Here is a 65,099-nt window from a genome sequence, read left to right as displayed (position 1 = left end):
AGGACTCCACAGTCTAAAAAAGGCAATCTATTGTTCTCGACGCGTCCGGTGTAAATTTGATGTTTTCATCCACTCAGCTGTTGTTTTCTGTGAAGGTTTTTGCATCATGGATTTTGGGGTTAACCCTATAACAGTTACAGCATGGAAACGGGCCATCTCGGTGCTTCTAGTCCGTGCCGAACGCTTAATCTCACCTAGTCCCAACTACCTGCACTCAGCCCATAACCCTCCATTCCATTCCTGTCCATATACCTATTGATTTTTTAATGACAATATAGAACTTTCATCTACCACTACTTCTGGAAGATCGTTCCAAACAGCTACCACTCTCTGAGTAAAGAAATCCCCCCTCGTGTTACCCCTAAACTTTTACCCCCTAACTCTCAAATCATGTCCTCATGTCTTCTTGTTTGAATCTCCGCTACTCTCAATGGAAAAAAGCCTATCAACGTCAACTCTACCGCCCTAATAATTTTAAATACCTCTATCAGGTCCCCCCACCCTCAACCTTCTACGCTCCAAAGAGTGAAGAGCTGACTTGTTCAACCTTTCCCTGTAACTTAGGTGCTGAAACCCAGGTAATATTCTAATAAAACTCCTCTGTACTCTCTCTATTTTGTTGACATCTTTCCTATAATTCGGTGACCAGAACCTTAACAATAGTCGAAATGGATTCTCTGCATTAGTGACGCAAATCCCTCCGAGGTTCCCTCCAATTCCATCTCCTTGCGCCTGTCCTCTCTCTCTACTCCCTTCCCTCCACACTAACCTCGCTTAAATTATTTCCTCTCTCCCGCTCATTCGAGAACTCTCCCCTCCATCGTCATTCTCTCCCCTTCACTCCTCACTTCCATGAGCCCCTCTTCACCCTTTCCACTCTCCCTCTCGTACCCCTTCTCTTCTCCGTTCCTCACATTCCATCTCTTACTCTCTGTTTTCCCCGTTTGCTCGCCCTCTCTTTACTCCCTCTGAGTCCCTCTCCAAGTCTCCCTATCCTCACGTTTGCCGTCTCCATCTCTTACATTCCCAGGTCACGCCTCACACTCCCACTTCTCTCACTCTCTCTATCCAAACTGCCCCCTGTTAGCCACTTCTCTCTCTCCGGCAACACCAATCTCTCTCCCTCCCCCCTACTTCTCCACTCTCACTATTCCTTGCCCCGCCACCCTCGACTCACTCGATCTCCCTCCCCAACATCTACAATCTCTCTCCTCCCCCTGGTCTATTTATCAGCTGCTCATCCGGTATTTGTTTGTGTCGTTCTGATCCCCTTATCAACACAGGCTTCCTCTGACAACGGTTACTTCCCCTCACTGAGCTCAGAGACGCAGAGAATCCTCGACAGGAGGACTGAGCGATATTTACATGAATGCCAAGTTCGCCAAGATGGAATCACGGACTCCTTCCAGAGGTGAGTGGGGCAGAACGATGAACGGAGTGAGCTCCATTACGTGTCTGATCACGGGTGCGTTTGATCGGACAGGTGGAGGGAGTTTCGTTCTCTGTCTGAATCCTGGAGTGTTTGCTGGAACGGTGTGGAGGAAACATTATTCTGTGTCGGACCCCGAAAGTGTGTGATAAGATGGTGTGGAGTGAGATTCACTCTGTGTCTGACCCCGGGAGTGTGTGATGGGACGGTGTGGAGGGAGATTCACTCTGTGTCTGACCCCGGGAGTGTGTGATGTGACGGTGTGGAGGGAGATTCCCTCTGTGTCTGACCCCGGGAAAGTGTGATGGGACGGTGTGGAGGGAGATGTACTCTGTGTCTGACCCCGGGCGTGTGTGATCTGACGGTGTGGAGGGTGATTCTCTCTGTGTATGACCTCGGGTGTGTATGATGGGACCGTGTGGAGGTAGATTCACTCTGTGAATGAACCCGGGAGTGTGTGATGGGATGGTGTGCAGGGAGATTCACTCTGCGTCTGACCCCGGGAGTGAGTGATGGGACGGTGTGCAGGGAGATTCACTCTGTGTCTGATCCCGGACGTGTGATGGGACGGTGCGGAGGGAGATTCAGCCCATGTCTGACCCCGGTAGTGTGTGGTGGGACGGTGCGGAGAGAGATTCACTGTGTGTGTGACCCCGGGGGTGTGTAATTGGACGGTGCAGAGGAAGCTTCATTCTGTGTCTGACGCCGGGAATGTGCGTATGGGCATTGCTGAGGTTCTCCGTGTCACTATTTCTGTCTCACTCTCTCTCTGCACCTGTCCGGACAATCCCCACCTGCTCCCACTCTACACGTCCATCATTTCCAAAGATACGTTCTGCTTTCCCCGCGCACCTGACTTACAGCGGAATGTGTGACCGATCCCGATTGCGATGATAAAAATGGTGACGAGGACGTACCTGTCCAGCTGGGGCGCCTTTCCCGGAAACGGAACAGTTGACCGATTTGTTATCGGATATCAGTCTGGTGCGAATTCAGTGCGGGCGGGAGAGATTTGGAAGAGAGAAAGGATGAGAGTGAGGGTCGTGGAGAAAGATAGAAGGGAGAGTGAAAGAGAGGACAGTGTGTAAAGCACAGTGAGAATGATAGGGATAGGGAAAGAGTGGGTACAGTGCGTGAGCGAGCTGGACAGTGGAGCGAAATTTATGCAGGTTGGGGATATTCATGGAGGATAGCGAGGGTGGTTGGTGACGGGGAGGCAGAGAAAAAATCGTAAAATAAGTTTAGACCGTTAGAAACTTTCTCATATTGGGAGTGAAGGCAGCGAACCAGAGAAAGGGGGAGTGGGAGAGAGAGGAGAGGTGAACGGAAGGGGAGAGGATGGGATGGAGTTTGGGGAGAGGAAGGGTGTGGGAGAGAGAGGGTGTGGGAAGGCACATGGGCAGTTAGAGAGGGGGTAGCGGCATAACAGACAGTCGGGAGAGAGTGAGGAATATGGGGAGAGAGATGACGAAGGGTGGTCGTAGAGGGAGAAAGGAGGCGATAGGGACGGTGATGACGGCGAGAGGGGTAATATGGAGGGGGGGAGAGAAAGTTAGAGACGGTTGTAGAGGGAGGCTGTGTGACAGAGGCAGATGTAACTGTAGGGGAGAGATAGGAAGTGAAACGTTTAGAGAATCCATGGCTGGCGGACAATGAAGGAGAGTGAGAGACAGGGAGAAAGGATCGTGAGGATGGAGAGGTGAGGAACCGTGAGATTCAAGGGATAGGAGCGGGATAGGGAGAGGGAGGCAGAGTGGGAAAAAATAACTTCTGTGGATTTAAATCTAGAAGAGAGAGAGACAGCGAGTTTGGAGAAACAAGTAGGGCAGACGGCGTTGTTGTAGTGAATAGGAGAGGGAGATGGAGTGGATTCCACTCTGTCCCTCGCCTTGTCGTGCGCCGCCATCCGCCGTGATGTTTCCGTTCGGATGTTCCGAGCCTTCACAGAGAGGCAGAGATCCACGGTCAGAGACGGCCGGAGTGGAGAACAGGGTCATGAAGCAGATCTCTAACATTTGCTATCCAACCCGCCACCCCTCCTCACATCCTCCGTTCCCCTCTCACCTCTCTACCCATTCGGTCTCTAACTTCTCTTTGAGAATCTCCTCCTTCTGAGCGAGGGACCCACGAGTTAGGGGGGAAAGATTTTCCTGCCTATAATGTTCAACCCCACCTGCACTCTCTACTCCACTCCTAATGTTGATCCGAGGCTCCAACCTGTCCACACAATAACTCGTCAACAATCTCTCCCTACCACAACACTCCCCCCGGGTTCTTACCTCATTCCGTCCCGTTGCCGTTTTCCTCCCTCTTTCGAAACATTCATTTATCTCCCACTCATCTGCTCTCTCCACTTCTATCGCTTTAACAAACGGCCCACACATATCGCTTGCTTGTCCCTCCCTCCCCCCTCCCTCCATTTCCTCATCCTCTGCACAAGAATCGGTCCGTCTGTTGCAAAACTCACCAGTCTTTCCCTTGCTCTCCTCGCCTCTGCACCAAGAACAGCAGAAGACTATCGGAAACTCATCCTAACGCCGAGAAAAGAGGTGCGCCGGGCGGAAGGCGTGGGTGGGTGGGGTCCCTCTGACTGAGGGGGAGAGAGAAAGAGATGGATGCAGCGGGCGGGTGATATGGGTAAGGAGAGAAGGGGAGTGAGGCGGGAGGGTGGGAGAAGTGGTGGGGGGTGGGGTAAACGGAGAGGGAGAGAGCAGTGTGGGGGTGGAAGAGGGACAGGAACAGAAAGGCGAAGGGTTGTTATATGGATAGTGGGAGGAAGCGGAAAAGGAGATGAGTGAAAGAGGTGATGTAAGGTTGCAGTGGAGTAGGGAGGGAGTTTGAGGTACAGCAGGAGGGAGAAACAGAAGAGGGAGAGAGGATCCTGGAGAGTGGAAAGGCGGGTAGTTAGAGGGAGGGGTGGAGGGCGAGAGCGATTTTGGGGCGGTGGAGAGAGAGGCGGTAAGTGTTGGGAAGTGAAGAACCATGGGAGTAGAATGTGGGAGAAATGGAGGGGAGTGGTGGAGCGAGAAGGTGAGGATGACAGTCCGAGGGAGGCAGATGAGTGAGGGTACCAAGGGGACTGATGCAAGGGAGGGGCAAGGTGGGGACGAAGGAGATTTTGGAGGTGGAGGACAGAGAATGGCAGGCAAAAACAAGTGTGGGTGAACGAGTGGGAAGGAAGGATATCACGGGATAACTCATCTCCCGCCACCTCCGTGAATGATTCCCACATCTCCCGGATCTGTGCGACGGTGGGGCCTTCTTTTCCCGTTCCTCGGTGCGCCAGAGGGATTACCCTATGGCGGACGGGCATGGAAGAACCCTCTCCTACTCCTTCTCCTCTTCCCCACGCGTCCCCCTCTGATCTCCTTCTTCTCCGCTCTGATCTCTTCGCGACCTCTCTGGCGATCTCTTCCTCGCCTTCACGGTCTTGTGTGAAAGGCGGCGGTTCCTGCAGAGGGACATCGGTAGGTGAAGGGGGTGCGAAAGCTGGGGGTGAAAAGGAGGGGCAGAGCAAAGTTTGGAGGAAACACGTCCTTGGAATCGCGGCTCCTGGGGAAGGCCCGAAAGGCTACTTGGCCTTCACAATTTTATTCATCCCCCTGCCCCGGAGGGAGGTGGCTGCCCACCAGCGTGGAGCGATGCCCGGGTGGACATGACGGCGTGGAGCTCCCTCATCACAGCGCTCCACAGGGGAGGCTCTAACGGAGTGGGTGGGTCCCAGCTCAATATCGGGAACTGTGGATAGCGGAGTAGGGAGGGATGGATGGAGGATATTGGCAGAAGGTAGTAAGTGAATGACGGGAGAGAGCTGGACTATGACGGAGGAGAATGAGGAAAGGGGAGGGAAGAGGTGAAAGGAGTGCTAACAGGAGTGTGGAGGGGAAGGTAGCTGTGGTAGTGGGAGTTGTGATGAGCGAACGATAGGTTGGGAGGTGCTGGGGAGGGACGGAAGGCTAGGAGGGGATAAATTGTAGATACTGGCGATGTTGGGAGAGGAGAGAGAGGGAGGGAGTGTGGCAGACAAAGGTGGCGGAGAGGGCAAAAGGAAATGAGGAACGATGTAGTGCAAGAGAAGGGGGAGTATTGGGTGGAGGAGTAACGAAGGGAGAAAGGGATAGAGGGCCAAGGAGGGGGAGTTCGGGAAATTGGAAGAAGGGAGAGAAATTCTGAGACAGCTGCAAGTCCCGATCTGAACATTACCAAATTCCCAAACTCTTCCTCAACCCCCCTCCTCGGAAAGGCGGAACGGACGGGGAAAATTCAGTGGGTTGTGGTCGGGGTGTAAGGTTGGTGGGCAGAGGGTGTTCTCTCCAGATTGGGGTGACACTGGTGTTGGTGGTGGATAGGAAGCAGAGAGAGGGGCAGACAAATGGGGCCATGGGAATGTTGGAGGCAGAAGGCTGAGAGAGCAGGGGCAGAGAAGGAGAAAGAGAGAGAGAGAGAGAGAGAGAGAGAGAGAGAGAGAGAGAGAGAGAGAGAGAGAGAGAGAGAGAGAGAGAGAGAGGAGAGAGAGAGAGAGAGAGAGAGAGAGAGAGAGAGAGAGAGAGAGAGAGAGAGAGAGGGAGAGAGCGAGAGAGAGAGAGAGAGAGAGAGAGAGAGAGAGAGCGAGAGAGAGAGGGAGAGAGCGAGAGAGAGAGAGAGAGAGAGAGAGAGATGTGATAAAGGGAAGGTATATTGCGCCAATGGCAGGGGAAGTCGAGGAAACACGAGTTATGAGGGGAGCTGTTCACGTTACTCGGAGGGAGGGGGCTCACTGAGATCGGTGGGTTTTGGGAGTTTGTCCTGGGCCCGTGGTTTCTCGCAGACTGAAGTGCCGGCGATGAGCAGGAGCAGTGGGAGTGTCCGTCATACAAACCAGGAACAAACCGGGAGATGTAAATCTACAGAACAACAGAAGCTCTGTATGAGTGAAACAAATCACTCCGACATTCCTTCTACCCGCCCTCCTTCTCCACTTCCTCCTTTCAATTCCATTCGTCTCTCTCCCCATTCGACTACTCCCGCCATCTATCGTCTACATTCCTTCTCCCTCATTCCTCCCTTTGCTGCACTCCGCTTTCTTCTCTGTAACACCCTCTCTCTCCTTCCTATCCTCCGCTCCGCTCCATTCTATCTCTCTCCCTCTCTTCCTCACTTTCAACGCGTCCACATTTCTCCCTCTCTCTCCCAATTTACTCTCCCTATATTTCTCTACTCATCTTCCTCATCCTTTCCCGTTTTGCAATCTCCTTCGCTCTTATTTTCCCTTCCCTCCTTCCTCTCCCATCACTCCCATCTTCTACCCTCCCCTTCACCCACTCAGTCCACTGTCACGCACTTCTCTCACGGCTAATACACTATCTCCCCCACTCTCCTTCCCCCTCTTTCTCCCCCACTCTCACTACTCTTCACAGCGCCACTCTTATCACTGTGGGCTGCCCTCTCACACGCTCTCAATCCCTCTCCACGACACCTCCCCCGCCCCCTGCTCTCGGTTCCTCCGCATCAGCTGTTCAGCTCGAGTTTGTTGGCGTCGGACTGATTCCCTTGACATATCCGGCTTCCTCTGACAACGGTTGCTTCTCCTTCCTGAGCTCAGAGACGCAGAGGATCCTCCACAGGATGGACGACTGCGAGACTTACATGAATAAGAAACCCACAAATACCCGGGCTCCTTCACGAGGTGATCGGGGCAGAAAGTCGGAGGGAGGGAGTTTCAATCTGAGACTGATTCCGAGAGCGTGTGATGGACAGTATGGATGGAAACCACTCTGCGTTTGACCTCGGGGGTTTGTGACGGCAAAGTGGGGAGGGAGCATCACCCTGTGTCTGAGCACAGGTCTGTGAGACGCCGCAGTGGGAGATTCGCTCTGTGTTTGACCCCCGGGAGTATGTGAAGGAACGGTGTGGAGGGAGATTCACTCTGTGTCTGACCCCGGGACTGTATGATGGGACGGGGTGGAGGGAGATTCACTCTGTGTCTGACCCCGGGACTGTATGATGGGACGGGGTGGAGGGAGATTCACTCTGTGTCTGATCCCGGGAGTGTGTGATGGGACGGTGAGGAGAGAGATTCACTCTGTGTCTGACCTCGGGAGAGTGTGATGGGACGGTGTGGACGGAGATTCACTCTGTGTTTGATCCCGGGAGAGTGTGATGGGACGGTGTGGAGCGAGGGTCACACCGTGTCTGATCTCGGGTGTCAGTGCTGGGTCAATGATGAGAGAGCCTCAGCCAATTCCTGAACATGCTGTATCTTGGCCTAAGGTCAAGACCCTCTCTGTGCACCAGGTCCGTAGAGATGGAGGTCAGCTTCATTATTTTGCCTTGTCTGTGTTCATACAATATGTCCTTTCCTGTCGAAAGACCTCAGGGCAAACTGACAGATGACCATTTAGATTCAGTGTTTGAGAATATGTCGGAGGGAGCGCGCAGGAGAGGCGAGTATGAGGAGCAACGTAAGGGGGTGGGGGGGGGGGGGGTCAGTGACAGTGGCGCGCTTAGGGAAGGGTGGATTGGATCGGCCGGCATAGGATGGCGGTATCGAGGCAGCCGTGTGGAGTGAGGTGCAGAGAGAGAGTTGTGGGAGAACGGAACGCCATGGGAGGGGCAGTGCTGTGGAAATGTCGTGGTCGGGGCGCTGGGGTGGAAGGGTGACTGAGGGGTGAGCGTTGAATGCTGCAAAAGGAGGCAGCGCTGTGGAATGGCAGGTATATAATGAGCGCCGTGGGAAGGGTCGTGTTTAGAGAGGGGATTGAGAGATGCCGTGATGTGGGAGACCTCCAGAGTGTATTTTTAATCCCCCCTCGCCTCTTCGCTCTCCTCTCCCCCCTCTCTCTCTTCACAAGCCTTATCTCGTCCCACCTTCCCTCTCCCTTTTTCTCTCACGCTCATTCATGTTACCTTTCTCTTCTCCCGTCGATCCCCCTTTTCCCATCTCATCCACTCTCACTTCTCTTGTCCTCACTCTTTGCACTCTCACTATTCTCCACATGCTGTCTCTCTCTAACGCCCCTCCCCTCGCTCTCAGTCCTTCAACCACTCTGTCCTCCGTACACCCTCTCCCCCTACCCTGTCTCTCATGGTATCGTTCCCTCTATTCACTCTCTCCAAACCTCTTTACCTGCCCCTTCCTTTCCATCCTCTCTTGCCTCCCTTGCACACTCATTCTGTCCGCTGTCTAACTATCTCCCAGTCTCTCTCTACTCCTTCTTCCCCATTAAATCTTCCCTCTCTCATTGCTCACTTTATCATTCCTCTTCGCTCGGTCACCGTCTCCCGGTCTCTCACTCTCGTTCTCCCTTCTGCACTCTTTCCCTCACTATCTCACTCCGTTTAACTCTTCCGACCTCCCTTTTCCACATTTCTTCACCCTTTCGTTTATATTCTCTCACCCCTCTGTTTCACCTCTGAATCCTACTCTCCGCGCTGACTACCTCATTCCTTCACCTCACTTTATTCCCTCTTTCTCCCCATCTCTCCTTGTTCCCTGTTCCCGTTCTGTTCCATTTTCCCGCCCATCGCCTCTCTTCGATCACCCCTCTCCCAACCACTCCATCCATCCATTTCAGCCTCTCTGTCTTTGTACTCCGTCTCGCTTCCCCCGCTTGCCTATTTCCCGTCATCCCTCTCGCTGTCCCCAACCTTCTCTTCCCTCTCTGTCTGTACTCTCTTCCTTTCACTCTGTATCTCACTGTCCCCGATTCTCTACCGCGCTCACTTTTCCTTGTCTATCTCTCTCTCGCAGACCAGCTGACATCCACATACACTGAACTGAATATTCGGGAAGTCGAAACCCTCATCAATATACAAACAGGTCAGTGATGCAACAACGATGTCATTCTGGAGGCCTCACATGTCATACACCCAAATGCCCAAGTGTGTGAGGCATTCGTGTCCATCAATTACCTGGCAGCTTGTTCCACAAACTGACGAACATCTGGGTAACAAACGGTTGGATCTATTTCCCCCTCTCTCCTTATACCTGTACGATCAGGCCGTCGATTGTCCAGGTCTAGGGGAAATAATTGCACCCATTCACTCTGTTGATGCTCCTCGTGGCTTTAAATACCACTCAAAGATATCCCCTGCGCCTCGAGGAATAAAGTTCCAATCACCACAACCTCTTTACCGAACTCAGTCCCTGGAGTCCAGGCAACGTCGTCGTACATTTCCCCGAGCACTCATTTCCAGTTCGATGGTATCTTTCCGGGAAGAGAACGTCCAACACTGAGCACCGTACTACACGTGTATCCACGTCATGTACAACTGCAACATATTCGCCTGATTCCTGTACTCAGTGACATTCTGTTGAAGGTCTGCGTTCAGGCACATTCTTCACCGCCCTGTATACCTGTGGCTTCACTTTCTGGGAACCGTGTTCCTGGACAGCGAGTTCGTCTGTTCTCCAACACTCCTTAGTGTTCCTCCGATACTCCGTGAAAGCCCAACCCTGGGCTGCCAGACAGAAATACCATAGTTCGCACTTAACAGATTTAAAATGCATTTGCTTCTGCTAGCGACGGGTTCCCAGTCCGAGAAAGGAACAGCAACATTAACCCTTTGCTTCTCACACAGAGCCAATTGTATATCTCTTGTATATCTTCATCTCTCGCCCTATTTCCTCTCTCCATCCATTCCTCTCTCTGATGTTCTGTCTCCACGTCTTTCCCTACTCACTTCCTCATTTCCATCATAATTTATCCGTCTCTCACTCCACCCCTTCATTCTCTACCTGTCCCTTGCCCTTCTATTTGTCTCACTCTCACATACTCTTCCATTCTCCCCCAGATGGTCTGGACCCCACCTATTCTCAGCTGAACATTCGCCAAAATGAACTTGTCGTCGCTAAGGATGAAGATCCTCCTGTTGCGTCGGGACTAGGAGAAATGCCAGTGACTGCTCAGGCAGGTCAGAGTTCACATTGATGACGCCATTCTGATGGTGGTTACGTGCTATACGCACAAGTATAGAAGTACTAATACATCTGAATCGACCATTTCTCTGGTAGTTCCTTCCAAAGATATAGCATCGCCTGATTAAAAAAAAATCACTTTAGTCCGCAGTTAAATCTCTTTCTACTATCACCTCAGAACTGTGCGTCCTGATCCTCGATTCGGCAAGTGTATAGAAAATAACTCTGTGCATTCACCTTGCCTTGCCCCACGTTTTTTAAGCCTCTGTCAGTCACCCATGAAAGCCAAGGTATAAAATCCTAACCCCCCCCCCACTTTAAATTCCTCAATCTGCCTGTTTAGTAGACTCTTCAATTTCACTAGTGTATCTGCCTCTACCACTGACTCGGGCAGTGCATTCCACGCACCAACCAATTTCTGGGTGAAAATCCTTCCTCTAATATCCCCCTGGAACTTCCCTCCCCTTACCATAAAACCATGTTCTCTTGTACTAAGCAGTGTTGCCCTGGGGAAGAGGCGCTGGCTGTCCACTGTCAATTCCTCTTAATATCTTGTAAATTTCTATCATGCATCCTGTCATCCTCCTTCTCTCCAAAGAGTAAAGCCTTAGCTCCTTTAATCTCTGATCATAATTCATACTCTCTTAACCAGGCAGCATCCTGGTAAATCTCCTCAGTACCATTTCCAGTGCTTCCACTTCCTTCCTATAGTGAAGTAACCAGAACTGGACACAGTGCTCCAAGTGTGGCCTAACTACAGTTTTATAGTGCTATATTATTACATCGTTTCTCTTAAACTCTATCCCTTGACTTATGAAAGCTAACACCACATAAGCTTTCTTAACTACACTATCTACCTGTGAGACAACTTTCAGGCGTCTGTGGATATGTACCCCCATATCCCTATGCTCCTTCACACTACCAAGTGTCCTCTCATTTACTTTGATCTCTGCCTTGGAGTTTGTCCTCCCAAAGTGTACCGCCTCACACTTCTCCGGTTTGAACTCCATCTGCCACTTCTTAGCCCAATTCTGCATGGCATCAATATCTGTCTGCTATCTTCAAAAATCCCCTACACTATGTACAACACCACCGACCTCTGTATCGTCTGCAAACTTTCCAACCCACACTTCTACCACCACATCCAGGTCACTAATAAAAATCACGAGAAGTAGAGGTCCCAGAACAGATCGTTGTGGGTCACCACTGGTCACAACCCTCCAAGCTGAATGTAATTCCTCCAACGCGGTCCTCTGCCTTTTGCAGGCAAGCCAATTCTGAATCCACCTGACCAGCCGTCCCTGGATCCCATGCAATCCGACTTTCTAAATAAGCCTACTGTGTTGAACCTTGTCAAACACCTTACTAAAATCCATGTAGAACACATCTACTGCACTAACCTCATATATATGCCCGGTCACCTCCTCACAGAACTCTACCACACTTGTTAGAGACGGTCTGCCTTTCACAAAGCCATGCTGCCTGTCCTTTATCAGACCATGATTCTCAAAATGCCTACAGAATCTATCTCTAAGAATCTTTTCCCACAGCTCTCCTACCATAGACGTAAGGCTCACTGGTCTATAATTACCCGGACTATCCCTAATACAGTTTTGAACAAGGGGACAACACTCGCCTACCTCCAATCCTCCAGTAACATTCCCGTGGATAACAAGGACATAACGATCCTAGCCAGAGTCACAGCAATCTCTTCCCTCGTGGAGCAGTCTGGGCAATGTTTCGTTAGGCCCCGGGGACTCATCCGTCCTAATGTATTTTACCAACTCCAACACCTCCTCTCCTTTAATATCAACATGCACCAGAACATCAACCTGACTCATATTGTCCTCACCGTCATCAGGTTCCCTCTCAGTGGTGAATACAGAAGAGAAGTATTCATTAAGGACCTCGCTCACTTCCACAGCCTCCATCCCACTTTTATCTTAAATCGGCACTACTTTCACGCCTGTCATCCTTTTGATAATTAAAGAATGCCTTCACATAATTGAAGAATGCCTTGGAGTTTTCCTTTTCCCTTCTTGCCAAGGCCTTCTCGTGCCTACTTCATGCTCCTCTCAGTCCCTCAATAAGCTCCTTTATTATTACCCTATATTCCTCAATAGACCCATTTTATCCTTCCTTCCTAAACCTCATATCTGCTGCCTTCTTCCACCTGACTAGATTTTCCATCTCACTTGTCACCCATGGTTCCTTCACACTATCATTTTTTTTTAATCTTCCTCACCGGGGCAGATTTATCCCGAACTTCCTGCAAGACATCCTGAATCATCGACCACATGTCCATAGTAGATGTCCCTGCAAAAACATCATTTCAATTCACACCCGCAAGTTCTAGCCTTATAGCCTCATAATTTGCCGTTCCCCAATTAAAAATGTTGCTGTCCTCTCTGATTCTATCCTTTTCCATGACAATGCTCAAGGACAGGGAGCGATGATCACTGTCCTACAGATGCTCACACACTGACAGATTTGTGACCTGACTCTGCTCGTTACCTAATACTAGTTCTAGTATGGCATTTCCCCAGTGACATACTGTGACAGGAATCCGTCCTGGACACACTTTTCAAATTCTGCCCCATCTGCACCCTTGGAACTAGTCAAGTGCCAATCAATATTAGGGAAGTAAGGACACCCATGATAACAACGCTGTCATTATTGCACCTTTTCAAAATCTGTCTCACAATCTGTTCCTCGGTATCTCTGTTGCTACCAGTGAGTCCATACAAATACCCCCAGTAGTGTAACTGCTCCCTTCCTGTTCCTGACCTCCACCCATACAGACTCAAAAGAGGATCCTGCTACATTACCCACCCTTTCTGTAGGTGTAACAGTATCCCTGGCCAGTAATGCCACCCTCCTCCCCTACCCCCTCTCTATCACTTTTAAAGCACTGAAATCCAAGAATAATGAGAATCCATGTCTGCCCTGGTGCCAGCCAAGTCTGCTTAATGGCCACTACATCATAATTCCATGTATGCAACCACGCTCTCAGATCATCACCTTTGTTCCTGATGCTTCTTGCTTTGATGTGTACACACATTAGCCCTTCTACTTTACTACCTTTACAGCCTTTATTCTGCTTCTCTATCCTCAAAGCCTATCGATATGTTATATCTGGTTTTACTACATGCACTTCTTTCACTGCACGATCGCTCCGGGTTCCTTCCCGCTTGAAATTTAGTTAATCCCTCCCGAAGCATGCGAACAAACTGCAAGCTTATCAAACGCGTATTGTGTAATCTGTTACAAATGTTCGATATAGTTGACAAAGATCCTTGGTCCCACTAGCGACATTCTGGTAAACATGGCTGGGGTCCGGCCTCCAGTCTGAGAAACGAACTTCAACCATCAAACTTTGCTCCCACCGCCGAGTCAATTTTATATTGTATGATCAACCATGATATCAGTGAATAGCGGTGCTGGCTAGAGGACCGAATGGCCTACTCCTGCACCTACTATCTATTGCGTATTGTCTAGATCCAGTCAGCCATCCCTCCTTTTGTCGTACACCAACTTTCAGAGCGGTAGACCATCTGGGTGCGTGCTAAATCTGTGTATATTACATCTACCAACCCGACCGGATCAGTCCTCCGCAGTCTAACAAGTCAGACAGATCTCTTTCATATCATCTTCCAGAGCAGTCTACTATCTGAACACTTGTCGATAGGCCTTTTCAACACCACGTACGATACACCCACTACCCGTGCTTGATCTGTCCTCCCTGTCAAATTATCCGACAACTCTCTCTAGGTCTCACGCAATCTAGTATCTCCCTTCCCCCACTATCTTCCACACTTCCTATCTTCTCCTCGCCCTCCTTGTCTAACCACTCCATTCTTCTCCGTCCCTACCGATGTACCTTCCTTCCATCTTCAAGTGGGATAAACAATCTGGGGACCTGTCAGTCAGCGTACCTTATGTCTGCCCATGCGCACAAATCAGTCAGACAAATTTCGCTGTGCCTCCCACCATTTTACAGAGTAGCCCACCGACTGGAACGGTTAAATGTCTTATAGAGTTCCCTATTCTCTCCTTCCCTGTTCTCATGAAACGCCCTGGTTCCTCACTCACAATATAGAAACTGCTTCACCCGTGACCGCAAGTAACTGCTGAGCTTTGTTCCTCACTCACAATGTCGAATCCGCTTCACCCGTGACCGCAAGTAACTGCTGAGCTTTGTTCCTCACTCACAATGTTGAAACAGCTTCACCCGTGACCGCAAGAACCTACTGAGCGTTTTGGAAAGAGCTGAGCCTATCTCGGAAACCCGCGTCCCTTCCATGAACTTCGTCCCCAGGTCCTGGTGCCTCGATGAAGCAGCCAGCAGCATCACAGAACAACCTCCAGCCACGCCGGCCATTCTGTCTTCTGCACCTTCCCATCGGAGGGTAGATACGAAGGCATGTCTCACTCGGCTGAAGGACAGCTTCTACCCCAGAGTTATCAGACTATTGAACCGTCCTGACCATGATAACTGTACTCTTGACCTCGCAATCTGCTTCCCATTTGCCGTTTCCGCTTATTATCTACCTGCACTGCACATTCTCTGTAACTGTGACCCTTTATTCTGCATTCTGTGATTGATTTACGTTGCTCCACTGCCATGAAGTGATCGATATCTCTGGATGCAACTGGCCCCTCTCCTCTCTGTAATGTATGTAAATGACATGGGTGCCAATTTAGATGATTGGTTTGATACGCTTGTAGATGCTACGATGTTGGGTGATGTTGTGAATCGTGCAGAAGACCTAAAAAATATCTGTGTAAACGTGTAACAATAACTGCACGGAATCAGGCCATCTCGGCCTTTCTAATCCTTGCCGAACGCTTACTCTCACCTATTATCACCGACCTGCACTCAGTCCATAACCCTCCATTCCATTCCTGTCCATATACCTACCTGATTTTACTTTAAATGACAAAACCGAACCTGCCTCTGACACTTCTACTGGAAGCTCGTTCCACAAAGCTACCACGCTCTAAGTAAAGAAGTACCCCCTTGTATTACCACTAAAATTGCACCCTGACTCTCAACTCATGTCCTGTCGTTTGATTCTCCCCTACTCTCAATGGAAATAGCCGGTCCATGCCAACTCTATCTATCCCCTGATAATTTTAAATACCTCCATCAAGTCACTCCTCAACCTTCTCAGCTCCAAAGAATAAAGAGCTATCTTGTTCAACCTTTCTCTGCAACTTAGGTGCTGAAACCCAGGTAACATTCTAGTAAATCTTCTCTGTACTTTCTCTAATTTGTTGACATATTTCCAATAATTCGGTGACCACAACTGTACACAATAATCCAAATTTGGCCGTACCAATCCCTTGAATAATTTTAACATTACATCCCAACTCCCAATCTCAATGCTCTGATTTATAAAGGCCGGCATACCAAAAACTTCCTTCACCACCCTATCCACATGAGCTTCCACCTTCAGGCAACCATGTACATCATTCCGCGATCACTCCGTTCTACAAAATTCTTCAGTTCCCTACCATTTACCACGTATATCCTATTTTCATTACTTCTTCTAAAAAATGTAGCACCTCACACTTATCGGCATTAAACTCCATCTGCCATATTTCAGCCCATTCTTCTAACTAGCCAGAATCTCTCTGCAAACTTTGAGAACCTTCTTCATTATCCACAACGCCACCTATCTTTGTATCATTTGCATAATTACTCATCCAATCTACCACGCCACCATCCAGATCATTAATGTATATGACAAACAACATTGGACCAAGTATAGATCCCGGAGGCACACCACTAGACACCGGTCTCCAACCTGACAAACAGTTATCCACCACTACTCTCTGGCATGTTCCATCCAGCCACTGTTGAATCCATTTTTCTACTGCAATATTAACACCTCAAGAATGAACCTTCCTAACTAATCTTCCGTGCGGAACCTTGTCAAAGGCCTTACAGAAATCATTTCAAGCAACATCCATTGTTTTCCCTCGTCAACTTTCCAAGTAACCTCTTCGAAAAATTAAGTAAGATTTGTCAATCATGACCTTCTACGCACAAATCCATGCTGACGGTTCTTAATTAGACCCTGACTATCCAGCTAATTATATATACCATCTCGGTATACTTTCCAATCATTTACCCACCACTGTCGTCAAACTTACAGGCCTATAATTGCTAGGTTTACTCTTAGAACCCTTTTTAAACAATGGAACCACATGAGCAATACCCCAATCATCCGGCACCATCCCCGTTTCTAATGGCATTCGCAATATTTCTGTCAGAGCCCCTTCTATTTCTACACTCACTTCCTTCAAGGTCTTAGGGAAAATCCGATCAGGACCCTCAGATTTATCCACTATTAAATTCCTTGGAAGCACCATTACTTCCTCCTCTTTAATCATCATAGTTTCCATAAATACCCTACTTGTTTTCCTTACCTTACACAATTCAATATCCTTCTCCTTGGTGAATACCGAAGAAAATAAATTGTTCCAAATCTCCGCCATCTCTTTTGACTCCACAGATAGCTGTCCACCCTGATTCTCTGGGGGACCAATTACTATCCTTGTTCTATTAATCTAACTGTAGAAACACTTTGGATCTATTTTCCCCTTGCTAGCCAAAGCAACATCCTAACTTCTTTTATTTTTCTAATTTCTTTTTTGAGATTCTTTTTTACATTCTTTACATTTGTCGCGCACCTCATGTATTCAAATCTGCCTATATTTATTGTTGATCTCTCTCTTTTTCGGAACCAAGTTTCCTATATCCCTTGAAAACCATGGCTCTCTCAAATCTTTAACCTTTCCTTTTAGCCTAAAGATTCTGTACTTTCAAAATTTCACCTCAAAATCCAGTAGGATATGGATCAGTTACAGATATGGGTTGGACAAATGGCAGATGGAGTTTTACAGGAACACCCTTGAAACTAAGAACCTAAACAGTGTTGATTTACAGAGGAAGATTGGGTTCAAATATCATCATCGGTGGTTAAGCAGGCATATTACGCGGATGACTTTATTATTAGAGGCACTGGTTTCAAAAGTCAGAAGTTATGTTGCAACTTCATCAAAATTTCTGATTAGGCTGCATCCGGCGTATTGTACACAATTCTGGTCACCACATTGTTGTGAGGATTAGAAGGGCTTGGATAGCCTCCGGAGATTGTGAACGGGATATCCGACAGAGGTTTCTAAGATTACAAGAGGCATAGACTGAGTAGTCTGACAGTTCCATTCACCAAAGCTGAAACGTCTAATACCAGAGGGAATGCATTCGGCACAACATTGTAGGCCTGTTTCTATACTCCGCGGGGAGATCTCTGTTCCTCAGGGGCTCGTTAATCTGCAATACTCTCCACGGTCCCTGACTAACAGTGACTTCATTTTCAGGGATCCTTGTACCTGTAGCCCTGGGTCCCTTCGTTCTTTAACATATCCCAAGTTTCCTCACGTTGACCGTGCAAGTCCTACCCTTTTGTTCGCCCTCCTGAAATACGATAGTACAAACTAAGTTGCATGTGCTCCTGTGCAGCCGACATCCCAGGCGAATCGACATCCCACTGTAAGAGATAACTGTCTTCACTGTTTAAAACGCCATCGATGTTCATGCCTTCTGCAAGCAAACCGTGTATTGTATAATCTGCTATAAATGGTCGATGTACTTGACAAATTTCACTGATCCCACCAGCGACCACCCGTGAGCAACGCTAGTGACGGGCTTTCAGTCTCAGAAATGAATTGCAAACCCGAAGCTTTGTCCCCTATGGCCAGCCAATTGTATACCTAATCAGCCATCCCATCCTGTATCGCACACCATCTCACTGAGCAGTATACTCTCTGGGGTCTTGTTAAATTTTATGTACATTACATCCAGCGCTTAGGCCTGAGCAGTCCCTCTCAATTAAATCTGTCAGAGAGATCTCCTTGGGTTCCAAAGAATCTTCACACCAGTCTCCCATCTGAGCCCCAGTTAACAGCCTTATTTAAGCCTCTGTATGGTAAATCTACTACCAATTCTTGGTCTGTCCTCCACAGTCAATATCTACCTGAATTTGACGCCAGCTGTCATCTGCTTCCCCCTTCCCTCGTCTATTTTCCCTATATTTCCCTCTCCCACCCAGTCTCACTGCTCCATTCCTTCTCGGTCTCTCTCTTATCTTCCAGAGTGATTTACCATCTGGGAACTTGATACGGGACGTTTCAAGCGTCCATCATGCCTATCAATCCGGACATATCAGTCAGTCAAATTCTCCTGGGTACCACAACATTACACACAGTAGTCTAGCAAGTTGAAAAAAAAAGTTTTATTTTCTTCCCTGATCACAATGTCTGCTACTCTGTTCTCATGAAACGCCCTGGTTCCTCACTAAAAATATAAACACTGCTCCGCCCATGACCGCAAGAAACTGCAGAGCGTTGTGGAAAGAGCTGAGCCCAGCTCCGAAACCAGCTTCCCCTCCATGAACTCTTTCCACACATACTGCTGCTCCGATAAAGCACCCAGCGTCATCAAAGGTCCCCGGACATTCTGTCTTCTGCACCCTCCCATCGGAGGGAAAATGTGAAAGCATTTCTTAGGAGGCTCAAGGACAGCTTCTACACTACAGTAATCATTCTATTGAACGGACCTCAAACGCGATAAGATGTACTCTTGACGTCAAATCCTCCTCTTCGTGCCTTTTGAATCTTATAATCTGCCTGCACTACAATATCTCTGTAATTGTGATACTTTATTCTGCATTCTGTGATAGAGTAAACTTGTTCTACTCCTATAAAGTGACCTGTATCTGTGGATGTGGGTGGGATCTCTCCTGTCTCTGATGTATATAATCGATCTGGATGAGAATGTAGCTGGGTGGTTTGGTATGTCTGTAGATGATTGTCGGGGGTTGTGAATCGCTTAGAGGACCTGTTTAGAATTCCGTAGGACATGGATCAGTTTCCGATATGGGACGGAGGAATGGCAGATGGTGTTTAAACGGGACAAATGAAAAATATTGCACCTTGGTAGGTCAAATATACAGAGATAACACTGTACTAAAGCCGAAATCCGAAATGTCTGTAATGAATATCTGAAATACTTCTAATTATCTGTATAGACAGGGACGGATAACCAAGAGTCAGCATGGATTTGTGCGTGAAAGTTCATGTTTGACAAATTTTATTGAATTTTTTAAGAGGGTACAAGGAAATTTGACAATGGTGAAGCTGTGGATGTCGTCTATATGGACTTCAGTATGTAATTGACAAGGTTCCACACGGAAGTTAGTTAGGAAGGTGCAATCGTTAGGTATTAATTTTGAAGCAGTAAAATGCATTCAGCAGTGCCTGGATGGGAGATGCCAGAGAGTATTGGTGGATAACTGTTCGTCAGGTTGGAGGCCGGTGACTAGTGGTGTGCCTCAGGGATGTGTACTGGGTCCAATGTTGTTTGTCCTATATATTAATCATCTGGATGATGGGGTTGTAAATTAGAATAGTAAGTATTTAAACGATACTAAGGTAGGTAGCTGTGTGGATAATGAAGTAAGTTTTCAAAACTTGCAGAGAGTTTTGTGTCAGTTAGGAATGTGGGCTGAAAGGTGGAAGATGGAGTTTAGTACAGATAGGTTTGAGGTATAGCTATTTTGGTAGGACTAATCAAAATAGGACATACATGATAAAGAGTAAGGCATTGAGGAATGCAGTAGAACAGAGTATTCTAGGAATAATGGTGCACAGTTCCCTGAAGGTGGAATCTCATGTGGAATGGGTGGTGAAGAAAGCTTTTGGTATGCTGTCATTTATAAATCAGAGCATTGAGTATCGGAGTTGGGATGTAATGTTAAAATTGTACAAGGTATTGGTGATGCCCATTTTTGAATATTTTTACAGTTCTGGTCGCCGAACTATAGGAAAGATTTCAACAAAATAGAGAGAGTATAGGGGAGATTCACGAGAATGTTACTTGGGTTTCAGCACCGAAGTTACAGGGAACGGTTGATCAAGTTAGGCCTTTATTCATTGGAGCGCAGAAGGTTGAGGGGGGACTTGATAGAGGTATTTAAAATTATGAGGGGGATAGATAGAGTTGACGTGGATAGGTTTATTTTTTCATTGAGAGCAGGGGAGATTCAAACAATAGGACACGAGTTGAGAGTTGAGGAGCAAAAGTTTAGATGGGACATTTTTACTCAGAGTCGTAGCTGTGCGGAATGAGCTTCCAGTGGAAGTGGTGGAAGCAGGTTCGCTATCGCCATTTAAAGTGGATAGGTATATGGACAGGATAGGAATGGAGGGAAATGGGATGAGTGCAGGTAGGTGGGACTAGGTGAGAGTAGGCGTTCGCAACGGAGTAGAAAGGCCGAGACGGCCTGTTTCCGTGCAGTGATTCTTATATGGTTATATGTATGAAAGACCTGGATGAGAAAGTAGATGGGTGGTTTGGTAATTTTGTAGATGATGGGTTGATGGGTGTTGTGGGTCGCATAGAGGACCTGCATTCAGTTCCGTAGGAGATGGATCAGTTTCTGATATGGGATGGAGTAACGGCAGATTGTGTTCAAACCGGACAAATGTAAAATGTTGCACCTTTGTAGGCGAAATGCTCAGAGATAGCACAAGATCATAAGAGTTACAGACGATATCATTCCCAAATGTGAAATGTCTAAGACCAGTGGGAATGCATCCCGGACAGTATTGTCGGCCGAAGGGCCTGTTCCTCTGCTGTACTGGCTGGTCTACGATGCAGGATGTTCGAAACACACAAAGACTTGTTAAATGCCCAGATTCTCACAAGTCTTGGCCGCAGACATTAGAGGTCCAGTTTGTAACACCACCCGTCACGGACGTCCGCCGGTCTCTGGGTTATGTGGACAAGCCAGTACGGAAACTGCTATTCTTGCCATTATTAGTTGGGGCACTAAGTTTAAAAGTTGGGCTGTTATAAAGCAACTTTACAAAAAATTCTAGTCAGCATGAATCAGGCGTATTGATAACAGTTCTGGTCACCCCGTTATCGGAAGGATGTCAAGGACTTTGCTGTCATCCGGAGGGGATAAACGGAAAGCTTACTGCTTTCGATGGCTTGGGCACGTGGTTGTTTCCCCTGGTGCGGAAGAAAATGAGCTTCATCAGATCATAAGAATTGCAGACGGTATCATTCCCAAATGTGAAATGTCTGACACCAGAGGGAATACATCATGGACCGCATTGCCGGTACTGGCTGGTCTACGATGCAGGATGTTCGAAACACACGAGGCCTTGTTAAATGCCCAGGTTCTCACTGTTCTTGTCCACAGACAGCAGAGGTCCAAGTGCGGATCCGTGGGTCATACCACCAGACATGGACGACCGCTGCCCTCTGTGTTTGTGGACAAGCCAATACGGAAACCAAATTCCCAATTCACTGTGAATCCCGGTCATCACAATCTTGTAAATCGATCTTCCACGAGAAAGACTTTGTCAAAGGCCCATCTACTTTCAACTCTTTATCTCCCCATTGAACCGCGTGATCAACCCGAGATCAATTTCCCTGTCGACAGCTAAGGGTTCCGTCTTTAACTGTCTCCTGTCCCGTGACATTTAACGCGCCAAACGAAAAGACCTCACACTTACCTGAGCTAAACTCCGCTTGCCATTTCCACCAAGATCTACAACTGATCCACACTTCACCGAATCTATTGGCGATATTGCGCGCTGTCCACAACATCACCAATCTTTGTGTCGTCTGAGAGTTTACATCCATCCATCGCTATTTTCATCCAGGTCAATCACACCCTTCACAAACACCAAATGGTCCAGATGCGTAATGTATACCTATTCCTACCTTCTTTTCCCTTTTTACTCAAAATATATTTATTTTTATATTTTATTGAAAATCATTTCGGAACAAGCACTTCCGGCCATTCAGGCCGCGCTGCTCAACAATTCTCCGAATTATTCCGTTTTCTAATGACTGGTCAACTGACAATAAGCTATTAAGCAACTTACCGTTATGCCTTTGGACAGTGGAAGGAAACCAAAGCGCCCGGGGGAAATATACTCGCTCGTGGAGACAAATTGGAAACTCCTTGCAGGCAGCGGGGGGAATTGAAGCCGAGTCGCTGGTACCGTAAAGTACTGCGCTAAACATCACGTGCCCGTTCCCCCCTTTTCCTTGTGAGCAGCCACAAAGCAAAAATGCTCAATGTAGTCCACGAAAATCCCCACAAAATGTTAATGCCCACAAGAACGTCATTTATCTCATGCGTGAAATCGGACCAAAGCGGGCGAACAATAATACAGCTACCAAAAATTAATAAACCCCTGACAATCGCTCAATCCAAACCTGACTCGCTCCCTTTGTCTCTTCCCAATCTCTCCCATTTTTCGTCCACTCACTCCCCCTCTCTTCCCCACTCTTTCACTGTCTCTCTCGCAATTACACTCACACCTAAATGATAACATCGCTTCCTCTTTTTATGCAGTCATTCCTTGTCTCCGTAATCTTATCGTTTTCCTACCCCCCATTCTCTCACATTTTACCCCCATCTCAATCATCTCTGAATTTATCTGAATTTATCTGAATCATCTCTCCACAGGTCCGCATAAACAGGAGCCGGACGAGCAGATCGGAATTACATCGTGCCATAAGATCTGTCTACTCTCTCTCGTTACGATCGTCCTCTTCGCGGTAGTGGTGGGGCTCTCGATCCATGGTGAGTCGAACGGACTCCGGTTGGAGTCCGACCGCAAGCTGGGAGTGTGGATTAAAACGTGAGCTGAACCTCACAGTGACTCGTCCACGTCGCTCAACGTGTCACAACTGTCCCTCACCATCACACTGAAACGTACTGTACCGTGACACCGACACGTACCTCACCGTAACACCGACTTCCACCTCACCGTGACGCCGAGAAATAATAAACTCTGAATCCAGATGGCCAATTCCCCGTGGATCCCCCGTATTATAATCCTCTGTTAAAGCCTCACATTAGGGACCCATCAAACACCACCAGCTCCAACTTAATCGATCACATTCGGGAGAGGTGACAAAATCTCTGGAATCAGAGAGACGTTTGTCGGCCCTGGGAAGTGAAGGGATTTGGACTCTCAGCGATGAGGCTCAATGTAACTGGGATTGAGAGAGGGAAGGGGTGATCGTGGTGGAAGGAGAGTCCGCGGCTGGTGGGTGGAGGGGAGTTCCAGTGGGGGACACGGCTGAATTCAGCCACTCAGTGTAACAGGACATGGGAAATAGTTCAAACCGTAGGATATGCCCGTGGCTTCCCTTTACGTCCGCCATTATCGTGATTGTGGCCGGGCTTTCGACCCATGGTGGAGGTTGGTTCAAAATAAGTTGTTACTGTGAAAGACCACAGGGACACCGACACGACATTCACAGTGACACTGAGACACCACTCTCTGTGACACGGCTCCTCAACGTGACCCGGCCAGCTCCGCCCCGTGACAAAGACTTACACGTCACTGTAACATCCCTTAGCAAGACGGTATCGCCCCTCAACATCCCGCCGATGCACCGTTCACTGAGCCAATTATCCACACCTCACCCTGGCACAGGCAAACCCTCACAGTGATAGCGACACCGAAATTCCCAGAGAAACCTACATAGTACACTTCGTGACATCGACGCACACCTCAGCGTGACACTGTCACACCTACCGTAGCCATGACATGCCTCTCACCGTGACACAGACACACCCTTTTCTGTGAGACCAGCACACGCTACACCATGATACACACTCCACACACAGTGACCTCACCACGCCCCTCACTCTGACATTTCCTTCGCTGTGACATCGAGATACACTTCACTGTGATTCAGCACACCTCTTGCCCGGGTACAGAAACAACTAACACAGTGTCACCGACACTCAAACACGTCCCGCACGATACTTACACAGCACCTCATTGTTACATCAACAAAACAATCACCGGAATATTGATATATCCCTCAGCGTGACAGAGAAATCCCCCTCATGGTGACGCCGACGCATTTCACTGTACCACCAGCACATCCTTCACTGTGACACCCTTCACCGTGACACTGACACAACACTCTCTGCGACCCGTTCGGTAGCGTGACGCTGACTCTTATCTCACTGAAAACGCTAAACGTCCTTCACCGTCTCTCTCTCAGTATCACAGGTTCGTCAGCCTCAGATCATATCTGGCCGAAACTACCATGAGTTAAACTCAACCGTTCAATCCAAGCTTTCTGCGCTAAACTCTAATCTGTCCGTTCATAAACAAATGCACAGCGAACTCCGACACCATTTATTTGAATTGTTGACCAGCAGAAGAGTTGAGGCATCATCCCCCTCTTTCACCCGCTCCTCATCACAGGGCAGGGATGTAGAGAGGAAGCGCCACTCCTCGGGATCAATATGTCTGCCTGTCTGTCTCAAGGTGGCGCCGACGCCTCTCACTGTGCCACAAGTACATCCACCACTGTGACACCGTTTACCGTGACACTGACACCACACTCTCTGTGAACCGTTCGGCAGCGTGACGCTGAATCACGCTAAACGCTAAACATCCTTCACCATCTCTCTCAGTGTCACAGATTCGTCAATCTCTTAAACGAATGAACAGCGATCTCCGTCACCACTTCACTGAGATGGAAACGAAGTACAGATCTGTCAACAAGACCAAGGCTCAAATCTGTGAATTTTTGACCAGCAGAAGAGGTGAGGCATCATCCCCCTCTTTCACCCGCTCCTCATCACAGGGCAGGGATGGCGAGAGGAAGCGTCACTCGTTGGTTGCCATCGGGACTGTGTGAAACGATGGTACGGGGGCTGTTTCACTTTGTGATTGACCCGGTGTGTGTGTGATAGGGCGGCGAGGAGGAAGTTTCACTCTATCCCTGAATACAGGAGAGTGTGATGGGACGCTGTGGAGGTGCATTCACTCTGTGTATGACCACCGGTCTATGAGATGTAACATTACAGCTTCACTCTTCGCCTCACTCTAGGAATGTCTGATGGGACAGTATGGATCCAGCTTCACTCTGTCTGACAATGGGATTGTGTAACGGGGTAGTGCCACGAGACATACCATGTCCGACAAATGAAGTGTGTTATGGCACCGTGGAAGAAGAGTTTCACTCCGAATCCGGGAGTGTGTGCCGAGACTTTGCAGCGGAGGATTCATTCAGACGCAAACTGAAGCTGACTCTGTGCGATCACGTCACAGACTCCGGGAGAGTCAGCTTCAGTTTGCGTCTGATTCGGGGCGTGAGTGATGGGACGGTGTGCAGGGAGCTTCACTCTCTGATTGACCCCGGAAGTGTATGATCGGACGAAGTGGAGGGAGATTCACTCTGTCTCTGACCCCTGGAGTGTGTGATGGTACGGAGTCGAGGGCATTTTACTCTGTGGCTGACCCCGGGAGTGTGTATTGGGAAGGAGTGGAGGTAGATTCACTCTGTGTCTGACCCCGGGAGTGTGTGATTGGGACGGTGTGGAAGGAGTAACACATAGAATCTGACTCCGGAAGAGTGTGACAGGACGGTGTGTAAGAAACTTCACTTCAAGTCTGACGGCTGGAATGAGGATCTGTATCTGACTCCGAGAGTGTCTAATGGGACAATGTAGACGGAAGGTTCACTGCACGTCTGACCCAGGGCGTTTATAAAAGGCAGTGTGCACGGAGCTTCACTCCACGTCTGACCCCGGGCGTTTATCAAAGGCAGTGTGCACGTAGCTTCACTCCACGTCTGACCCCTTGCGTTTATAAAAGGCAGTGTGCACGGAGCTTCACTCCACTCTGACACCGGGCGTTTATAAAAGGCAGTGTGCACAGAGCTTCACTCCACGTCGGACCCCGGGCGTTTGTAAAAGGCAGTGTGCACGGAGCTTCACTCCACTCTGACACCGGGCGTTTATAAAAGGCAGTGTGCACAGAGCTTCACTCCACGTCGGACCCCGGGCGTGTGTAAAAGGCAGTGTGCACGGAGCTTCACTCCACGTCGGACCCCGGGCGTTTATAAAAGGCAGTGTGCACGGAGCTTCACTCCACGTCTGACCCCGGGCGTTTATAAAAGGCAGTGTGCACGGAGCTTCACTCCAGCTCTGACACCGGGCGTTTATAAAAGGCAGTGTGCACAGAGCTTCACTCCACGTCGGACCCCGGGCGTTTATCAAAGGCAGTGTGCACGGAGCTTCACTCCACGTCTGACACCGGGCGTTTATAAAAGGGAGTGTGCACAGAGCTTCACTCCACGTCGGACCCCGGGCGTTTATAAAAAACAGTGTGCACGGAGCATCACTCCACTCTGACACCGGGCGTTTATAAAAGGCAGTGTGCACAGAGCTTCACTCCACCTCTGACCCCGGGCGTTTATAACAGTCAGTGTGCACAGAGCTTCACTCCACGTCGGACCCCGGGCGTTTATAAAAAACAGTGTGCACGGAGCATCACTCCACTCTGACACCGGGCGTTTATAAAAGGCAGTGTGCACAGAGCTTCACTCCACGTCGGACCCCGGGCGTTTGTTAAAGGCAGTGTGCACGGAGCTTCACTCCACGTCGGACCCCGGGCGTTTATAACAGTCAGTGTGCACAGAGCTTCACTCCACGTCGGACCCCGGGCGTTTATAAAAGGCAGTGTGCACGGAGCTTCACTCCACGTCTGACCCCGGGCGTTTATCAAAGGCAGTGTGCACGGAGCATCACTCCACTCTGACACCGGGCGTTTATAAAAGGGAGTGTGCAGGGAGCTTCACTCCACCTCTGACCCCGGGCGTTTATAACAGTCAGTGTGCACAGAGCTTCACTCCACGTCGGACCCCGGGCGTTTATAAAAAACAGTGTGCACGGAGCATCACTCCACTCTGACACCGGGCGTTTATAAAAGGCAGTGTGCACAGAGCTTCACTCCACGTCGGACCCCGGGCGTTTGTTAAAGGCAGTGTGCACGGAGCTTCACTCCACGTCGGACCCCGGGCGTTTATAACAGTCAGTGTGCACAGAGCTTCACTCCACGTCGGACCCCGGGCGTTTATAAAAGGCAGTGTGCACGGAGCTTCACTCCACGTCTGACCCCGGGCGTTTATCAAAGGCAGTGTGCACGTAGCTTCACTCCACGTCTGACCCCGGGCGTTTATAAAAGGCAGTGTGCACGGAGCTTCACTCCACTCTGACACCGGGCGTTTATAAAAGGCAGTGTGCACAGAGCTTCACTCCACGTCGGACCCCGGGCGTTTGTTAAAGGCAGTGTGCACGGAGCTTCACTCCACGTCTGACCCCGGGCGTTTATAAAAGGGAGTGTGCTTTGAGCTTTTCTCCACGTCTGACGCCTGGAGTGTGTGATGGGTCCGTGGAGAGGGAGATGCAATCTGCTTCTGACCGTGTTAGTGTGTGATCGGACGGTGCAGGGATCTTAAATCTGTGTCCCTCCCCGTGTATTTATGATGGGATTCTGTGTTTGACGCAGTGCGCATGTGCTATGGCGGGAAGGGGGGCGGGTGTGGGTGAGAGGTTATAGATTTGGGGTCATGCGTGTGTCTGACACAGGGAACAGTGACGCTTGCCTGGAGAGGAGACATGATAGAGGTATGCAAGATATTAAGTGGAATAGATAGAGTAGACAGCCAGCACCTCTTCACCAAGACACCAGTGCTCAACACGAGAGAACATGGCTTTAAGGTAAGGGGTGGGAAATTCATTCACGGAAGGTTTTTCACTCAGAGAGTGGTAGGTGCGTAGAATGCACTGGCTGATTCTGTGGTGGAGGCAGATACACTAATGACATTTAAGAGACTACTAGACAGGTAAATGGAGGAAATTATGGTGGGGTGTTATATGGGAGCCTCGATTTAGTGTCGGCACAACATTGTGGGCCACAGGGCCTGTACTGTGCTGAATTATTCTATGTTCTATTCACTCTGTGTCTTGACCACAGGAGTGTGTGATGGATGGTGTGGAGGGAACTTCACCGTGTTTGATCCGTGTTAAATTACGATGGGAAGTTGCGGAGGGAGATTCACTATGTGCCTGACCTCGGGAGTGCGTGATGGGACCGCATGGAGGGAATTTCACTCAGTGTGTCATCCCGGGTGTGTGTGATGGGGAAGTTTGAAGGGAGATTCACTCTTTGTCACATTGTCTCTTGTCCCTGATTTTCAGAGCAATCGTCTTCCAAGAACTGGGTCACAAATAAAGACAGGAGTTATTACGTATCCAAGTTTGATACATCTTTCCAAAAAGCGATTCAAGAATGTTCAAAACGTCAATCAAGGCTGCTGGAAATAAATTCAAATGATGAAGCGGTATGTGTCACAGCACGAGAAGATCCCACAGTAGCACAAGAATCATCAGACACCTCCGGGGTCAGACACAGAGTGAATCTTCCTCCACGTCATCCCATCACACACTCCCGGGGTCAGACACAGAGTGAATCTTCCTCCACACCGTCCCATCACACACCCCCGGGACCAGACACAGAGTGTATCTCCCTCCACGTCATCCCATCACACACTCCCGGGGTCAGACACAGAGTGAATCTCCCTCCACGTCATCCCATCACACACTCCCGGGGTCAGACACAGAGTGAATCTTCCTCCACACCGTCCCATCACACACCCCCGGGACCAGACACAGAGTGTATCTCCCTCCACGTCATCCCATCACACACTCCCGGGGTCAGACACAGAGTGAATCTCCCTCCACACCGTCCCATCACACACTCCCGTGGTCAAACACAGAGTGAATCACCCTCCTCACCGTCCAAGCACACACCCCCGGGGTCAGACACAGAGTGAATCTCGCACCACACCGTCCCATCACACACCCCGGGGTTAGACACAGAGTGAAGCTCCTTCGAGAAAGACCCATCCCAGATTGCTGTTGTAGTCCGCTGAGAGACGCTCCGTACACATTTGTTTTCGATTCTAGGCATTAATCAAGTAAATTTAACTTCACAGCGCTTTGTATTCCACAATCTTCTGGACAACAACCTTGCTTACTGGATTGAAATGTGCGAAAACGGGTGAGATTATCAGTAAGCTGTCGGGTGATGATTGGTTATTGCCATAGTCCTGACGGGAGAAAATGGGGTTCGTTTAAGGACCGAAGTAGTTTTGTTGGAAAAGGGAGGGGCAGTGAGATTTGTTTGTAGACTGTACGTGGGTAGGGGGTTGGGTGGTTCAATGGAAACATTTTGGGGCCGACACGTGTCTGTCGGGGAACGACAAGGATGTGGGAATATTTCGGAATCTGGCAGGGGGCAGTGGGAAGAGATCAGTGACAGAGATTATTTTGGTACTGACGCAAGTCAGAGAGGAGAGCGCGGTGCAGTGGGATTGTTTTATAGACACTCGCCGGGTTGTCAGGAGTGGGAGCAACAGCGGGATTAGTTTGGTGAATGACACGGATCTGAGTGGCGAGAGTGGAACAAATGGATTAGTTTGGAGACAGATACAGGGCGGTGGCCACAGTGGGTTACCAGAATTAGTTTGCGAACTGAGGCAAGGATGTGGGAGAGAGGGTGCCAGTGGTATAATTCTGGAGGCGGACCAGAGACTATGGGGAGAGCGCGGTGTAGTGGGATAAGTCAGGAGTCAGACACCAAGCTCCGGGTAGAGGAAGGGGCAACGAGATGAACCTGGAACCACACAGGGCTGAGTGTGGAACAGTGGGATTCATTTCAGGACAGACATAGGTCTGTGGTGAGACCGTGTGACAGGGGGGTTTGGTCGGGGACTGAAACATATCTGAGGGCAGAGGGTGGGCCTGTTCGATTCGTATGGGGACTGAAAGGGGACTGTTGTGAGAAAGCGGTTCGGTGGGATCAGTTTGGGGGATACTGAGCTGTGGGGAGACATTGGGTCAGTACCATTAGTTAGGGAACTGTCACAGGATTGTGGGGAGACATTGGGACCGTGGTGTCTGCCTGGGTACTGACACGGGGCCGTGAGGGGAGAGTGGTTGAATGGGATGAGTTTGGGGACTCACACAGGCAATTAGGAGAGATCGAATTCATGGGATTAGCTTGGGGAACGGTCTCGGCTCAGGTTCTCTACTGAAGCTGATTTGTATCTGTTGAAATTTATTAACCCTCCTGGTTAGGAATGTGGGCCGGCGTCTCCTGTACAAGGGGTCCTCGGGAACGCCCGTCTGCAGTCCGTGCGGAACGAGTTACCCTTGTGGTCATAATCGGCGTTTCATCTGCGAGATGTCGGCACCTTTGTTCCCGGATATTCCTGAAAAGATCCAGGGTCTCTGTCAACAGCCAGTGGAGTCGACATGAATCAAGTGACTACCGCCATATTCTCCTCCTTCTCTCTCCTTCACTCTCACTGCTAAATCTTTTCAAATTCCCTCCTCAAGCTCTCTGCCCCTTCCACCTACTCCATCTGCTCCTCTTGTCGCCATCATATTCTCCCCACCAGACACCGACGTCGTCCTCTTCGATTTCGCCATTCCTCCTTTCCCGCTTCCCCGCTCCCTCTACCTTTCTCTCTGCTCTCGCCTCCCGTTATTTCCCCGACCTTTCTCCGCCCGCACTTTCTCTGCTCCCTCTGCCCACTTCTTACACCTCTCTCCCCTTCCCTCCCACAGACACTCTGTACCTCCCCTCCCCGTTCACTCTAAACCCTCCGACTCCCTGATCTCTCTCTCTCTCTCTCTCTCTCTCTCTCTCTCTCTCTCTCTCTCTCTCTCTCTCTTTCTCTCTCTCTCTCTCTCTCTCTCTCTCTCTCTCTCTCTTTCTCCTTTCCACTTACTCTCACCTCAAACCTGTGCCTTATGTTTCTCGACACCACCAGACACCGACAAACCTTTCTCGCCGTCGATCCTCTTCGTTTTCGCCTTCATTCCCCCGTCCCGCTCTTCCCTGCTCCCTCTACCTTTCTCTCTACCCCTTATTTCATCGAAGTTTCTCCGCCCGCACTTTCTCTGCCCACCTCTTACACCTCTCTCCCCTTCGCTCCCCCAGGCACTCTCTTTAACCCCTCCCCATTCTCTCTAAACCCGCCGTTTCCCTGATCTCTCTCTCTTTCTGTTTTCTACTCTCTCACACATCAATCCTGTGCCGCCTCGTTCTCGACAACACAACCCTGGCTGAAAGTCTGTGCGCATTCCCTCTGTCTGGGTTCCTCTCGTGTTTATGGAACTCTGTAAGGTTATAACTACGATCCAGGGAATAAAGTCCCAGCTTTCCCTCCCTCCCACCATAACTCAGTCCTCCGAGGTCCGGCAAAATCCCGGTAGAACTCCTTGTACAATATGTCCAGTTCACTGACATTTTTTCCTAAAGCAGGGCGGACTCACCGACGGCAACGTGACCTCCCGACTCCTGTACTCAGTGTGACTGGTGAAGACCAGCGTGTCAAGTGTCCTGTCCACCCTATCGGATGTTTTCCACCGGAATCGCTATTTCAATTATTATCTGAAGCTTATAACACCTGAAATTTGTACTTTTGAAGTTACAGTACGGAGCTAAAATGTACAATTAATGAAAATTACAATTATTAATAATTGTATTAATAATTGTATTAATTGTATTAATTGTATTAATAATTGTATTAATAATTTATTAATAATTATTAATAAATTAGAAATGTCGATTTCCTGCTGACACGTTGAAAGATGTGATGGCGCAGGGGAAGAAGCTGTTCCTGAATCGCTGTGTGTGGCTGTTCTGTCTCCCGGAGCTGTCAAATTCTCCTCCTATAATACCACGTCCAATCACGTTATCATTCCCGTGAACCCTCTCCAATGTCTCACATCCCCTGTGAGATAAGCGATCGAGACCTGCTCACAAAACACCAAATGTGACCTCACCAGTGACGTATTGAGCCTGAGAATGACGTCCTTGTCTTTACGTCCCAGTCCTCTCGAAATGAATGCTGTCATCGCATTTGCCTTCCTCACCACCGGCTCAAGCTGCAGGTTAAACTTCTGGGAAAGCTGCACGAAGTCTCCCAAATCCCTCTGCACCGCAGATTGTTTTTAACCCATACACACTGTGCCGGGCATGTTTGACCCGTTTTGACATTTGACAACAGTAAAAGCACCCTGAAGGTTTATACTTCTGTACAGGTGCTACAGATGTTTGTACATTGTGGCTGCTCCGGGTCGAATTTGACCCGCAAATATTGAAATAGATTTTAGATCTCTGAAAATTAATTAAATATTCATCACCAATTTATTAACGTCAGATATGCTATTTATACATACTAAATAGATCTGCGGTTCAAACTTTTGTATAGACACTTGTTATGAGTGGATTCTTGGGCCGGCTCCAAATTGACCCGGACCATTCTGTGAAGGTATAGAATATGAACAGGTTCCCCGGGTTAAAAAAAATCCATCCCTTTGGAAAATATTCGACGATTTTGTTCTTTTTTTTCAAATTGCATGCCCATACGATTTGCGGCACTGCATTCTATCTGCGACGTCTATCCTCGTTCTCCTAAACTGTCTGAGCCCTTCACCAGCCCCGCTGCTTCCTCAACACAACCTGCTGCTCGGTAACGTTGCTACCGACTGTGGTTTCCGGATGAGGGAGCCTCTCTTCCGATTGCAGAGGGACGGACACCCGCCCGGGATTTGGAGTCGGTGATTAAAACAGGGAGCACGTGCGCGCTGAATAATCCACATTCTGTCACGCGCACTCACAGTATCCAGGAGAGAATTCCAGACGACTGGGATGGCGGAGCGCTGGGGATTGCTGAGAGGGGAGAGTGGAGGACGGGGGGTGGGGTTTTAGCTCTCCTATTGACTTGGGTAGTGTGGGATGCGATTGTGCGGGTTTTGAGCTGGGGAGTTGCAGTTGAACTAAACAATATCTGAACGGTGAATGTGTGAAGGGATGGGGAACAGGGAATTCACGCAGTGTCTGTAACAGAAAGAATGTGATGGGACAGTGTCGAGGCAGCCTCACGTGTTTGAACACGTGAGTCTGCCATGGGACGGTGTGGAGGGAACTGCACTCTGTGTCTGACCCCAGCAGTGTGTGATGGGACAGTGTGGAGGGAGATTCAGTCTCTCTGACTCCGGAAATGCGTTATACGACTGTGAGTGGGAGCTTCACTCCTTATCCAAAAATTTGGGACAGCGCGGAGGGAGCTTCACTCCTTGTCTGACCTGGAACTTGTGTGATGTAATGTTGGTGAGGAAGCTTCACTCAGCGTCTGACTCCGGGTGAATATGATGTGATGGTATGGAGGAGTCTCGCTCAGGGTCTGACTGACGGTGTCAGAGACTCATATACATTTCCGCTTGGGACAGCCTCCAATCAGAATTTAGGAGCGAGGAAATGTGTGCATTATGAACCAGTGCCTCGCGTTTGTTTGAACAACAACCGATCCGCAAGGCGGTTTCATCAGCAAGGGAAAATAAAGATAGAAACATAGGAACATAGAAAATCTACAGCACAATGCAGGCCCTTCGGCCCACAATGATGTGCCGAACAAGTCCCGACATTAAAAAAAATTACTAGACTTACCTACAGCCCCCTATTTTCTAAGCTCCATGTACCTATCCTAAAGTCTCTTAAAAGATCCTATCGAATCCGCTTCCACCACCGTCGTCGGCAGCCCATTCCACGCACTCACCACTCTCTGAGTAAAACACTTACCCCTGAAATCTCCTCTATACCTTCTCCCCAGCACTTTCAACCTGTGTCCTCTAGTGGCAACCATTTTAGCCCCGGGAAAATGTCTCTGACCATCCATACAATCAATGCCTCTCATCATCTTGTCGTTATACGATTACTCTCTAACAGGTCATATTGGGAGGAAACTAGACCAAATACTTAGTTCGCAAGAAACTGGGTGACAGTCCGGAGATTCAAAGGGGTTAAACATCCAGGCCCAGTACAGCGTCCCCCTGTGGCCAAGCGGCTCAATAACAGGTATACCATTTTGTATGCCTCTGGTCGTGAGAGACAGGTTAAAATGGCCAAGTGGATATAAATCTCCCAGGTCAGGAGGACACATGAACATCCATGAATACAGCCAAAGGAGACACTTTACTCCAGAATCAAGGTGCAAAACACATTGTCAGCATTCAAGCAGGGCAGTAGGCACAAAATATGTATAAAATAGAAAAAAAAATACCAGTGCAGTTTGAGGCCTTGGGTCAACTGAATACCGCTGATGTCTGATCGACCACAACAGAACCTGTTTCCTGCCGGACGAACACTGGGGGGCAGCACAGACTCCTGCCTGGAGGCCACGCCCCACCGCCCTACCGTGCACAGCTCCTTCACTTTCTCTGCCAGCGAGCAACTCTCTCAGTTTACACATCAACTTGAGTTGAAATAATACCTCAGCAGGATTTTCTGGCGTAAAAGAGGTCATAAAACGAGAGTTACGGGGGGGGGGGAATTAAAACCGTAATGCCATCACAGATAGAAGAAAGGTTGTTGAGACAGATGTAATTCAGACCTCAGACAAAGTCAGGAAGTCAAATGTTGAGCCTGCTGGGACACATGTTCTGAGCTGTGTACGTTTCAATACAGTAAGTATTGTACGAAAGGCAGATGAGCTCAGGGCAGGGGCCAACGCCTGGAAGTATGAGACTGTAGCCAATAGTGAGACTTAGTTGCAAGAGAGGCGGGGCCGTTAGCTTAATATTCCGGGATTTGGTTCTTTTAGACGTGCTAATGAGCAAATAAATCAAAGGTGAGGGGCGCCTTCACAGTCAGAGAAAATATCACAGCGCCGCTCAGCCAGGACAGACTGAAGAACTCGTCAAAGAGGTTTTTGGGACGAACTGAGGAAGAAGAAAGATATGAACTCGAACATGGTGCCATATTTTCAATCACCTAATCGTTCCGGGATTCAGAGGATCAAATCTGTAGAGAAGCATTAGGTTGTGATATTGGGTGATTTTAACAGGTATTAACACTCAGCCCCATACCGTGAAATAGCTAATGGGGCAGTTTCTCAAATGTTTTTGGGATAGTTTCCTTCATCAGAAGGTAGATATTTCCAACGAGAGAGTGCAATAATGGATCTGCTCCTGCGGAATGGGACAAGGCAGGGGACAGAAATTGTTGCAGGGGACCAGTTTACATTTACTGATCATAATTCCATGAGATTTAAAGTCATTATGGAAAAGGATATTTATGACCTCGGGATTAGGTTCCAAATTGAATGTAGTCCAGCCATTTTTTTGGGGCTTCAGGAATGATCTGGCAAGTGCGGGTTCGGCCAGGTTCTTTACTGACAAGGATGTATCTGCTAAGTTGGAGCCCGAGCGCTGTTTCATAAGAATAATGGGAGATGTTGACGGAGAGAGGGATTCCAATGTAGCGGATTGTGGTTCACCCGCTGTGAATGGGGAAGAGTGCCGGGAAACCAAGGCGCGGAGCAAATAGGAGTTGGGTCGGGTTTGATGTTTCGGAGATTCCTGATTAATTTCTGGACGCTCGCTAAAGGAATATGTGCGGGGCTCTTTGAAGAGATTACAGAGGGGCTTCGCTGGAAGTCTACCGGGAATAGAGAGAAATATCTATAGGCCGTGGTCAGAATTCTCGGTTTCCTTTCTCTGGAGCGGTGAAGGCGGAGTGGACAACTGCCAGGCAGCTCACTACAAGCGACACAGTTGGACCGGACAGCGGGTGTTGTTAACCGCAGGATGAAAATGTCTAATACCAGAGGGCATACATTGAGGTGAGGGGGTAAGTTCAAAGGAGATGAGGTTGGCGTTTTTTATTCACACAGAGCCTGGTGGGCGATTGGACAGTGCTGCCAGAGACGGTGGTGAGGGCAGATCGATAGAGGCTTTTCACAGGCTCTTTGACAGTCACATGGATTTGCAGGAAATTGATGGAGATGGACGTGTGTCGGCAGAAGGGATTCAAATTAATTGGTATATCACAACATTGCGGGCCGAAGCGTCTCCTCTGTTCGGTGGTTGACGTTCACTTCTCTACAGGAGGGTCAGGGAGAGTTTTGAACTCATGGGATGGGAAACGCAGGGGCCGGGGTAGATGAAGGAATATGACGCTGCATTGAGAAACTCAGGGAACGACATCTCGACATAGGCAGTGATCGAGCCACACAGCCCTCACTACTACACAGACACCTACCTCACCGTGACACCGACACAGCCCTCACCGTGACACCGACACAGCCCTCACTACTACACAGAGACACCCCTCACCATGACACCGGCACATCCCTCTGCTACACAGGCACACCCCTCACCGTGACACCGACACAGCCCCGAAAGCGACATGAACGCACCCCTCATCGTCACACCGACACATCGTCACGCTATTCACCGTAGCAGGCACGCATTCCCCCCGTGTGGATAATCCCCTCTCTCTCAAACACTCCCTATCTCCGTCTCCCCTCGCTCTCCTGCACTACTACCTGTCTCCGTCAAACATTCCCTCCTTTACACCACTCCATCCTCGTCACCGTCCCTCCTTTACAAGCTGTCCCGTCTTCGTGACACACTCCCTCTCTGCACAAATCAGGAGAAGGTGGGAGTGGAGGATGCTATCACGTACTTGCTGCACAAATCCCTCTCTCACCTGGTCAGGGTCAGTGGTGCTGTGAGGATTACATTCCTGGACTTCTCTAGTGCCTTTAACACCATCCAGCCCAGGATCTTAAGGCACAAACTAACGGAGATGGGAGTAGACTCACACATGGTGGCTTGGATAACGGACTACTTGACAGACAGACCACAGTATGTGCGGTTGGGTGACTGCAGGTCTGACACGGTGGTCAGCAGCACAGGAGCGCCGCAGGGGACCGTGCTCTCTCCGGTCCTGTTCACCCTGTACACATCAGACTTCCAATATAACTCGGAGTCCTGCCATGTGCAGGAGTTCGCTGATGACACGGCCGTAGTGGGGTGTGTCAGGAATGGTCCCAGGAGGAAGAGTACAGGAAACTGATACAGGACTTTGTGATATGGTGCAACTCAAACTATCTGCGTCTCAATATCACCAAGACCAAGGAGATGGTGGTGGACTTTAGGAGACTTGTCACCGTCACTCGTTCACAAGCCGGCCCGTCTTCGTGACACACTCACACTCCGCACAAATCCCTGTCTCCGTTACCTCCTGACCTCCCATCGCCACCACCCGTCTCGGTCCCCTGCTGGATCCCCTAAAGGTGTAGTGAGACTAGTCAGGAGTCTGACATTTGGCCGTGGAGACAGAGCGGAGCAGTTGGAATCGTTTGAAGATTGACATGGGGCTGCGGGGAGATCGCGGTGCAGTGAGATGAGTGGAGAGAGAGCGGAGCAGTTGGAATCGTTTGAAGATTGACATGGGGCTGCGGGGAGATCGCGGTGCAGTGAGATGAGTGGAGAGAGAGCGGAGCAGTTGGAATCGTTTGAAGATTGACATGGGGCTGCGGGGAGATCGCGGTGCAGTGAGATGAGTGGAGAGAGAGCGGAGCAGTTGGAATCGTTTGAAGATTGACATGGGGCTGCGGGGAGATCGCGGTGCAGTGAGATGAGTGGAGAGAGAGCGGAGCAGTTGGAATCGTTTGAAGATTGACATGGGGCTGCGGGGAGATCGCGGTGCAGTGAGATGAGTGGAGAGAGAGCGGAGCAGTTGGAATCGTTTGAAGATTGACATGGGGCTGCGGGGAGATCGCGGTGCAGTGAGATGAGTGGAGAGAGAGCGGAGCAGTTGGAATCGTTTGAAGATTGACATGGGGCTGCGGGGAGATCGCGGTGCAGTGAGATGAGTGGAGAGAGAGCGGAGCAGTTGGAATCGTTTGAAGATTGACATGGGGCTGCGGGGAGATCGCGGTGCAGTGAGATGAGTGGAGAGAGAGCGGAGCAGTTGGAATCGTTTGAAGATTGACATGGGGCTGCGGGGAGATCGCGGTGCAGTGAGATGAGTGGAGAGAGAGCGGAGCAGTTGGAATCGTTTGAAGATTGACATGGGGCTGCGGGGAGATCGCGGTGCAGTGAGATGAGTGGAGAGAGAGCGGAGCAGTTGGAATCGTTTGAAGATTGACATGGGGCTGCGGGGAGATCGCGGTGCAGTGAGATGAGTGGAGAGAGAGCGGAGTATTGGGAGTAATTCAATAAAACTCTTGGAATTGTCTACTGGATCTATTTTGCATCTCTTGAGATTGTTTAACTCTTTTTGATAGGAATGTGGTCTCTAATGTCGTGTACAAGATCAACTCTGGGAAGATTGAATGCACTAAATGCAAATTATCTTGGAAGAGTTCCTGTTGAAATCGTGCTAAACACTGCTTCATCTGCGAGTGGGTGGGAGCGGTAGTGTCCGTGGGGGGTCTGGCTGAGTTAACACATACAGACAAGTTCGATGAACTCAGCAGATCGGGCAGCATCGGTTGAAAGCAGCAGTCAACGTTTCGGCCCGAGATTCTTCGTCAGGACTCGTTATTGCTACTTTCAACGGATGCTGCCTGACTTGCTGAATTTGTGAGTGTTGCATAGACAACAGCATCTGCAGCATACTTTGAGTTTACTATCTATAATAGATATCGGCAGCATGGAGTAAATGAGGTGCTCGAGGTGTTGGCTGGGTTAACATCCCGCTGAAGCCTCTGGCCATCCTGGCCGTTGCCGACTCCACGCCAGGCGGCGATGCGACTCGTCAGAGCGCCCCCTAGCGGACATCCATAGAAATGTGTTCGGGTTCAATGAGAGAGCGAATCGTCACACACTCCTGACGTTACAATACCTTCTCTGGCCAGGGAGCTGTGGATGGTGGTCAACCCAAGTGCAGAGTCCGGTCTGGATTAAGTCAGACTCAGACTCAAAATAAACAAGACGGCAGGAACGATATCCAAAGTGTCAATCACAACCCACAGTGCTGGACATGGACCTCCTCCGGTTGAGCACTGAGTGCTCAGTCGAAACACTTTAATTACAGACATTCCAGGAGGGAACGTGACAGACAGAAATTGGCGGACCGACTGTTAAGGTGAAACTGACAGCGAAGAACAATCCAAATGAGGCCTCTCCAGAGCCCGGCAATGAATGCTCACCCTCCTCACCACCGACTCCATGGACAATCCCCCCTGCTGTAGGCAAAAGTCACCAGTGCCCTACTCGGTACACTACCGGAACCCGACGCCTCGCAGGGTTCACCCACCCGATGGATGATTCTTACGTCGGCCGTCGAGTCAGAGGTCACAGAAGAGAAGGGGCGAGCAGAGCCGAACGTGGTGCCCCGCTCCAACGTGTTGTTCAACGGCAACGTGACTTCTCAACTCATTTACTTTATCGACTACAACCCCTTCGTATCCGTCATCTCCTCCCTCCCCGACATCCCAACTAGGTCACCCCATACCTCCGCCAAATCCCTACTCGACTCCATGAACCCCTCCGTCCTGTGCATGACTACCCATGTCAGTTGTACCTACTTCTCCTCCTCTTCCCCTTCACCGTCTCTGTCAATCGCTCCCTCTTCATCACTCTCGGTTCAAGTCACTCTGTCCCTTCTGATCACCCCTGTCCATCTGCATGACCCCCAGGCTCGTCTACAAACCGCCAGTCTCTGTCCCACCAGCAGTGCCTGCAACCTTCCCTGTCTCCGTCAGCCCCTTCCTTCCCTACGACTCCCCTCGTCGTCAACTCCGTGTTCCCCGACGACCAACCTCCCTACAGTCAGTCAGGACATCCTTGACATCACCTACATCCCCTCTTTCCGTCATGCCTTTCCTTCTGCACTCCCAGCCTCCATTATCGCTCCGTCTCCTGCAGCCCATTCTTCGTCTCTGTTATTCCACCTTCCCCAACTCCTCTCCTCTTCTCTCTGAAACGCTGCATCCCCATACATTCTTCCACGTTTCCGTCATCCAGCTCCCTCCTCTACACCGCTCCCTTTCTGTGTTAATGTGGAATTGTAGGGAAGAGGGAGAGGTGACGTCTGATGTTACACCAGCACACCCCCACACCCCCACCCGATATCGATCTCTCCCTACATTCATTTCCATTACCGCTATCTTCTTTCACACACACCGTCCCCATCAACCTTCCGTCCCCTACACTTCTTCCAGTCCCCGTTATCTCCTCCTTCCCCATCTCCTCTCCACGTAACCCTGACCCGCTCCGCCCCTACACTCTCCACTGATCCATCTACCCTCTCGCCCCTCTACAACCCTCGGTTCATCTGGAATTCTGAGGAGGAAGTGGGAGAAGTGAAGTCTGGTGTTACAACACCCAACCCACTCCTCCGGATGTCGATCACCCTGTTCTGATCCTGTTCACTGCTCTGTGTGGACAGGCTGGTCTTGCGGTTCCACACCACTTTCTCAAAGTGACCACTGTCTCAATACCACGTCCCTACTCCGTCCCCTCTCAATCTTTCCCACTTCTCTGCTCTTCACTGCTCACCATCTGAACACAAACGCACGGACAGTCTCCGAGACAGACACACAATGAAGGACTACTGGAACGGCGGAGTGCTGGGGGTGGCGAGAGGAAAGCAGCTTCTGAACCCGGAGTGTGTGACGGGACGGGGGGTGGGAGCTTCAATCTGGGCCTGACCCCGGGTCTGGGTGATGGGACGGTGTGGGGTGAATTTCATTCATTGTTTGAATCTGTATCCGTGTGATGAACCGGAGCAGTGGAGGCTTACTTCGGAGTAAAGAGTTGGGCAATCGCAGCAGCCATTGTTATAGTAAACCGTACTGGAGTGAAAGATGGAGGGCTTATCAATTTGATGCTGTAAGGAGGAGAGCCCCCGCTGAGAGAAGGCACAAAACTGTTGGCAAATGTGTTTTTCATTTTATTAATTGTTTCGTTTATAATTGCTGTAGGAAGAGCAGTGAGCATTCCTGCAGGAGAGTTGACTGCTTTCCTTGCGGGTTGTGGGAGGGCATGGAGACCTCCAGAGTCCCCGACAACTTCACCTGTAAGAAAGTCATCCAGCTGCACCTTCTATCACTCTACGTTACAGAGTTGGAACTGGAGCTGTATGAATTCGGGATCATTCGGAAAGCTGAGCGGGTAATAGGGAGGATATACAGAGATGTATTTACAGCCAAGGTGCAGGATAAAGGAAATTGGCTGACTGACAGGAAGGTGAAAGGGGTTAAACAGCCAGACCCAGTGCTGAGACACCCTGTGGCCAACCCGCTCAATAACAGGTAGACCACTTTGGATTTTCTGGATGGGAGGAGAGAGGTGCAAATGACCAAGCAGGGGAAAGTCACACCGCACAGTTCTCTGGCACTGACTATGGTTCTGTGGCTCAGAAAGGAATGGGGTCAGAAGTGGCGCGCTGTATCGATACAGTGTTCTTTGTTAGAGGAACAGAATAGAGCTACTGTGGACGAGAACGAGATTTCTCGGTGGTATGTTGTCCACAGATGTACAACGTTGTCGCCTGGATTGGGGAGCATGCCTTATGAGTTTGAAATGAACTCGACCTTTTCTCCTTGGAGCGACGGAGGATGAGTGGTGAACTGATAGATGTGCACAAGATAATGAGATGCATTGATCGTGAGGATAGACAGAGGCTTTTTTTCCAGGGCTGAAATGACTAACACAAAAGGGCATTGTTTTATGGTGCTTGGAAATAGCTACAGAGGAGGTGTCAGGGTCATTTTTTTACGCACAGAATGGTGAGTGCGTGGAATGGACTGCTGGATGCGGTGGTGCAGACGGAAACGGTAGGGTCTTTTGTGATACTCCTGGATAGGTACAAGGAGCTAGGGTAATGGAGGTCTATGGGTAAAGCCTAGGTAGATCTAAGTTAAGGACATGTTCGGCACAGGTTTGTGGGCCAAAAGGCCTGTGTTGTGCTTTATGTTTTCTATGTTTCCATGTTTCTGTGTTATGGGCACCGGTATATAGGAAAGAAGAGGGAGCCGGTTCTGCAAACTTATGTATGTGCAGGCGTGCACAAAATTATTAAGAACATTCAGTTTAACATGTGGCTAAAGAGTTGGGCTTGGAAAGAGGCCTTCATATATCTGAATCACTGTGCTCTCTTCCACGGGAGGTGCGACCCCTACCGACGAGGCGGTTTCATTTCAGTTCGTTTCAACTCAACTTGTTTTATTATCAATCTTTCACATAGAAATGCTCATGCATACAGCCAGGATCAATCTGTTAAGCACAATAGAAACAGTCACACAGGGCACAAAGCACACGGCTGACGTCAGAAGTTTACGTACACCTTAGACAAATGCATTTTTACTCAGTTTTTTCCCGATTCCTGACATTTAATCCAGGAAACATCCCCTGTCTTAGTTCAGTTGGGATCACTACTTTAATTTAAGAATGCGGAATGTCAGAATAATGGTAGAGGGAGTGATTTATTCGACCTTTTATTTCTTTCATCACATTCCAAGTGGGTTACACGTTTACATACACTTCGGGTGAAGTCATTAAACCTTATTGTTTAAACACTCCACAGATTTCATCTTCGCATACTACAGTTTAGGCAAGACGTTGAGAACATTTAATTTTTTGCATATAAACACATAAGAATTACAGCACAAAAAAACAGAGAAGTTAACCATATAACCATATAACAATTACAGCCCGGAAACAGGCCATCTCGGCCATTCTAGTCTGTGCTGAACACTTACTCTCACCTAGTCCCACTGGCCCTCACTGAGCCCATAACACTCCATTCCTTTCCGGTCCATATACCTGTCCAATTTTACTTTAAATGACAATACCGAACCTGCCTCTACCCCTTCTACTGGCAGCTCGTTCCACACAGCTACCACTCTCTGATTAAATAAATTCCCCCCGTGTTACCCTTAAACTCTTGCCCCCTAACGATCAACTCATGTCCTCTTGTTTGAATCTCCCCTGCTCTCATTTGAAAAAGCCTATTCATGTGAACTCGATTTATCCCCCTCATTAGTTAAATAGCTCTCTCTCAACCTCCAACCTCCAACGCTCCAAAAAATATAGACCTGACTTGTTCAATCCTTCCCTGTAACTTAGGTGCTGAAACCCAGGCAACATTCTAGTAAATCCTCACTATACTCTCTCTATTTTATTGACATGTTTCCTATAATTCAGTGAACAGAAATGTACGTAATACTCCATATTCGGCTTTACCAATTCCTTGTAAAATTTTAACATTACCTCCCAACTCATATACTCAATGATCTGATTTATAAAGGCCAGCATACCAAAAGCCTTCTTCACCAGCCTATCGACATGAGATTCCACCTTCAGGGAATTATGCACCATTATTCCTAGATCACTGTTCTACTGCATTCTTCAATGCCCTACCATTTAACATGTATGTCCTATTTGGATTATTCCTACCAAAGTGTACCACCTCACACTTATTAGCATTAAACTCCTTCTGCCATCGTTCAGCCCACTCTTCTAACTGGCCTAAACCTGTCTGCATGATTTAAAAAACTACTTCATTATCAACAACGCCACCTATCTTAGTATCATCTGCATACTGACTAATCCAATTTGCCACCCCATCATCCAGATCATTAATGTATATGACAAACAACATTGGACCAAGTATAGATCCCGGAGGCACACCACTAGTCACCGGCCTGCAACCTGACAAACTGTTATCCACTACTACTCTCTGGCATCTTCCCTCCATCCACTGTGGAATCCATTTTACTACTTCAATATTAATACCCAAAGATTAAACCTTCCTAACTAACCTTCCATGCGGATCCTTGTCAAAGGCTTTAGTGAAGTCCATATAGACAACATCCTCTGCTTTACCCTCGTCAACTTTCCTTGTAACCTCTTCAAAAAATACAATAAGATTTGTCTATCGTGACCTTCCAGGCACAAATCCAATCTGACTGTTTCAAATCAGACTATGTCTATCCAGATAATTATATATATCATCTCTAAGAATACTTTCCATTAATTTAACCACCACTGATGTCAAAATGACAGGCCTATAATTCCAGGTTTACTCTTAGAACCCTTTTTAAACAATGGACAACATGAGCAATACGCCAACCCTCCGGCACTATCCCCGCTTCTGATGGCATTTGAAATATTTCTATCATACCCGGAGATTTATCCGCTTTGATATTCCTTAAAAGTGCCAGTACCTCCTCCTCTTTAATTGTAATAGTTTCCATAACTTCCCTACTTGTTTCCCTTAGCTTACACAATTCAATATACTTCACCTTAGTGAATACCGATGAAAATACATTGTTCAAAATCTCCCCCCTCTCTTTCGGCTCCACAAATAACTGTCCACTGTAATTCTCTAAGCGACAAATTTATCCCTCACTATCCTTTTGCTATTAATATAACTTTAGAAACCGTTCGGAATTATTTTCATCTTCATTGCCCATGCAACCTCGTATCTTATTGTAGCTCTCTCTCTTTTTCCGAGCAAAGATTCTAATAGCCCTTGAAAAACATGCCTCTCTCAAACTTTTAACCTTTCCTTTCAAACTGACAGGAACATAAAGGTTCTGTACGCTAAAAGTGTTTCCTTTAAATGACCTCCGTTTCTCTGTAACATCCTTCCCATAAAACAAATTGTCCCATTCCACTCCTTCTAAATCCATTCGCATCTCCTCAACGTTAGCCTTTCTCCGATCAAAAATCTCAATCCTGTCTGCAGTCCTGTGCTACTCCATAATTTTATTGAAACTAATGGTATTGTGATCACTGGACCCGAAGTGCCTCCCAGATCATACATCCGCCACCTGACCTATCTCATTCCCTAACAGGAGATCCAATACTGTCCCTTCTCGAGTTGGCACCTCGATGTATTGCTGCAGAAAAACTATCCTGCACACATTTTACACGCTCCAAACCATCCAGCCCTTTTATAGAATGGGCCTTCCAGTCTACGTGTGGAAAATTAAAATTTCCCACAACAACAACCTTGTACATACTACAAATATCTGCTATGTCCTGAAAAGTTTGCTCCTCCAATTCTCAGTCCCCATTAGGTGGTCTATAATACACCGCTATAAGTGTTAATATACCTTTCCCATTTCTGAATTCCACCCAAATAGGCTTCCGAAACGAGCCATCTAAACTGTCCTGCCAAAGCACCGCTGTAATATTTTCTCTGAGAAGCAATGCAACACCTCTCCCTCTTGCGCGCTAGATTCTATCACACGTGAAGCAAGGAAATCCAGGAATATTTTGTTGCCAATCACACCCGTCCTGCAACCATGTTTCACTAATAGCCACAACATCATATTTTCATGTATCAATCCATGCTCTAAGCTCATCTACCTTTCTATCAAAGCTGCTTGCATTAAAATAGATGCATTTAAGAAACTCTTCACCTCTTACTCTCTGTTTATCCCTAACGGTGCAAGCAACTACATTATCTTTTTCTTCCGTCTCCCCTAGATCTTCGGTCTGAGCGATCCACTTCTCTATCGCCTGCCTTTCCTCCCTCACATTCTGTCTTCTAGCTTCCTCTATTTGTGAACTATCCTTCTCGCTCCTAGTCTCTTCAATTTGACTCCCACCCCCCAACCATTCTAGTTTGAAGTCTCTTCATTTTTTTAAGAACTGGTGCATGCTTTTAAGAACTGAGGAAATGATTGTGCTGAATGCTGAGCTATGGACAATAAACCGCAGCCTGACGTAACTATTGCTGTTGTGCAATGGTCCAGGGCCCGGTGGAGAGAAAAAGGAGATTGCACCCGTGGTGGACCTATCCTGGAGAGACACAAAGTGCAGCTGGTCAACATTCTGAGCTCTATATAGATACTCTGAGATGCTAACATCCGGGATAATGAAATCATTCGACAGGCTTGCCGGGTGACAGATATGACTTATAGAGAGGTAGTTACACCCAAGTGGAGGACACAGGAAACTGGGCGACAGCGTTGCAGAGGAAGGCCGTTAATGAGCCAGTGCAGAGTACCCCTTTTGTCTTCGTCATTAGTAGAATGTAGAACACTTTAGATACAGTCACGCAAACGTGCTAACAGAGAGAGGCTGAAGAGCGTGTGTGGGGTGGGGGATAAGCGTCATTGAAACCTACCGAATGCTGAAAGAACCAGACAGTGTGGATACGGAAGGTCGTTTCCTTTGGTATGGGGGGGGGTGCAGAACTACAGTAAACACCCTCAGAATAGAGTGGCACCATATCAGAACAGAGGTGGGGAGGAATTATGCCTTTAGACACGGAGTCCTGCATCTGTGAATGTTCTGCCAAAGACCGGATGAGGCCAAATTTCAGGGATTATTAAAGCCCGTTTCTGGTCGTTGCTTTATCTTCTCCTAAACTGGAATTGAATACTGACGTTGCATTTGCCTTCATCACCACCCACCACACCTATAACGTAATTTTGAGGGAACCCTGCACCAGGAAACGCAAATCACTTTTATCCGTAAACAGCTGAATTTTCTCTACATTTAGAAAATAGTCTCCACCTTTACTTCTGCAACCAAATTGCAGGTCAATGCCCCTCCAGACACTGTAACACATAGGCCACTAGTTTGCCCATTTTCCCAGCCTGTATAAACCCCATTGTAGCCCCTCTGCTACTTCAACACTGTTTTTTTGATCGGAAATGTTATGGCCGATCTACACTGAGTGTGGTTTCCCGATGAGGAAGTCAAACATTCTGTTGCAGAGGGAGATACTCTGCCCGGGATTTGGAGCCTGTTGATAAGAACTGAGGAAATTATTGTGCTGAACGCTGAGCTGTTCTCAGTAAACCGCAGCATGACGTAGGTATTGCAATTGTCCAGATGGTCCAAGGCCCTGTGTGGAGAGTGTCTGACCGTGTTCCAATTAGCTAGCAATGGCATGGGCAGGATAAGTGAGGAGGGGATACAGGGAGTTAGGTTAAAAAGCAGGATCTCCAATATTGGCACCCGTGCCACGTGCTAGTCAGGCAAGTACCAGGAAGGTAATACAGTTTACACTCATGTGTTTCAGTCAGTTACAGAGATATCGGAGACAGAGATCCAGAACAGTTATTGGAGAGGTTGTGGAGGCTGATGGTGATAAGAACTCACACAAAGGTGGCAATCAAATAATTGCGATCAGTGCAAATATTGTCCTGGTCTGCACACATTTCAATGCAGAAGGATCTGCATTGGCTGAAAATAGTACTGCAGATGAGGAAACTGGTTGACAAAGAGAGGTAATGTGAACTGAGGAGAGGCTGTTGAGGGGCAACATTGCAGTCAATTGGATGAGTTCCAGCGTTAAATGCAGACCCCATCGAAGCAGATGAATAGAGGAGTGAAGGTGATGAATTTTAATGTGCGGAGTATAATGGACAAAACGGTGTTTCAGAGACAGGAGGCAAAGAGTGGGAATGAGCGGAGACCTTTTGTTTGTCTGCCGGTGGCTCATCACTTTCCACAGGGGTCTGTGTTGGGACCGAAACAGTTTACCTTGTCTGACAAACATTTGGATGATCGAACTGATCGCGTTGTTGCGAGGTTTGCAGAGGATTTGAAGATAGGTGGAGGGGCAGGCTGTTTTCAGTAAGCCGAGAGCATAGATCCTCTTCTTTAGATGGAGAGAAAATTCGGAAAAAAAATCTAAGGCTGAATGGGATTCCATAAATGTCAATTTGCAGTTTGAAGAAGGTAAATAGAACATCAGAATTCATTTCAAGAGGGCTAGAATATAAATGCAAGGATGTAATGTTGAGACTTCACAAAGCATTGGTGAGAACTCACGTGGAGTATTGTGAACGGTTGTTGGCGCTTTATTTAGTAAAGGATGTGCTGAGGCTGAAGAGGATGTAATGTTGAGACTTCACAAAGCATTGGTGAGAACTCACGTGGAGTATTGTGAACGGTTGTTGGCGCTTTATTTAGTAAAGGATGTGCTGAGGCTGAAGAGGATGTAATGTTGAGACTTCACAAAGCATTGGTGAGAACTCACGTGGAGTATTGTGAACGGTTGTTGGCGCTTTATTTAGTAAAGGATGTGCTGAGGCTGAAGAGGATGTAATGTTGAGACTTCACAAAGCATTGGTGAGAACTCACGTGGAGTATTGTGAACGGCTGTTGGCCCTTTATTTAGTAAAGGATGTGCTGAGGCTGAAGAGGGTTCGAAAGAGAGCAAGAGATTGATTCCATAAAAATCGTCTGATGTCTCTGGGCCTGCACCGGGATTAAGAAAATGAGTTGTGACTTCATCGAAACCTCTCGAGTGGTGAAAGGCTTTGCTCGAGAGGATGAGGAGAGGATTTTCCCGCTGGTGGGACAGTGAAAGACCAGAGGATACGTCTCAGAATAGAGAGTCACCCTCAAGGCATCCCTTATTCTCTGATTTCCAGTGCACACAGGCCCGGAACCGTGAGAGGTTCCCCGTATAACAAGTCTTTCAATCACCGAATGATTATTGTGCATCTCCAGTGAACCCTCCCCAGTGTAAGCACGTCCTTTCCTCGATCAGGGGCCCGAAAATCCTCACAGCACTTAAACTGGGCCTCACCTGTGCATTATCCAGTCTTAAAATTACGTCCTTGCTTATATATTCCCGTCCTCCGAAGTACAACTAACATCACATTTTCCTTCCTCAGCGCCCACTGAACCTGCAAATAAATCCTAACGGAATCCTGCACGAGTTCCCTGTGTCCCTTAGATATTTCTCCATTCAGAAAATAGTCAAAACTTAGATTTTTTTTCTATCAAAGTGCATGACCATACACTCTCCAACACAGTAATCTATCTGCGGCACATTTGTCCATTTACGTAATGTGTCTTTCTGTAGCCTCTCTGCTACTTCAAAATTGGTGATGTTATTACTGGTGTACACTGACTGTGGTTCCCCGATGAGAACGTCTACTGTTGCAGATGGAGGTAACCCCTTAACCGTCCATTGGTTTGGACGGGAAAAGTATCTATAGTGTGTCCAGGACGAATTCCTGTCAGAGTATCTTCCCAGGCCGAAAAGCGGGAATGCCATACGAGCTTTACTATTAGGTAACGGACCAGGTCAGACCACAGATCTCTCAGTGGGTGAGCATCTGGGAGACAGTGACCACCTCTCTCTGGCATTTAGCATTATTATGGAAAATGATAGAATCAGAGAGGACAGGCAATTTTTTAATTGGAGAAGGGCAGATTATGAGGCTAGGACTTGGAGGTGTGAATTAGAGTGATGCTATTGCAGGGAAATATACAATGGACATGTGGTCGATGTTTAGGAATCAGGATATTAAGGATAAATTGGTCCCGGTGAGGAAGGTAAAGAATGATAAGGTGAATGAACCATGGGTGACAAGTGAGGTGGAAAGTCTAGTCAGGTAGAACAAGGCAGTATAATGAGGTTTAAGAACCAAGGATCATATTGGGCTATTGAGGCACATAGGGTAACAAGCAAAGAGTTTAAGGAGGGGCTGAGGAGAGTAATAAGTGAGAAAGCCTTGCCGAGAAGGGTAAAGGAAAAATCCCAATGCATCCTTCAATTATGTTGTTGTTCTGGAGCATGTTGGTTCTGGATCCCTACTTTTCGTGATTTTTATTATCCTCCTGGATGTGGCGCTGGAAGGGTGGGTTGGCAAGATTGCAGACGACGCAAAGGTTTGTGGTGCTGTGGATAGTGTGGAGGATCGTCGAAGATTGCACAGAGACATTGATAGGATGCAGAAGTGGGCTGAGAGGTGGCAGATGGAGTTCAACCCGGAGAAGAGTGAAGTGGTACACTTTGGAAGTACAAATTCCATGGCAGAGTACAGAGTAAATGGCAGGATACTTGTTAGTGTGGAGGAGCGGAGGGATCTGGGGGTACATATCCACATATCCGAGAAAGTTGCCTCAAAGGTAGATGGGTACTTAAGAAAGTTTATGGGTTGTCAGCTTTCAGAAGCCAAGGGATAGAATTTAAGGTTCACGAGGTAATGAGGGAGCTCTATAAATCTCTGGTTAGGCCACACTTGGAGTACTGTGTCCAGTCCTGGTAGCCTCACTATAGGAAGGATGTGGAAACATTGGAGATGGTAGAGAGGAGATTTACAAGGATGCTGCCTGGTTTAAAGAGTATGCATTATGATCAGAGAGTAAAGGAGCTAGGGTTTTACTCTTTAGAGAGAAGGAGGATGAGAGGAGACATTTTAGAGCTATACAAGATATAAAAGGAATAAATAGAGTTGACCGCCAGCACCTCTACCCCAGGGCACAACTGCTCAATACATGAGGACATGGCTTTAAGGTAATGGCAGCGATGTTCAAAGGGGCTATTGGAGGAAGGATATTTTACTCAGAGCGTGGTTGGTGCGTGGAACGCACTGCCTGAGTCGATATTCGAGGCAGATACACTAGTGAAATTTAGGAGACAACTAGACAGGAATTTACTGTGGGGGGGTGGTTATATGGAAAACAGTGTTTAAGGGCCTGTACTGTGTATTCGATGTTCTATGTTATTTTTACTGGCCTAATTTACACTGTGAATTTTGGGCAATAGCCAAAAGCCAAATATACACAGTGAGATATTTCAAGAAACACTTGTTAGATTTCAGACAGTCTACGAATGCTTCCGGTCGGTGCACAAAATTAGAACTGCACGTCTGCAATCAGTTCCTCTTTTCCCAAGACAGTGTCGGACAACGTTTAGCAATGCCTCATTCTCGACATGAAATGTTGCTAGCTTTTGTTAGCTCCCACAAGCAAGGCAGCGTCTGCATCTTATCCTGTGACCTTCGTGGCCTCAATCTTCTGCTAGTCAAGCTTGGCAACAACGTTTAGTTTTTCAACAATAAAACAAGTTAACGTATCATAGGATCATAAGAGTTAGAAGCAGAATTAGACCATTTGGTCAATTGAGTCTGATCCAACATTTCATCGTGGCTGATCGAATTTACTTTTCAACTTCAGTCCCCTGCCTTCTTCCAATATTCCATCAATCACTCACCAATCAAGAACCTCTGGCCATAAATGAACGGGGAATTCAAATAAATAAATAAATAAATAAATAAATAAATAACTAAATAAACAGATAAACAAACAAACAAACAAACAAACAAATAAATAAATAAATAAATAGATAGATAAATAAATAGATAGATGGATAAATGAATAGATGAACCCTGGCCTCCACGGCCGCCTCTGGCAAATATATCTATAGATTCGCCACACTCTGGTTAAAGAGAATTTTGCTCCTCTCCGTTCTAAAAAGACACGCTGCTCCTCTAAGTTCTTGTCCTTTGGTCTCCGACTCCCAAACCACAGAAAACCTCATCTGCACACCCACTGGATCAAGTGTTTTGATTATTCGATAGATTCCAATGCGGTCACCGCGTTACTTCTAAATTCCAGTGTGTACTGGCCTGGAGATACCGAGCACTTCTCATATGACGCTTTTCAACCATGGACTAATTTTTGTGAAACTTCTTTAAAACCTCTCCAGTTTGAGCACAACCTTCCTACTATAACACGTACAAACAAGCTGGATGAACTCAGCAGGTCGGGCAGCATCCGTTGAAATGAGCAGTCAACGTTTCGGGCCGAGACCCTTCGCCAGGACTAAAGAAGGAAGGGGTAGGGGCCACATAAAGAAGGTGGGGGGAGTGTGTAAAACCAATCAGAGGAATGATGACGGTTTGGGGGAGGGGAACTAGGGAGGGTATAGGCAGGACAGGTGAAGAAGAAATCTAAGTGGAAAACACTATGTCTAGTAGAAGAAGGCAGAATCATAAGAGATGTAACAGGCAGCTAGAACAGGAGACATAGCGAATGTGAGATGGGGGAAGGGAGAGGGAGAGAATATGGACATGTCCATGCCGATCTGCCTATACATGGACTCCTTCACTGCCATGATGAGGCCAAACTCAGGTTGGAGGAGCAACACCGCATATACCGTCTGGGTAGTCTCCAGCCCCTTGGTATGAACATCGAATTCTCCAACTTTCGGTAATTCCCTCCTTCTCCCTTCCCCCCTTCCCACGTTCACTCTGTCTCCACTTCTAGCTGCCTAGCACCTCTCTCACGATTCTGCCTTCTGCTACTACCTATAGTGATTTCTCCTTAGATGTAGTCTTCACCTCTCCAGCCTATCCTCTCGATCTTCCCCTCTCCCACCCCTTGATCTTTCCTTTGTTTGGTTTTCCACCCTCTCGGCACCATCTCTATGGGGTCCCTGCCCCCTCCTTCTTCAGTTCTGTCGAAGGGTCTCGTCCCGAAACATTGACTGCTCATTTCAACGGCCGCTGCCCGACCTGCTGAGTTCATCCAGCTTGTCCGTATGTGTTGATTTGACCACAGCATCTGCAGCATACGATGTGTTTACTTTCTAATATAAGACGTCCAGCACTGTTCACAATGCTCCAGGTGAGGCTGAAGAGGGTTTTAAGGAGAGCAAGAGATTGATTCCATAAAAATCGTTTGATGACACTGGGCCAACACCTGATTAAGAAAATGAGTTGTGACTTCATCGAAATCTCTCCAGTGGTGAAAGACTTTGCTCGAGAGCATGTGGAGAGGATTTTCCCGCTGGTGGGACAGTGAAAGTCCAGAGGGTACGTCTCAGAATAGAGAGGCACCCTCAAGGCATGCCTTATTCTCTGATTTCCAGTGCACACAGGCCCGTAGCCTTGAGAGGTTCCACGTATAACAAGTCTTTCAATCACCGAATGATTATTGTGCATCTCCAGTGAACCCTACCCAGTGTAAGCACATCCTTTCCTCGATCAGGGGCCCGAAAATGCTCACAGCACTTAAACTGGGCCTCACCTGTGCATCATCCAGACTTAAAATTACGTCCTTGCTTATATATTCCCGAACTCCGAAGTACAACTAACATCAAATTTTCCTTCCTCAGTGCCGACTGAACCTGCAAATAAATCCTAACGGAATCCTGCACGAGTTCCCTTTGTCCCGTAGAAATTTCTCCATTCAGAAAATAGTCAACTCTCATATATTTTTTTCTATCAAAGGACATAGCCATACACTCTCCAACACAGTAATCTATCTGCTGCACATTTGTCCATTTTCGTAATGTGTCTTTCTGTAGCCTCTCTGCTACTTCAAAATTGGTGATGTTATTACTGGTGTACACTGACTGTGGTTCCCCGATGAGAACGTCAAACATACTGCTGCAGACGAAGGTAGCCCCTTATCCGTCCGTTGGTTTGGACGGGTAAAGTATCTATAGTGTGTCCAGGACGAACTGCTGTCACAGTATCTTCCCAGGCCGAAAAGCGGGAATGCCATACGAGCTTTACTATTAGGTAACGGACCAGGTCAGACCACAGATCTCTCAGTGGGTGAGCATCTGGGAGACAGTGACCACCTCTCTCTGGCATTTAGCATTATTATGGAAAATGATAGAATCAGAGAGGACAGGCAATTTTTTAATTGGAGAAGGGCAGATTATGAGGCTAGGACTTGGAGGTGTGAATTAGAGTGATGCTATTGCAGGGAAATATACAATGGACATGTGGTCGATGTTTAGGAATCGGGATATTAGGGATAAATTTGTCCCGGTGAGGAAGATAAAGAATGATAAGGTGAAGGAACCATGGGTGACAAGTGAGGTGACAGACTACTCAGGTAGAACAAGGCAGTATAATGAGGTTTAGGAAGCAAGGATCATATTGGGCTATTGAGGAACATAGGGTAACAAGCGAAGAGCTTAAGAAGGGGCTGAGGAGAGTAAGAAATGGCTACGAGGAAGCCTTGCATAGAAGGGTAAAGGAAAAATCCCAATGAATCCTTCAATTATGTAAAGAGCAAAAGTATGATAGGAGTGAAAGTAAGACCGATTAGAGAAAGTGCGAAGGTGTACCTGGAGGTTGTGGAAGTCACCGAGATACTCAATAAGTACTTCTCATCGGTATTTACCAATGAGAGATAACTTGATGACGGTGAGGAAAATATGAGTGAGGTTGATGTTCTGGAGCATGTTGGTTAGGGATCCCTACTTTTCGTGATTTTTATTAACCTCCTGGATATGGCGCTAGAAGGATGGGTTGGCAAGTTTGCAGACGACGCAAAGGTTTGTGGTGCTGTGGATAGTGTGGAGGATTGTCGAAGATTGCACAGAGACATTGATAGGATGCAGAAGTGTGCTGAGAGGTGGCAGATGGAGTTCAACCTGGAGAAGTGTGAAGTGGAAGTTCAAATGACAAGGCAGAGTACAAAGTAAATGGCAGGATACTTGTTGGTGTGGAGGAGCAGAGGGATCTGGGGGTACATATCCACAGATCCCAGAAAGTTGCCTCAAAGGTAGATAGGGTACTGAAGAAAGTTTATGGGGTGTTAGCTTTCATAAGCCGAGGGATAGAATTTAAGGTTCACGAGGTGATGATGGAGCTCTATAAATCTCTGGTTAGGCCACACTTGGAGTACTGTGTCCAGTTCTTGTCGCCTCACTATAGGAAGGATGTGGAAACATTGGAGATGGAAGAGAGGAGATTTACAAGGATGCTGCTTGGTTTAGAGAGTATGCATTATGATCAGAGAGTAAAGGAGTTTGGGCTTTACTCTTTAGAGAGAAGGAGGATGAGAGGAGACATTTTAGAACTATACAAGATATAAAAGGAAAAGATAGAGTGGACAGCCAGCACCTCTACCCCAGGGCTCAACTGCTCAATACATGAGGACATGGCTTTAAGGTAATGACAGCGATGTTCAAAGGGGCTATTGGATGAAGCGATGTTCAAAGGGGCTATTGGTGCGTGGAATGCACTGCCTGAGTCAATGGTCGAGGCAGATACACTATTGAAATTTAGGAGACTACTAGACAGGAATTTAATGTGGGGGGTGGTTATATGGAAAACAGTGTTTAAGGGCCTGTACTGTGTATTCGATGTTCTATGTTATTTATACCGGCCCAATTTAAACTGTGAATTTTGAACAATAGCCAAAACCCAAATATACACAGTGAGATATTTCAAGAAACACTTGTTAGATTTCAGACAGTCTACGAATGCTTCCGGTCGGTGCACAAAATTAGAACTGCACGTCTGCAATCAGTTCCTCTTTTACCAAGACAGTGTCGGACAACGTTTACCAATACCTCATTCTCGACATGAAATGTTGCTAGCTTTTGTTAGCTCCCACAAGCAAGGCAGCGTCTGCATCTTATCCTGTGACCTTCGTGGCCTGAATCTTTTGCTACTCAAGCTTGGCAACAACGTTTAGTTTTTCCACAATAAAACAAGGTGACTTATCATAGGATCATAAGAGTTAGAAGCAGAATTAGACCATTTGGTCCATTGAGTCTGAACGAACATTTCATCATGGCTGATCTAATTTACTTTTCAACTTCAGTCCCCTGCCTTCTTCCAATATTCCATCAATCACTTACCAATCAAGAACCTCTGCCATAAATGTACGGCAATTTCAAATAAATAAATAAATGGACACACAGATAAATAAATGAATAAATAAATAAATAAATAGATAGATAGATAGATAGATAGATAGATAGATAGATAGATAGATAGATAGATAGATAGATAGATAGATAGATAGATAGATAGATAGATAGATAGATAGATAGATAGATAGATAGATAGATAGATAGATAGATAGATAGATAGATAGATAGATAGATAGATAGTTAAACCATGGCCTCCACGGCCGCCTCTGGCAAATACATCCACAGATTCACCACACTCTGGTGAAGAGAATTTTGCTCCTCTCCGTTCTAAAAAGACACGCTGCTCCTCTAAGTTCTTGTCCTTTGGTCTCCGACTCCCAAACCACAGAAAACTTCCTCTGCACACCCACTGGATCAAGTGTTTCGAATATTCGATAGATTTCTATGCGGTCACCGCGTTACTTCTAAATTCCAGTGAGTACTGGCCTGGAGATACCGAGCACTTCTCATATGACGCTTTTCAACCATGGACTAATTTTTGTCAAACTTCTTTGAACCCTCTCCAATTTGAGCACAACCTTCCTACTATAACACGTACAAACAAGCTGGATGAACTCAGCAGGTCGGGCAGCATCCGTTGAAATGAGCAGTCAACGTTTCGGGCCGAGACCCTTCGCCAGGACTAAAGAAGGAAGGGGTAGGGGCCACATAAAGAAGGTGGGGGGAGGGTGTAAAACCAATCAGAGGAATGATGAAGGTTTGGGGGAGGGGATCTAGGGAGGGTATAGGCAGGACAGGTGAAGAAGAAATCTAAGTGGAAAACACTATGTCTAGTAGAAGAAGGCAAAATCATAAGAGATGTGACAGGCAGCTAGAAGAGGAGACATAGCGAATGTGAGATGGGGGAAGGGAGAGGGAGAGAATATGGACATGTCCATGCCGATCTGCCTATACATGGACTCCTTCACTGCCATGATGAGGCCAAACTCATGTTGGAGGAGCAACACCGCATATACCGTCTGGGAAATCTCCAGCCCCTTGGTATGAACATCGAATTCTCCAGCTTTCGGTAATTCCCTCCTTCTCCCTTCCCCCCTTCCCACGTTCACTCTGTCTCCACTTCTAGCTGCCGAGCACCTCTCTCACGATTCTGCCTTCTTCTACTACCTATAGTGATTTCTCCTTAGATGTAGTCTTCACCTCTCCAGCCTATCCTCTCCGATCTTCCCCTCTCCCACCCCTTGATCTTTCCTTTGTTTGGTTTTCCACCCTCTCGGCACCTTCTCTATGGGGTCCCTGCCCCCTCCTTCTTCAGTTCTGTCGAAGGGTCTCGTCCCGAAACATTGACTGCTCATTTCAACGGCCGCTGCCCGACCTGCTGAGTTCATCCAGCTTGTCTGTATGTGTTGATTTGACCACTGAATCTGCAGCATACGATGTGTTTACATTCTAATATAAGACGTCCAGCACTGTTCACAATGCTCCAGGTGAGGCTGAAGAGGGTTTTAAGGAGAGCAATAGATTGATTCCATAAAAATCGTTCGATGACTCTGGGCCGACACCTGATTAAGAAAATGAGTTGTGACTTCATCGAAATCTCTCCAGTGGTGAAAGACTTTGCTCGAGAGCATGTGGAGAGGATTTTCCCGCTGGTGGGACAGTGAAAGACCAGAGGGTACGTCTCAGAATAGAGAGTCACCCTCAAGGCATGCCTTATTCTCTGATTTCCAGTGCACACAGGCCCGTAGCCTTGAGAGGTTCCACGTATAACAAGTCTTTCAATCACCGAATGATTATTGTGCATCTCCAGTGAACCCTCTCAAGTGTAAGCATATCCTTTCCTCGATCAGGGGCCCGAAAATGCTCACAGCACTTAAACTGGGCCTCACCTGAGCATCATCCAGACTTAAAATTACGTCCTTGCTTATATATTCCCGAACTCCGAAGAACAACTAACATCAAATTTTCCTTCCTCAGTGCCGACTGAACCTGCAAATAAATCCTAACGGAATCCTGCACGAGTTCCCTTTGTCCCGTAGAAATTTCTCCATTCAGAAAATAGTCAACTCTTATATATTTTTTTCTATCAAAGGACATAGCCATACACTCTCCAACACAGTAATCTATCTGCTGCACATTTGTCCATTTTCGTAATGTGTCTTTCTGTAGCCTCTCTGCTACTTCAAAATTGGTGATGTTATTACTGGTGTACACTGACTGTGGTTCCCCGATGAGAACGTCAAACATACTGCTGCAGACGGAGGTAGCCCCCTATCCGTCCGTTGGTTTGGACGGGTAAAGTATCTATAGTGTGTCCAGGACGAACTGCTGTCACAGTATCTTCCCAGGCCGAATAGCGGGAATGCCATACGAGCTTTAGTATCAGGTAACGGAACAGGTCAGACCACAGATCTCTCAGTGGGTGAGCATCTGGGAGACAGTGACCACCTCTCTCTGGCATTTAGCATTATTATGGAAAATGATAGAATCAGAGAGGACAGGCAATTTTTTTTAATTGGGGAAGGGCAGATTATGAGGCTAGGACTTGGAGGTGTGAATTAGAGTGATGCTATTGCAGGGAAATATACAATGGACATGTGGTCGATGTTTAGGAATCGGGATATTAGGGATAAATTTGTCCCGGTGAGGAAGATAAAGAATGATAAGGTGAAGGAACCATGGGTGACAAGTGAGGTGACAGACTACTCAGGTAGAACAAGGCAGTATAATGAGGTTTAGGAAGCAAGGATCATATTGGGCTATTGAGGAACATAGGGTAACAAGCAAAGAGCTTAAGAAGGGGCTGAGGAGAGTAAGAAGTGGCTACGAGAAAGCCTTGCATAGAAGGGTAAAGGAAAAATCCCAATGAATCCTTCAATTATGTAAAGAGCAAAAGTATGATAGGAGTGAAAGTAAGACCGATTAGAGAAAGTGAGAAGGTGTACCTGGAGGTTGTGGAACATCGAATTCTGCAACTTTCGGTAATTCCCTCCTTCTCCCTTCCCCCCTTCCCACGTTCACTCTCTCTCCTCTTCTAGCTGCCTAGCACCTCTCTCACGATTCTGCCTTCTTCTACTACCTATAGTGCTTTCCCCTTAGATTTCTTCTTCACCTCTCCAGCCTCTCCCCTCCCAGCTTCCCCTCCCCCACCCCTTGATCTTTCCTTTGATTGGTTTTCCACCCTTTACGCAACTTCTCTATGGGGCCCCTGCCCGCTCCTTCCTCAGTTCTGACGAAGGGTCTCGTCCCGAAACGCTGACTGCTCATTTCAACGGATGGTGCCCGACCTGCTGAGTTCATCCAGCTTGTCTGTATTTGTTGATTTGACCACAGCATCTGCAGCATACGTTGTGTTTACTTTCTAATATAAGACGACCAAAACTGTTCACAATACTCCAGGTGATGCTGAAGAGGTTTCTAAGGAGAGACAAGAGTTTGAATCCATAAAAATCGTTTGATAACTCTGGGTCTACACCTGATTAAGTAAATGAGTTGTGACTTCATCGAAACCTCGCTGAAAGTGATAGGCTTTGTTCGGGTGGATGTGGAGGGAATTTCCCCGCTGGTGGGAGAGTTAGAGAGGATACATCTCCATCTCAGAATAGAAAAGCGTCCCTTATGAACGCCCTGTTCTCTGATTTCCAGTGAGTGCAGGCCCAGAGCCGTGAAAGGTTCTCCGCATGTCAGAACTTTCAATCGCCGAATAATTATTGTGCAACTTCTGTGAACCCTCTCCAACGTAAGGGCATCCTTTCCTCGATCAGGGGCACGAAAATGCTCACAGCGCTTAAACTCAGCCTCACCTGTGCCTTATAACGTCTGAAAATTGCATCCTGGCTTATATATTCTAGTCCTAACACCACATTTGCTTTCCTCACGACCGACTGAAGCTGCAAAATAACCTTCAAGGAGTCATGCTCGAGGTCCCTTTGCACGTAGGCATTTTTCCATTTAGAAAATAATCTACACTTATACTTTTCTAACAACGTGTATATCCACACACTCTCCAACGCTGTAATCTATATGCTGCACCTTTGCACATTTCCCTATTCTTTCTAAGTCCTTCTGTAGCCTCTCTGCTACTTCAAAACTGCCTTTAGATCGGTAATGTTATTATTGGTCTACACTGACTGTGGTTCCCCAATGAGAAAGTCAAACATACTGTTGCAGACGGAGGCAACCCCTTAACCGTCCGTTGGTTTAGACGGGGCAGAGTTTCTTTACTGTTCCCGGGACGGATTCATGTTACAGTATGTTGACAGGCCGAAGAGGGGGAATGCTATTCTAGATCTAGTATTAAGTAACGGACCGGATCAGATCAGGTCACGGATCTCTCAGAGAGTGAGCATCTGGGGGACAGTGATCACCGCTCCCTGGCCTTTAGCATAATCATTGAAATGGATAGAGGCAGAGACGACAGGATTTTTTTTTTTAATTGGGGAAGGTCAAATTATGAGGCAATAAGGCTAGAACGTGCAGAAGTGAATTGGAGTGATGTCATTACAGGGAAATATACTTTGGACATGTGGTCGATGTTTATGATTCAGGACATTAGTGATAAATTTGTCCCGGTGAGGAAGATAAAGAATGGTATGGTGAAGGAACCATGGGTGACAAGTGTGCTGGAAAATCTAGTCAGGTAGAAGAAGTCAGCATTCATGAGGTTTAGGAAGCAAGGATCAGATGGGTCTATTGAGGAATATAGGGTAGCAAGCAAGGAGATTAATGAGGGGTTGAGGAGAGCAGGAAGGGGGCATGAGATAAAGGTGGGAAGATGTGCCTGCTTACTCTCACCTAGTCCCATCTACCTGCACTCAGCCCATAACCCTCCATCATTTCCTGTCCATATACCTATCGATTTTATTTTAGGACAAAATAGAATCTGCCACTACCACTTCTACTGGAAGCTCGTTCTACGCAGCTACTACTCTCTGAGTTTACCCTTGTGTTAGAACTAAACATTTGCCCCTAAACTCTCAACTCATGTCCCCTTGTATGAATCTCCACTACTCTCAACAGAAAAAAACCTATGCACATCAACTTTATCAACTCATAATTTTAAACTTTTCTGTCAATTTCCCTCTCAACGTTCTACGCTCCAAAGAATAAAGACCTAACTTGTTCAACCATTCTTTTTAACTATGGTGCTGAAAAGCAGGTGACTTTTAGTAAATCTCCTCTGTGCTCTCTATTTCGTTGGCATCTTTCCTTTAATTCGGTGACAAGAAATGTACACAAAAGTCCAGATTTGGCCTCACCAATGCCTTGCACAATTTCAACATTACATCCCTACTCCTATACCCAATGCTCTGATTTATAAAGGTCAGCATACCAAAAGCGTTCTTCACCACCCTATCCACATGAGATTCCACCCTCAGGGAACTATACACTATTATTCCTAGATCACTCTATTCTATTGAATTCCTCAATGCCCTACCATTTACCATGTATGTTGTATTTGGATTATTCCTACCAAAAAGTAGTACCTCACACTTAACAGCAATAAATTCCATCTGCCACATTTCAGCCCACTCTTCTAAATGGCCTAAATCTCTCTGCAAGCTTCCAAACACTACTTCATTATTTACTACGCTACCTCTCTTAGTATCATCTGCATACTGACTAATCCAATTTAAAACCCCATCATCAAAATCATTAATGAATATCAGAAACAATATTCGATCCAGTACAGAGCTCAGAGGCCTCCAAACTGACAAACTGTTATCCACCAATCCACGGCTTCTCCCATCCAGCCACTGTTGAATCCATTTTACACTTCAATATTAATACCTAACGATTGAACCTTCCTAACTATCCTTCACATCCACTGTTTTACCCTCGTCAACTTTCCTAGTAACCTCTTCAAAAAATTCACTATGATTTGTCATACATAAACTTGCACACACAAATCCATCTTATTCAGACCCTTTCTATCCAGATAATTATAGATACCATCTCTAAGAATACTTTCCATTAATTTACCCGCCACTGACGTCAAACTGACTGGCCAATAATTGCCAGGTTTACGCTCAGAAATATTTTTAGCAATGGAATCGTATGCGCAATACGCCAATCCTCTGGAACCATCTCAGTTTCTCCTGACATTTGAAATATTTCTGTCAGAGCCCCTGCTATTTCTACACTAGCTTCCCTCAAGGTCCTAGGGAATATCCTGCAGGACCCGGAGACTTATGCACTTTTATTATGCTTAAAAGCATCAGCACGTACTCCTCTTTACTCATCATATTTTCCATAACTACCTTACTCTTTTTCCCTTACCTTACACAATTCAATATATTTCTCCTTAGTGAATACCGAAGAAAAGGAAATTTTCAAAATCTCCCCCCAAATCTTTTGGCTCCACATATAGCTGTCCACTCTGATTATCTAAGGGACCAATTTTATCCCTCACTATCCTTTTGCTATTAATTTAACTGCAGAAACACTTTGTATTAATTTTCATCTGACTTGCCAAAGCAAATCTTCTTTTAGGTTTTCTAAATTATTTCTTAAGATTCTTTTTACATTCTTTATATTTCTCCAGCACCTCATTTACTCAATGCTGCCTATATTTATTGCAGATATCTCTCTATTTCCTAATCAAGTTTCCAATATCCCTTGAAAACCATGATTCCCTCAACCTTTTAACCATTCCTTTCGACCCAACAGGAACATAAAGATTCTGTACCCTCAAAATTACACCTTTAAATGACCTCCACTTCTCTATTACATCCTTCCCATAAAACAAATTGTCCTACTGCACTGCTTCTAAATCCTTTCGCATCTCCTCAACGTTACTCTTTCTCCAATAAAATATTTCAGCCCTTGGTTCCAGTCCTGTCATTCTCCTTAATTATATTGAATCTAATGGCATTGTGATCACTGGACCCGAAGCGCTCCCCAACAAATATATCCGTCACTTGTCCTATCTCATTCCCTAACAGGAGATCCAACAGTGCCTCTATGTATTGCTGCAGAAAAAATAAAACTATCCTGCACACATTTTACAAACGCGAAACCACCCAGCCCTTTAACAGAATGGGCTTCCCACTCTATTTGTGGAAAATTAAAATCTCCCTCAATCACAACCTTGTGCTTAGTACAGATTTCTGGTATGTCCTTCCAAATTTGTTCCTCCAATTCTCTCTCCCCAAGAGGTGGTCTATAATAAACCTCTATAAGTGTTACTAGATCCGTCCCATTCATCAATTCCACCCAAATAGCCGCTCTAGACGAGCCTTCTAACCTATCTTGCCAAAGCATCGCTGTTATATATTCTCTGACAAGCAATGCAACCCTCCCCCCTCTTGCCACTCCGATTCTATCAAACCTGAAACATGAAAATCCAGAAATATTTAGTTGCCATTCACACCCCTCCTGCACACATGTTTCATTGTTAGCTAAAACATCATATTTCCAGGTAGCAATCCATGCCCTAAGCTCATCCACCTTTGCTGAAATGCTCCTAGCATTAAAATAGATGCATTTAAGACACTTTCCACCTCTTACTCTCTGTTTATCCCTAACGGTGAAACAACTTTATTATAGTTTTTCTTCCTTCTCCCCTACATTTTCGGTCAGAGCGCTCCCCGTCTCTCTCACCAGCCTATCCTCCCTCACACATTCTCTACTAGCTTTCTCTATTTGTGAACTAACCTCCTCTCTCCTAATCTGTTCAATTTGATCCCCATGCCCCAACCATTCTATTTTAGTCTCCCCAGTTTTTAAGACTTGAGGAAATGATTGTGCTGAACGCTGAGCTATGGCCAATAAACCGCAGCCTGACGTAACTATTGCTGTTGTGCAATGTTCGGAAGCCCAATGGAGAACAAATGAGATTGCACCCGTTGTGGACCTATCGTGGAGAGGGACAAAGTACAGGTCAACGTTCTGGGTCCTCTATAGATCCTTTGAGATGCTAACATATAATTAGAGGATTTCCCGGTGACAGATAGTACTTATGGAGAGGTAGTTAAAACCAAGGTAGAGGACACAGAAAACTGGGTGCCAGTAAGGCAGGGGAAAACGGTTAACGAGCCAGTGCAGAGTAAGCCTGTTGTCATCCTCAGTAGTAGAATGTGTAACACTTTAGATACAGTGTCGCATACAGAGAGAGGTCCCAGTGGTCGGATTTTTGGCAGTGAGTCTGCCTCTTGATTCAAAAGGAATAGGGGAAGAAGATACACCCTTTTGGTGACAGGGGATTCGTTAGTTAAGGGAACAGACTAGAGGCTCGATGTGCCACAATCAGATTCCCGGATGCCATGACGCCTCCCGCGTGCCAGGGTCCGGGATATCTCAAACCGAATCCTCAGCATTCGTCAGTGCGAGGGTCAAAATCCAGAAGTCTGTTTACTGAGGAGGTATGATTAAGTTCATTCTGCAGTTTGTGAGGGAGAAGCATAAGTCACATGTATCAGTATCTCAATGGAATAATGGGATTTGCAGAGGCAGAAAATTGGACCCCTTGTGCAAGGCTCTCAAAAGTTTAATTTACAAGTTGAGTCTGGGGCAAGAAGGCAAATGCATTGGGGGCATTTATTTCAAGGGCAAATGAATAAAAGAAACAAGGATATAATGCTGAGGCTTTATAAGGAAACCAGAAGGCCGCACGTGGCGTATTGGCAACAGATCTGGGCGCCATATCGCATAAAGGATGTGTTGTCATTGGACAGAGTCCAGAAGAGGTTCACGAGGATAATTCTGGAAACCAACTGGTTAACATATGAGGAGCATTCGGCATCTTTGGGCCAGTACGCATTGGAAATGAGAAGAATGCGCGGTGATAAACCACAGAACCATAGAACATTACAGCACAGAAACAGGCCCTCCGGCGCTTGTCTGTGGCGAACCATTTTTCTGCCTAGTCACACTGACCTGCACCTGGGCAATATCCCTCCATACCACTCTAATGCATGTACCGGTCGAAGTTTCTCTTCAATGTTATGTGAGCCTTAATTTATAACTTAATCTGACAGCTCATTCCACATATCCCGCCATTCTCTGTGTGAAGAAACCACCCGCCTATGTTTCCTTTAAACTGTTTCCCCTTCATCCTTAACCTATAACCGCTGTTTTTTTTTCTCCCCTAGCCTCAGTGGAAAAAGCCTGCTGCATCTCACCATCTATACCCATCATAATTGTATATACCTCTTCAAATCTCCCCTTATTCTATTACGCTCCAGTGGATAAATTCTTAAACCATTCAACCTTTCTCTGTAACTCTGTTTCTCAAGTCCCAGTGACATCCTTGTAAACCATCTTTCAACCTTATTAATATCCTTCCTGTAATTAGGTGACCAAAACTGCACACAATACTCCAAATTCGGCTTCACCAATGTCTTATATAACATTACTATAACATTCCAACACTTATACTCAATACTTTGGTTTATACAGGCCAATGTACCAAAAGCGCTCTTTTCGACCCTATCGACCTATGACGTCAGTTTTAGGGAATTATGTATCTGTGCCCCCAGATATCTCTGTTCTCCTGCACTCCTCAGTGTCCTACCATTTACCTTGTATGTTCTACCTTGGTATTTCCTTCCAAAGTGCAATGCCTTATGCTTGTCTGTATTAAACTCCATCTTCCATTTTTCAGCCCTTATTTCCAGCTGATCCACATCCCTCTCTAAGCTTAGAAAACCTTCCTCACTTTCC

The 65,099-nt window shown here is 47.3% G+C and overlaps 1 protein-coding gene across 4 annotated transcripts; it reads left to right on the top strand.

Moving 5' to 3' along the window:
• The first annotated feature begins 7,049 nt into the window (after positions 1–7,049).
• On the top strand, positions 7,050–31,742 carry LOC132386683 (C-type lectin domain family 9 member A-like). Of its 4 annotated transcripts, none has more exons than XM_059959022.1 (9): positions 7,050–7,094; positions 9,159–9,227; positions 10,202–10,321; positions 22,886–23,002; positions 24,863–24,994; positions 28,436–28,578; positions 29,233–29,297; positions 30,377–30,562; positions 31,569–31,742. In XM_059959022.1, the coding sequence occupies exons 1-8, from the start codon at positions 7,055–7,057 to the stop codon at positions 30,555–30,557; spliced, it is 867 nt and encodes a 288-aa protein (XP_059815005.1). In that variant the 5' UTR covers positions 7,050–7,054; the 3' UTR covers positions 30,558–30,562; positions 31,569–31,742. The 4 variants fall into 4 exon arrangements, with proteins under 4 accessions (XP_059815005.1, XP_059815006.1, XP_059815008.1 ...); XM_059959023.1 differs by having other exon boundaries at positions 31,566–31,742; XM_059959025.1 differs by lacking the exon at positions 30,377–30,562.
• Positions 31,743–65,099: the final 33,357 nt, after the last annotated feature.

This window comes from Hypanus sabinus, unplaced genomic scaffold, assembly GCF_030144855.1.
Source record: "Hypanus sabinus isolate sHypSab1 unplaced genomic scaffold, sHypSab1.hap1 scaffold_1254, whole genome shotgun sequence".
NCBI lineage: Eukaryota > Metazoa > Chordata > Chondrichthyes > Myliobatiformes > Dasyatidae > Hypanus > Hypanus sabinus.
This window is presented reverse-complemented; position numbering and strand designations above follow the sequence as displayed.

Coding starts and splice junctions, on each gene's coding strand:
- LOC132386683 (XM_059959022.1), top strand. CDS start 7,055: ATGAATAAGAAACCCACAAATACCCGGGCTCCTTCACGAG. Junction 7,095..9,158: donor TACCCGGGCTCCTTCACGAG/GTGATCGGGGCA, acceptor TCTCTCTCGCAG/ACCAGCTGACATCCACATAC. Junction 23,003..24,862: donor GGTGGGGCTCTCGATCCATG/GTGAGTCGAACG, acceptor CATCTCTCTCAG/TGTCACAGATTCGTCAATCT.